Source organism: Schistocerca piceifrons, chromosome 3 (assembly GCF_021461385.2).
Source record: "Schistocerca piceifrons isolate TAMUIC-IGC-003096 chromosome 3, iqSchPice1.1, whole genome shotgun sequence".
Classification (NCBI taxonomy): domain Eukaryota; kingdom Metazoa; phylum Arthropoda; class Insecta; order Orthoptera; family Acrididae; genus Schistocerca; species Schistocerca piceifrons.
Window position 1 is genome coordinate 176,964,418 of NC_060140.1, and position 72,089 is coordinate 177,036,506.

At 38.1% G+C, this 72,089-nt stretch overlaps 1 protein-coding gene across 2 annotated transcripts; it reads left to right on the plus strand.

Annotated features, from left to right (window-relative positions):
- The first annotated feature begins 10,873 nt into the window (after positions 1 to 10,873).
- On the plus strand, positions 10,874 to 55,096 carry LOC124789755. Of its 2 annotated transcripts, XM_047257208.1 has the most exons (6): positions 10,874 to 10,993; positions 11,070 to 11,179; positions 27,236 to 28,813; positions 34,135 to 34,356; positions 39,145 to 39,252; positions 52,989 to 55,096. In XM_047257208.1, the coding sequence occupies exons 3-6, from the start codon at positions 27,273 to 27,275 to the stop codon at positions 53,095 to 53,097; spliced, it is 1,980 nt and encodes a 659-aa protein (XP_047113164.1). In that variant the 5' UTR covers positions 10,874 to 10,993; positions 11,070 to 11,179; positions 27,236 to 27,272; the 3' UTR covers positions 53,098 to 55,096. The 2 variants fall into 2 exon arrangements, with proteins under 2 accessions (XP_047113164.1, XP_047113165.1); XM_047257209.1 differs by lacking the exons at positions 10,874 to 10,993; positions 11,070 to 11,179 and having other exon boundaries at positions 25,702 to 28,813.
- The last annotated feature ends 16,993 nt before the right edge of the window (positions 55,097 to 72,089 follow it).

Sequence of the window (72,089 nt, forward strand, 5' to 3'; positions counted from 1 at the left end):
TAAAGAACACATGAGGCTCTATTTTCATAAGTCAAGTTTTGAATGAAAACAAAGAAATCTAAAAATTTTATGTAGAACAGATGAGAAGGACACACTAAAGATATTTCTGTGGAGTTGTGGCAGCACACAAAATTAGTGTTCCCATCTGAAGTGGCAGATGCTAGTGGTAGCCAATGGTAGCAGAACAGAGCTATCAGTGGGGAATCAATGAAACGTGTTTGGCAACTAGCTCCTCAGACACTTGTATGTTAATGACTGTTGCAGTAATAGCAGTTGGGTGAAAACATGTGAACTTTTTATTAGTTTATAATATATAGGGTGCACCAGGAGGAAAGGTACATGCTTTGATGGGTAATAGTATTAGTGATTCTGCACAAAAAACTTCTTATGGACACATGCCCTATTCCAAATTGTTTCTGAGATAGAACACATTTAATGTACATCATTATTTATTTTCTGTATTATTCAAACGTTGTCTTTGTTTACAATGTACTACAATAGTGTAGAGGAAGTCGAGCTGAAATGTTTGATACATGAAGCTTGTGGTCTATCAGGTTGGCAACCTATCTCAAATTGGCCTACAAAAGCCACCTAAGGTACAGCACTTGCACGTCATGTAAGATATTCAATATTTTTGCACTCTCTTCATGTAAACCATTAGACCCAGAGAAAAATGAATACAACCTTTTTTTAAGGAAATTTAATGTACTTTAATTTTCTACTGAAACATGTTTCCGCTGAAGGGTGATATTTCGAGTTATTTAACAAAAACATAAGAAAGTGATATTAAATGTGTTCTGTCTTTGAAATCATTCGGAATAGGGCATATGCTCATATGAAGTTTTTTGTTCAGAATCACTAATACTATCACCTCTCAAAGCATGTATCTTTCCTTTAACCTTGTATTCTTTCGCATATTTCATTATTTGTGTTCTCTTATTTTCATGTCAACAGATTCAATGAACTGCCATTCATGATACTTCCCTTTCTCGTTATGTATTCAACAATATATAAAAAAACTGATCACTGCAGAACAACTAGCTATGTGTCTCATAAGAGCTTGTAGTATGGCTATATCCAGAACCTAAATGCAGCTCACTACAATAATAGAATATTAACTTTTACTAGGTAGGTATTTATTTATACTTGAGAATGACTGACAGTTTTTATTCAGTATTTGTTGAATTAACATGACTTACGAGGTTCGTTCAATAAGTAATGCTAACCATTTATTTTTCTCAGAACGTATTTATCGTTAAGAGTCAGAATCTGGTGACAATATACGTCAACATGTCTGGTACATGTCCTATATTTCTTTGTAGTATGCATGACGTTCTAAGGCCATACGCCAACGTTATGGAAGAGCATTTATTTACTGCTGGTACAAGTTCTTGTCCTATATGTGTAGCCATGTTTTCACTGCATGACTGACACTCTCGTCATCTTCAAAGTCTGTTCCCTGTAGAGAATCTATTAAGTGGCCCAAAGTCTGGGGGTGCCAGGTAAAAATTTGGAAATTGATGGTAAGGTTTTATGGGACCAAACTGCTGAGGACATCGGTCCCTGAGCTTACACACTACTTAATGTAACTTAAACTAACTTATGCTAAGGACAACACATACACCTACGCCCAAGGGAGGAGTCGATCCTCTGACAGGGGGGAGCCGTGCGAGCTGTGACAAGGCGCCTCAGACTACATAGCTACCCCACGCGGCGAGGGTGCCCGGTATGGACTGTAGGGTGGATAAGGCAATGATGTCCAACCCAACCTCTGTGAATATCTTAGGGTCTTGATCATTGCAGATGCAATTCCAATGTGCACAACAAACATCAAATGTGAAGCACCAACAAAGACGTTTGTCTGTGTATATTAAAGGCTTTTTATTTTAAAAAATGTAGGGCATTGAATGACCCACTTACTTTAACCACTTTGAAAGTGTTAGTTATTAAAACATTCAATGAAGTACTATCACAATATTCAACTCCATCTTTAAACTGCCATTAGCATTATCATAGGCAGAATAGACACAAAACTAACACCCACCGCAGTAGTACACATTTACATGCCTACTAACACCACAGATGATGAAAAAATGGAAAGAATATCCGGTGAGATAAAATAAATTATTCAGGTAAGGGTGATGAGGGCTGGATTTTGTACAAGGATAAAGGAAATTAGTAAGAGAACATGGACTCAGGAGAAGGAATGAAAGGCACCTGGTACACTTTTGGACACAGCTAATACTTGCATTACAAATCATGAAAGAAGGTCGCATTCATGGAATAGACCTAAATACACTGGTGGGGTTTCAAATGCATTATGTAATGGCAAGACTGAGTTTTAGAAAACAGATTTTATACTGTAAGATATTTCCAGCAGTTTATGAAGGTCGACGATAATTTATTGGTTTGAACTGCACATTACAAATAAAGATATAACTAAAATGTAAGAAATTAAGGAGATATGACCTGGATAAGTTAAAACCAGATGTTTCTGAGAATCCCAAAGGGATCATTAGGCAATGACTGAAACAGAGGAAAGGAATTCACCGCAAGACAAATGGACAACTTTGAGAGATGAAATAGTGATATGAATGAAAGTGGGACGAAGGTACAGTAGAAATCCTTTGTTAATACACGATCTATTGAATATACTTGACACAATGAGAAAAAATAAAAATGCAGTAAATGAAGAAGGCCAAACGGAATATAGATGTTAACAGAAAGTGCAAAATGGCAAACTATGAACAGCTACATGAAAAATGCAGGACTGTAGAAGCACACATGCAAATGATGAATGCCGCATATAGGAAAATATAATTAAAAAGTCTTTGGAGCAAAGACATGCAGCTGTATGAATATCAAGAGCTCAGACAGCTAGCAGATCTAAGAAAAGAATGGAAGTTTGGAGGGTGGAGAGAACATGTAGAAGGGCAAGCTAACCAAAAACAATTGAACACAGTATTAGTTTCCCATGAAATATCTGCACACATGAGGCAGCACTGATCCTATAACTTATATTAGAACATAGACTGAACAAAGGCAAACCTCTGGTTATAGCGTTTGTAATATATGGAAGGTTTTTTTTTAAATCCTGATTGGAAAATCCTCTTCGATACTTGAAGGTAGCAGGCTAAAACACAAGGACACAAGATTATCAACAACTTGAACAGAAACCAGACCTCTGTTATAAGAGTTGAAGGACTTGAAAGGAATTCAGTAACTGAGACGATAGGAGTAGAGAGGACATAAAATGCACAGTGACGACAGTAAGAAAAGCATTTCTGAAAAAGAATATCTTAACATCCAACATAAATTTAAATATTATCTTTTCTGAAGATATTTGTCTGGAGTATAGCCTTGTGTGGAAGTGAAATGTGGATAGTAAACATTTCAATCGAGAATGTAATAGAAGCTTTGGAAATATGGTGTCACAGAAGAAAGTTGAAGGTTAGATGGATAGGTCATATAATTAATGAAGAGGTACCGAATCGAATCGTCGAGAAAAGGATTTTATGACAGAGCCTAGCTAAAGAAAGGGGTGATTTAAAAGACACAGGCTGGGCATCAAGAAATCGTTAATTTGGCGATGGAAGGAAGTGTGGTAGTTAAAAATTATAGAGGGAGACCAAGGTTTGACTACAAGGAGCAGTTTTATATGGATATAGGTTGAAATAGCTTTACAGAGATGAAGAGGCTTGCTCTAAATAGACTAGGAGAGAAAGCTGCATCATATGACTCTTCGTAAAGAAGACTACAACAAATAAACAGTGATGTTACTACATGTAACTGTAAAACACCCTAAAGGTTGTAAATAAATAACAGGTCCTGATGCAAGCTAAAGTAATTAAAAAGACATAACAACAACGAGTTTTGGTTAAAGTCCAGAAGTTCACACAAAATATTGTAAATATTGTGTGCCATGATACTGTATTCTTCTTTGATGAGATATTAAAAGTCGTTAAAAAAGGACATTGTAAGATCGAAAAAAGCTATAGTTCTTTCCACATCTCAGTGAATAAGAAAGTTTCGATTATTAATCATGCAACAAAGTCGGTGCCTTCTTGTGTGTTATCATTTGCAAGAAACATCATTTCGATATCTTGAACTGTTTATGAATTATATTGGTTGTTATAACCACATGAAGCCATATGTGCAGGGATGGAATTGGACATGCATGGCGCTATCTGTGGACTGGATATAAAAACCAGTAGCACAATCATGGAGAGAGATGAGAGATATCTTTCTTTTCTGAGATTTAAATACAATTTCGATTTGTTGGTTATATTTCGTACATAGCGTTGTATGGCCTAATATGAACCAAATGCAAAGTCTTTGCAGTGTGTTTTTACCATGGAGGTAAAAATAAGAGGAGTTGACATGACATCACAAACTTGAAGCCGACCCAAGAGAAGGTCCGCCATGTTAGCTACCCCAAAACATTCGCTTCTGGTGGTTTCATTCCGTGTAGTCGTGAAGTGTTTTGATAAAAAAATGCCGGCTGCGTCGCTTACGGGTGTACTAATCGTTCTGATTGTAGTCTAAAGTTTAAACAAATCACATTTCATTCGTAAGTGGATTTATTTAAGCGCTATTTTCTTATATATACTTGAAATTCTGATGCACTGTAAAGTTTTACAGTATGGTTTTATTTCTGTGATTTAACTTTAGATTTCCTATCAATCCAAGGCGAAGAGCTGCCTGGAAGTGAGCATTACACTTGGTTTTCACTGTGTGGTTATTCTGAAGTAACTGAAAAGTCCTGGCAAGAAATATCCTGGAAATGGGGACTAATGTTTTAAAATGCAATAATTTAATATAAAAGTAATGTAACTACATGTAGTTAATTAAATCTTCAGTAAAATGTATGGAACACCTGTTACAGTGGTTAAATTATAAGTACTTAAATGGTTATATATTTGTTAAAGCAAAGTCCCCTATCGAAGTCCAGGCTTAGATCATTACATTAATCACTGTGTTGTTGTATTACCCTGTAAATTTCTGTTCTTTGCCACACTGAATGTCATTTGGTAGGTACAATTTAAAAAGAAAGCAGATGTGGAAATTGCAATGGGCCTGACAATCTGAAATTCAGTTCTGTTCCTTCGTAATTTAACGTATTTTTCACTTTGTTGACATGACAGCTGGCTTGTTTATATCATCCCTGCATACATCTATGGGACACCAAAGGAAATAAGGTAAGTTTCTTGCAAACGTGAACATTTAAAATTTGCATTTCACTTGAAAATGCAACGAATACAAATCGGTGCCTCTAAACTATCAATCATTGTTTTTGGAGCTCTGGATTGATCAATTATCGACACAAACACAATGAAAGTGAATAGAAATGGATTACAAAAGCACGCTTTTCATAGCACATACGTCTCTTCTCCGTTACTCTAAGTGTATAAACAAAAAGGAATTACAGTACTGAGGCAAGAAGCGTAATATTTTTACGTATTACTGTATCGAATACGCATTTAAGACCAGAAAAACGTTTGAAGTTGCGTTCCTTATGCTGTGTTGTTCACTAAAATCGAGTAACATTTACTATATAAAACAAATATCACGTGCGCACGACATAAATAACGAACAAGAAGCAATTGTAAACACTCGTCTGCTGATGTTTTGGGAGAACCAAGATGGCGGCAGGCCCCGCCCACTGGCTTCAAAACAACGTGCAGCGCAAGTCTGTAGCGCCATCTCCCCTTATTCTACCTCCATGGTTTTTACCACTGCAAACTCTTAAAATTTCCTATGATGATTTACTTACTTTTCATGCAGAACAGTAACAATGATGAATAATGAAAATAAATTCAATCCTTTATCTATCAAAGATAAAGGCTGTAAGATCCAAAAGAATCAAAATTTTCACCAAACAGTTTTCTTAAAATAGGATAATAAGTAGTATATAGCAAACAAACGTCTTCCACAACAATTCGCCGTGAATTCTCATAGCTGCAGAGGCCACATCTGATGCCACACTCAACATGCTCTGTGATTGCATCACAGGCCAGAGATGGAGTACATGGCAGTGGTAGCAGTTCAACATGTACTAGAGAACTGCTAAAGTGCGACATTTCAGTGTCAGTGGTTTCGGTGATACTGCTTCTTGGTGGCTGCAATTTGTTGCAGCTTAAAATTCCAGTTCACTAATCCACAGCTTGTCCCCTTCACATTCTACCAAAGTTAAAATGCGATTTCTGCGACTTCTGAGACTTATCACCACAGATGTTACACTGTAACTAGTCGCAAGCAGCATTCAATAGGCGCTGCCAAGTATATGTGCTGACTGATATTACAGAGCTGGTGAACTGTGTCACTGCAGTGGAAATAATATATTCTCACAAATTAAATGTGCAAACCGAGTATTTCAAATAAATGTAATATACACTGTGAGTGAATGATGAAATTCCACTCTTCCCTTGTCAAAGCTGACTCATACCTTGAAATGTAATGCCAAGTAGTTACTGCTAAGACTTGGGTATGTTTTTTACATTTAATGGTATGCAAGGGAAAAGTAGGAGAGTAGATCTTCCAGTTAAAAGTTGACAAAGGGAATTATTTGAGTGCAACATTTCAAGGGACACACAAAAGTTTACCTGTGTGTTGCAGTATTGAAAAAAATATCCATCCTGTGAACACACTACTATTAAACATTTGATAAAAGTTATGTAATGGACTCCTTTCGCATATTTCGTAGCTTATTTACGATACAAATATGTAATATGCATCAAAATACTCTTTGGAGCCATGTCAGTTATCTAATATACTTTTTTTATTTATCTTGTAGTTCTAGTTTTTATGATGAAAAGTGCATTAAGTGTGTTTAAATATAGGGTAAGCAAAAAATTAGGCTACATTATGAGTCAATCTGTCATCACAACCTCTAACTGGCACTCACATTCGTTGGCTTCACTGACTCAAGTTTCCAACCTTACCTAGATCTCGCGCTCTACTACACGAACAAGATTTCAGAGTTGTCCAATATCAGGTTCTAGCCAAACATATTAGTGCTCTTGCCAAGTTAAACACTGAGTGTAAAATTTTCCTCAGGGAAAGCTGGGTTCTTTTTTTCATTTCTTGGACCATAGTTAGCTTATACACTCATAGCAAGAGACTCAAGTTCCTTTCATAGAAGTGTGAACATTGATCAGCAGAGGGTACACAGTGGAGTGCTAAATGCTACTTTTAGGTGCCACTTGCGACTTCTATTTACGACTTGTCTTTGAAGTTGCAGGCAGACGATAGCATAACACAAGATTCTATGACGGCAGTACGATTTTTGGCCAGTGGGTGGCATTATAACACTGTTGGTTGCTACTTCTAGTTGTGACTGACATTGCAACCAGATACTGCAAAGCTCTTATTGTGAAACCTGTGACACTACCGTCACTGTGATCTGTAATACACACATGAATTCTTGGCCACCTCCAAAATTTACAAACCTTGATGTGAAGCCTGTCGTGAGATGCTGCAGAAGGTTATTTGCACCAAAATCCTGCTACTGACTTATCCACATGGCGGCCCCTAGAAGTATATGGCCTTAAAACACAATTAAGATGCCAGCATGAGCACTACCACCTTATCAACCCACCCAGTAGGGGATACTTTTGGCCTTATGTGAACCCATTCTATTGTTACTTTATTTTAACGGATTTAATGACAAGTGGCGTTCTCATCATAGACACAGCTTTTGCAACTGGTCCTCATTGATGGCAATTTGTTTCATTAATGGCACATGTCTTTAAAAAGTGTATTTCATTATGGTTCATTTAATCATTTGCTATTTATATACATATAAGCGGTTTCAATATTAATGCTTATACTTTGGTATACAACTTTTTTTTAGAATATCACTGTGAATGTTAGCTTGGACATAAAAATTTTAGATTTATTATGATCCTACAATTGATAACCATGACATGTGCATTATCTTTTCATACTAATTATTTTTTAAAAGCTCTAAATTTCTTTGAAAATGTGAGTTTCTATACCTTTCTCTGTCTGTACTTGTGCTTAAGCCATTATTTCTAAAGATTGCTTATAGCAACTATAAGTAGATATAAAGGGCACTGATATCTGCCCAGCTTCGCCTATTGCCTCAGTTTCTCCCCATCTCCTATTTACCATAATCAACTCTTCTGCAGTCCCTATGTAAATAGCACATAACAATATTTTCAGTCTTTTTTAATATGTAATGATATAATGCATAAATCATTGTCATAATTTACAAGATTATATGATGTCAGAATGCTTAATTGGAATTGTTATAATACAGTTGGGAAAGCTGTTAGCACAATAATCACATTTGAAGGTGGAAATCAATTGCTGAAAATGGTACTGATAACGTGAATATCGTCATTTCTAAACGATCATAGACATAATAAATCATTAAACATTAATCTTCGAGCAAAAACTTTTTTGGTGAGAATCCTTGACACTGACATCTGTTGATGACCTGTGAGACTACTGCTATTTCAAGTGCATATTCCATCTACATCTACATCTAAGTCTATACTCTGCAAATTATTGTGAAGTGATGGCAAAAGGTACTTCCCATTGTGCTAGTTATTAATTTTTCCCCCTGTACCATTCACATTTATTTTATTTAATCGTATGGCTAGCCGCCCCCCCCCCCCGTCTCCCACGGCGGGGTCAGGGATTTTCTCTGCCTCGTGATGGCTGGGTGTTGTGTGCTGTCCTTAGGTTAGTTAGGCTTAAGTATTTCTAAGTTCTAGGGGACTGATGACCATAGATGTTAAGTCACATAGTGCTCAGAACCATTTGAACCATTTGAACCTCTCCCACGGGCAGGGCGTTCGCCAGGTGCTGGTCTTTAATTTGACGCCACTTCGGCGACCTGCAGTCGATGAGGATGATTGGGCGATGATGAGGACAGCACAACACCCAGTCCCTAGGCGGAGAAAATTCCCTGACCCAGCTGGGAATCGAACCCGGTCCCAGAGGACTGACAGTCCATCACACTGACCATTCAGCTACCTGGGGTGGACACCATTCACATAAGGAACACAGGAATGCTCTAAGGCCTCCTTCCACAGTCTAATTAATTTAACCTTCTTCCGATAATCCCTGTGGAAGTGATACATAGGAGGTTGTAGTATATTTTTTGAGTCATCATTTAAAGCTGATTCTTGAAACTTTGTCAGTAGACTTTCTCAGGAGAGTTTACATATATCTTCAAGAATCTGTCAATGTAGTTCTTTCAACATCTCTGTGACTCTTTCTCACAGGTCAAACCAATTGTGGCCATTCATGGTGCCCTTCTTTGTGTACATTGAATATCCCATTTAGTACTATTTGTTATAAATGCCACACATGTGAACAATAATCTAGGATGGGTTGCACGAATGTTTTGTAAGCAATCTATTTTGTTAACAGATTGCATTTCCTCAGTATCCTACCAATAAACTGGAGTCTACCAACTGCTTTACATACGACTGGTGTTACGTGAGCATTCCATTTCACATCCTTACCAAGTGCTATACCCATGTATTTCCTTGAATTAAATGATTCTAACTATAACTCACTAACATTATAGTCACAGTATATTACTTTTTTCGTTTTGAGAAGTGCATAATATTACATTTCTGAACATTTAAAGCAAGTTGCCAGTCTTTGCACCACTTTGAAATATTGTGAAGATCTGACTGAATATTTAAGTAGTTTCTTTCAGAGAGTACTTCATTATAAATAACTGCACTATCTGCTAAAAGTCTGAGTTTACTATTAATATTAACCATGAGGTTATTAATATATAAAACGAACAGCAAGGATCCTAACACACTTTCCTGTGGCACAACCATAGTCACCTTTATATCTGTCGATGATGCACCATCCAAGATTACTTGCTACCTCTTCCCTTAAAAAAATTAATTTGTATAGATGTGTTACTAAGTCAAATACTTTTCGGAACTAAAGAAATATATTGCGCCTGTTCGACTCCCTTAATCCAAAACTTTCATTACGTCATGTGAGAAAAGTGTGAGTTCGATTTCGCTTACTGAAGTTTTTGGAATTCATACTGGCTCGCATGGAGAGGTCATTCTATTTGAGATATCTCATTATGTCTGAACTCAGAATTTGCTCCAATATTCTGAAACAAATTAGTGTCAACGATATTGGACGGTAGTGTTATGGATCACTTCTACTACCCTTCTTGTGAACAGGTGTGACCTGTGCTTTCTTTCAACTACTGGACACGGTTTTTTATTCAGGGATCTACGACAAATAAAGTTAAAAGAGGAACTAACTCAGCCGGAAATTCAGTATAGGATCTGATAGGGATTCCATCGGACCCTGGACCTTTGTTCGATTTTAAGGTTATTTCTATTTCCCAGTAACCCTGAACTAGTTCTAGCTTAACTCATCTTTTCAGTGGCACGAGGATAAAACTGTACCAAGTCTCCTGGGTTTTCCTTTTTAACGATTGGTTCCATTTAAAAACAGAGTTAAGCGATTCTACCTCTGCTTTGTTATCTTCAGTTTCAGTTCCTTCATCATCTGCAGCTGACTGGACGCTAAACTTCAGTGTTACTAACAGCCTTTACGTATTAGCAGTATTTCTTTTAGTTTTGTGAAACACCTGACAAAGTACTGCTGCGGTAGTGAAGGCTTTAGGCGTTGATCTCTGAGAGCTAAACAAGTTTCGTTCAGCGTGTCTGTATCTGTAGCCCTATGCTTTCATTGAAAGATTTACCATCAAGAGTAATCATTGAAAGTAATTATTAAGTATAGGAATAATAATAATAATGTAATATTGAAGTCACTGAGAGTAATCGATCTTTATTGCTAAAATGGGTTCGCACAAGGTCGACTTTGGGAACCGGTCGATTGTAGCGTCTTTGTGAATAAATCGTTGTACAGTGACGTCACGTATTTTGTAAGAATTGTGCTGTGTATGGCAGTAAATGATAAATTTGAATTACATATTTGTAATTAAAAAAAATGAATGTTTTCTGGTGAAAAATGTGTAGGTAGCATTTAAAATTGGGCGCAGGTATTTGTGACAGAATTTGAGTAATGAATTACTATTGTTTCGCTTCTAGCAATGGATACTTGGCCAGAAATTCGTTCTTACCTCTTAATTCACATTGACAACTAAGCAGCAATCAGCTTTGACAGGCACAGCTCTTGTTTGTACAGGAAGTTATTGGGAGTGAGTATGCAGCTCTGAATTCAGTATACTGAATATAGATTTTAAACTCTTAAAAATATTAGACAAATTTAGTCAAGTATGTGAGATACGTACGTTGCGGGATGGTGCAATACTACTTCGTATATTGTAGTGCCGCAAGAATCGTAGTTGCTATACTGTTGTGTGCCGTTTAACGAAAGCGTGTACCCTGATTATTTTTGCACGTTATATAACATGTCGATGCACCACTTGTGTTGGTGAAAAGCTAAGTTGATAGAAACTTTTATTCCCCCTTTTTTGCCACTACTTCATATTGACGAAAACACCGTGATTATTTTTGCACGTTACGTAACATGTCGATGCGCAGCTTGCCTTGGTGAAAAGCAAAGTTGATATAAAGTTTTATTCCCCCTTTTTTTTGCCACTGCTTTTCTTCATATTGACGAAAACTATCAGCAGCTCTACACGTGTCCCTGATGAGTCCCGAAAGGACGAAACTGGTTACAGCATTTGAATTTAATTTGTCATGTAATTGCCGATAGTTTAATATTCGTACACATTTGTAACAAAAATTTAAGTAGCTGGTAGTTTCTATGTGCTGTATGCATTGTAAGTAACAGGAAAAGTGTGCATTAAGTGTACCTGCTGGAACTGTAAGCCGTCTGATTTTAGCGACTTGTAAAATTGAATTAGGTAGAGATTTGTTACCTAATTTAATATTTATCTACAAAATTATATTTATATGTGTGCTATACCTGTGGATATATTCCTCTGAAACTGGTAGTTCACAGCTGTTGTATGTTAAGTTGTTTAGTTTTCTGCTATTACAGTTAAAGATAGTAGAAATTTTTACTGACTACTATCTATTTGTATAGCTTCTCTTGATCTCTGATGCAAGGGTGTCAGGAATGGAGAATGTAAGCAAACAGCCAGTGCCCTGACTGCTGCAGGGAGAAATTGCCTCGTGCAGAGATATTACTTCAAATTTACTATATGCCTTCTGTGTGAATAGGGTACTTTCTGTTCCAGGAAGGTATAAAAGGTGCCATACGTGATAAATGAGAAACTTCAACATTGTGCAAATGTTGTGTACAAAGCACAGTGAAAAAGAACAGGCATTCAAGAATGGCTGACACACCATTGCAATATAACTGTTTGATGGTTAAGGTTTACTGTGTGCAGAGACAATACACTAATGACCCAAAGTCTTCAAATTTCAGATCAGTCTAAGTTTGCAGTGCCACCCATCAGCTTTGACACATGGTTTTGGTGTGCCATCTTTGAAACTGTTCATGTTTGTGGAGGGCATGGGTCTTATAAAAAAAAATTACTAGTCATTTGTTAGCTGCTGCTATTGGTGATATGGCTGCTATAACTAATTTTCTTCAGTCATATGGCCTCGCTGTGGAATGTGCGAAGTTTCTGCAGTGCAGGGAATTTATGAAATTGACCAGAGTCACTGCTTCTCAAACCAATGGCGCTGTTGGCATGACAGTATTAAGGAGGGGTTCCTTATGCACTCTCTGTTTCTCTCCCTCTCATGCGCAAGTGAGATACCTGTTCTTTATTTTTTGTTGGTTGTTGAGATGTTCATGTGATAGATATCAGTTTTGGTATGTTTTTATTATTAGGGGTGTCCTAGATTTAGTTTGTGCCTACCCAAATCCCCTAATACCTGCACATATCTTGTTAGGGAAATACAGAAGCGTCCGATCCCGCCCGTCTGCTTTGACCCATGACGTCACAAATATGGTGGAAACAAAAACAAACACACACACTTTCCACAAGAAGCTTAATGACACTAACGGGACAAGCGCGGGAAATGAGGTGTTTTGGGTGGGGGGCAAACTAAATATAAACAAATTTAGACGCCTTGCGTAGCTACAACGAGTAAGTGAAGACGGCCATGCATGAATACCCACCCACCTCCCCTGCAACCCATAGAAGATAAAGATGCTTCAGTAGCTGATTAGTGTTTTTTGTCTTTTTAAAAAAAAATCTCACGGGATAGAACGAACAGATCAGAAAGATAAATATAATAAACTAAAACAGATAATTAAAATAAGTAATAAGTGTTTTTAAATTTAAAAAAAAAATCTCACGAGATAGAACGAACAGATCAGAAAGTAAATAAAATAAGATAAAACAGAACTGGAGACAGCCACACTCAAACCAAACTCCGCGCCGTCATGACGTCACACACGACAACACCCTTACGTCACGGGTCAAAGCCGACGCGTGGGATCGGACGCTTCTGTCGACCCCTTGTTAGTTTAATGTTTTTTCTGCAATTAAATATTTTTCATGTTTGTGTTTGTTACTGTGTGTAACGTGTGAAGTCGTGGCCACTATATTATATGAACTTAAATAGTGGTACATCCATCATCTTGATGACATCATGAGTCAAAGCTGACATGTAGTATCACAATCTTCTGTATTTTTAATGACTCAGCACTGTGGTATGCAGTGATCAAGAAAAGTTGAACAAATGGTGTCAAGAATCTAAATTTTACAAATATTGCTTTGTACAGCTTGTCCACAGTAAAATGACTTAATCACACAGTGGCTGTCAGGGATGGTAGGTGTGCCTTGTCCCTGCATTACTACTGCCAAGGGGAGAGGAACAGTGATGGGCAGGCAGCATCGGCTTCTTGCTGTCCCGTGTTTTGTACCTTTCAGTGTGTACAGTAATGCTTCATTGTAGGGGCAGCTTAACATTGACAGTCCATGGAGACAAATGAACATCTCTCAACTAGTGCTAAATTTCTCCACTCTTGGCAGGACCAGTAAAATCATCATTTTATCATGGACAAGCCGTATGTGGGTCATTCTAGAGCAACAAATGGGACTGCTGCAATGATAAATTGTGACATTATTTTAATTATACTTCAGAAAGACATTGTTTGTCATAGTGTTAAATGTCTTTAAATTTGACTAATAGTGATGAGTCAAGTTCTCATTATTACATGTTATCGGAAGGACTTAATTTTTATGTGGTTCTCACTATCTCCATATTTACATAAAATAAACAGTCATAAGGATTTGTTTTTGTTTTAACACATTTCCAAGCAGTCTTCGTATATATGGTTACTTAGCACCTTGGCATCTGTCGGTACCCCAAACTTCACAGAAATGCTTCTGTTGACCTTGTGGAATTAGCAGTCTTGAAAGCAAGAAAATCATGGAGAAATGGTTTAACCACAGTCTATGGGATAGTTTGCGGAATGAACTATTCTTTATATAGGTGTGTGTGCGCGCGTGCACACACACGCACACACACACACACACACACACACACACACACACACACACACACACACACACTGTTTATGCAATTTCTGGGCAGATGAAATTATGTGCTGGACTGGATACGCACATGGAACAATTTATTTTATTGTTACAAGAGCTGAGCATAGACTGTGCTTGTAGTGTACAAGATAACACACAAACTTTACTTTCATCTGTTGCCTAGATTTGGTACAGTGGGGCAGACATTTGTTGAACATCTTCTCCTGACAGTGGGAGTTTGGTTTTTCAGGACTCTTATCTTGTTATTGTTAAAGTTCCACTTGTTACATCGTAAGTCTTCTTTGAAGGCTCTTTCCAGTTCTTCAGGAGAAGGGGTGGGAAGAACATTCTCCTAATTAAATGGCTACAAATGTTCAAAATTACGTTCGCTCATCCTGAATACAATGAAAAATGAATTTCCTATTCAACCTAGCCTTTCACCATCTTTGTATTTTATTGGAGACAGGAAGAAATGAGTAAGAAGTACATACATTTTTTCAGATAAAAATTTTGAATTTTTTATATTTATGTTTTACTTAAATGCATACCTCAAAAAGTTGCTAAAGTCAGAAGGGTTTGTCATCTTTCTAATTAAAAAACAAAAAGCCGGTGCAGTCAAAATCTGTTAGGATTTGCCGAATGTAACTGCATGATTACTATCAAATTTTAAAATATTTAGGACATCAAATCCAGTAATTAATCATAGTTGGTTGATTTGATGCATACTAACCCAACAGTATTTTATTTCTGGCAACAGGCTTGTGTTCAGTATACTCACCTTTGAATTTTTGCTATATCTTGAATTCTGTTGGATTGTGGCACTGCATCACATGCCAACAAGGAAATGAGCTCTTCAACTTGTTTAGAAAATGGTGGTTAAACTTGTTAAAGATACCTAACAAAGAAATCCACATTCTGATGGTGTTTGCAAACACAAATGTTACATGGTATTCTTGCAGATCTTCCTCTGGGAGTAATAAAAATGTTTCAGAATACTATGGATACTTGAAGTTGGACATTTCATGGCCTTCCACAGGGACATCACTATGACCTTTTTCAGTTCAGTAATCTTCATCGTAAGGGCTGAATGTCTATCTTCACAAAATCTTTCATCTCTGACGTTAGCTGACGTTTGTGATCTTTAAAATAAAACTCTACAAATTTTGCACATGCATCATTGCAATTAACTGTTGAGTAATTAGATCTTCACTCCTTATTAGTACTTTAATCATGATTTTAAGATTGCATCAGATAAATTCTGAATACTTTTATTCTTTTACTGAGATGTTACAGCAGAGTTTTCTTGGTTGTGCTCACTGATTTTGACAGAGAACATTTACTTTTGTATCACATAATTGATAACGTAAAGGTTACATTTATGATACCTTTCATTTCTGTTTTGTCTCCATCACTGTTTTTTTTCCCCCAGGTATCTTTTGCTTCATTTCTCATATTCTATTTTTCTCTCTTTCTTCCTCAAATAATTTTGTATTTCTTCACTTTGTCTTTGCTGGCTTGTCTCTGAAATCAGGGGACATAGAGACATGGACGTGAAAACATAATTACATTTATGAGAACAATTTTATAACTTTTGGGGTCTTCCCATGCACTCTAATAAAAATATACATTTATATTAATATAATAGAGGGAAACATTCCACGTGGGAAAAATATATCTAAAAACACAGATGATGTGACTTACCGAACGAAAGTGCTGGCAGGTCGATAGACACACAAACAAACACAAACATACACACGAAATTCAAGCTTTCGCAACAAACTGTTGCCTCATCAGGAAAGAGGGAAGGAGAGGGAAAGATGAAAGGATGTGGGTTTAAGGGAGAGGGTAAGGAGTCATTCCAATCCCGGGAGCAGAAAGACTTACCTTAGGGGGAAAAAACGACAGGTATACACTTGCGCACACACACACACACACATATCCATCCGCACATACACAGACACAAGCAGTTGTGTCTGTGTATGTGCAGATGGATATGTGTGTGTGTGCGCGCGGGTGTGTATACCTGTCCTTTTTTCCCCCTAAGGTAAGTCTTTCCGTTCCCGGGATTAGAATGACTCCTTACCCTCTCCCTTAAAACCCACATCCTTTCGTCTTTCCCTCTCCTTCCCTCTTTCCTGATGAGGCAACAGTTTGTTGGGAAAGCTTGAGTTTCGTGTGTGTGTTTGTGTTTGTTTGTTTGTCTATCGACCTGCCAGCACTTTCGTTCGGTAAGTCACATCATCTGTGTTTTTAGATATATACATTTATATTGTTTTATCCTGTCTGTAACTCCAGTTGCATACACTTATAGCTAAAGCTTTCATGGACATCATTTTGTTGTGTAACCTTCTGCACGGTAATGGGCACATTTTTCTTGTTTGTCTATGAATAGCTTTTTTAAATTAAACGTTCTCCACTTTTATGTTGTAGATGTGACATTGCACGCCGGCCGGTATGGCCGAGCGGTTCTAGGCGCTTCAGTCTGGAACCGCGCGACCACTACGGTCGCAGGTTCGAATCCTGCCTCGGGCATGGATGTGTGTGATGTCCTTAGGTTAGTTAGGTTTAAGTAGTTCTAAGTTCTAGGGGACTGATGACCTCAGATGTTAAGTCCCATAGTGCTCAGAGCCATTTGAACCATTTTTTTTGACGTTGCGCATTGTAAAATATGATAAATGGAAAGAAATGTTACAGCCATCAGAGAAAATAACTATTGCTTCAGATACCATTGCATAGCTTGCCGTTAATAATTGTTTCATGACTTTTCTCCACAAAAACACAGGGGACCAGAAACATTTATCTGTTTTACTTTTTGGAGACTTGAGAACCATTGCTGATGTTTACCAAGGTTTATACTAAATATGTTGCTTGTTGAAAGTAAAATATAAACATGTATCACCAGTCTGATAAAGGGAAAGTCCAATTTTGTTATAAATTAAGTTTTTACCCATATGTCCATGTTTCTCTAGAATGACCTATATACTACTATTAATTTGTATCTGATTTTTGTCAATGCACATCTCAGCTATTGTGTTTAAAAGCATTAACCAGTCGGACACTTAGAGCACTGATGAGTCTATGGAAGGGAAAAAAAAGCCAAGAGCAATAGCAAATGTACAGTGTCTGTATAAAATGTATTGGGAAAAATAGTCTCATTGTGTTCACTCCTCACGTTTTAGATCAGGAGGAGGTGATCTTTAATACACACCAAGCACTAGTCACGTGCTATTCTTTGTTCAGACAAGATCATGTTTTTATTGGAACCTTGTTGAGTGACTTGGCACAAGAGCAAAATCCAGGGAACGATTGAACAGTGGTATGTCACCAAATTTTGTGTTGGACTGAGGAAATTGGTATGAGACTTTGGTTGTATATCGTCAAGGTTGAAGAATGAAAGCATGTCACAAACTACAGTCTTCATAGATGGACGGGGGAGAGTGGAGGATGAGCCTGTTGACATCAAGAACCAACGACAATCAGTCGGTGTGTTTGTGAAACGGTGAATTCAGACCCTGAGTTAAGGGTGCACATGGTCGCAGATTGAACTGGCATTGATAGACAACAGTGCACAGCAGCCAGCCACCAGGCCAGCCATCACCAGAAACTGGAAATTGCGTCACGATAATGCATCCAACCCCATCTGCTCCACGGTCACTGAGTACTTGACAATAAATGGAATTGCAATGATTCTGCAACACCTTTACAATTCTGAATTGGTACTGTTTCCTTTTCTCGAAAAATGAAATGCTCCCTCGACGGACACCACTGTGGGACCCAAAGTGCTGTCAGAGAAGTTTGCACACAGACCCTTACAGACCTTCCGGAGTGTGCCTGTGAGGGGCTTTTGAGTCATGGAAAAGCCACTGGCAAAAGCGTGTTGGTGCTCAAGGGCTGTACTTTGAAAATTTTGAGACACTTAAGAAATATCTCAAATTTACTTTTCTGAAACTTTTTCCAATACTTTTTATACAAACCCTGTCTACTTAACAGGAAAGAACTCTTTAGATAAGTCTGCAATGCATTATTTACTTGAAATATTTTGTTGTGGCTGGGAGGGGTCAACAGTTGCTGCTAATAAAAGGAAAATATCTTCTGGGGTCAGTAGAAAATGTGTGGCTTTTGTTGTACATCAAAGGACAGCTTAACTGCTAATTGTGACTGGGATGTTACCTTGAAGAATTTTTTGTCTGTGATGGTGATAGCAGATGGGAAAGACAGATATTTTTAGGGTAGATAGTAGTAGTTACAAAGGGCAAGTCTTGAAAGAGAGTAAGTTTTGTGATTGGAAGAGAAAAGGGTGTGAAGATTATTAGCAGAGGAGTAAAATGTGTAAAGTTGCATAGCACAAGAGTTTGATTCCATGTCCACTACTTTACACCAGAAATCTGAGTACCCAAAAACTAAAGCACCCTACCAGAATAATAAAAATTTGAGACTTGTTTGGGAAATTAAAACCTCTTTCGTAATTACAATCTCAACAAAAATTCAAATAATTTCATACCTCTGGACAAGTTTTTTATATAATAATATGTACATTGTTGTCCTGTGAAAAAGAACTACTTACATTTCCTTATATTCCAAAATGACACATTATATAGCTTCCTGTTTGTGAAAGGGACGGCAAACAGTTATTACATTCCTCTCACTTTGTTTCTGATGATCAGAATTTTCTCAACCTAAGCAATGAAGCTATTGCCTGGAGCTCTGAGGTAAGAGTGGGTGAACATGTCAAGAATGATGATAACTCATCTGTGCATCAGCCACATTTTGTTTTCTGAACAGCACATTTGGTCTATCATGTATGCATGTGCTGTCTCCTCTGGGCATTATCCAGAATGATACCCTTTGAATTTCAAAGCAAGTTGACTTGACATGGTATGTGCTGAGTGTGTTTTAATTTGCTTTGATGAAAATCTGAAGACAATTAATCAAGTGCTAGAACTTTTAATGATCCTTATACTGATGAGACTTTCCATCCTTGAAACTTCCATCATTTCTCTTATTCATACAGGAGTTCTCTACTCATAAATACTATAATATTTCTGCATTGTCGCATATTGATAAGTAAATTTAAAGAGCTCCAGCAGCAGTACAAAATCATCATTATTGTGTTTTTTAAGTTTCATGTCCGTTTTGCTCCTATCCATCATTCCCCACCATGATTGCCATATTTTGGTGCCACTTATGATACACCAGTAACATATAAGATGGGTGTGATATAAGGGGTGGAACATTATCGCTACGAACTTCTTCTCTGTTGCTGAATACCTGAATCTTAATATTAAATGCAAGAGTTACACTTCTATTCCTTTTAGAATGGAGAGGACTGGATTAATTTTTAGTCTTATGTAAGTCAGTGAAACTCATTCTGTGTTTCAAAGGGTATGAAATTTGAATTTTCTAGGCGACTCCTATACATTGCTCTTTTTCTTGATTTGGTAGGGGCTTTTTACCTGAAATAAATGTGGTTGGATATGTAGTAATCACTTGGTACTATCATTATTTTTAATCAAGGTAACACCTGTCCTATCCTTATGAAGTATGTTACATATGTTGTACATTTTGATGTATTAATGTACAATGTATTGCCTTGGAAAAACCTGTATCATTGTAAGACGACAAGATAGATAAAAAAATAAGCAAATACACCAGGAAGAAATAAGTAAATACATCAGGGAGATGAAAGGACACATTGTCTTCATCGTATTTATATGTTTAAACAACTAAGACTGTAATACCCTTCCCAGCCACAGAAATTCTGAATGTGAAATTCATTGTTGTTTTGCAAGTTAGAGTGTTGGTTGCGTTATAGTAGCCAGTTGGACACTAAGAGCTACATTGATAGAAATTTGACTTTCCATTTTTTTTAGCTGTTACTGTTTTGTGATTTGTACATTAAATTAAAAATAATCTTGTAGTCATGTGAAGCAGTGGCAAAATGAATCTTGTAGTCATGTGAAGTAGTGGCAAAATGAAAAGAAATGCATTTAAAAAATATAAGGGGAAAGGACAACACTGTAATTATTGTTTACTGTGAATGATTTAAAGAGAATATACCTGTAACACGGGTGTATTTATTACAGATCCACTTTGCTTAAAAGCATGCATTATTCTGCAATTTTATGAATGCAAAATAATCACGGTTTGTTAATTTAAAATTTCTTATATATTTAAAAACTTTTTCCATATTGTGTTTGATGCCTGTTTCATGTCGGCATGCTTTCCAAAAATCTTGGACACTCCACTGTAAGTGCTGTTCATGATATCAGGCTTTATGCATCAACTTCATAGACAAGTTAGTGTGACTGACAGTGAACATTTTTAGTGCAGAAGGTGAGTGATTGCTATTGACAGTTCAACAACCTAGTGGCAGTGTTGTTGGACATGATACATGACACCCTGTGTCTGGTCACCACTATTCACAGACATGGCAAAAACAAAAACTGGTGCAACATGCAGACTGAATTTGTATCCATAAATTTATGTACAGCTATTAGTTACATAAATGCTAAAAATTGGAAAGAACTATTCAGTGTCTATTATTCTGAAATATGAAGTTATTTGTCACACTTCACAATAGAAAAGCAAACTAGTTTCGTGATAATGTCAAACACTCATGGTCATAATATGAAATTATATCATGATCAGCTGATAACAAGCTCTCCTCTTAAATTCTTGGGTGTGTAGCAGTTATGATAATGGATGACCACCTCTCTCATCACTGTCAGAATCTGATTGAGAATCATTCTTTTCTGTATTGTTTCAGCTATTGCTGCTCCCTCCCAGTTGTAGAATTAAATTTTATGTGCAGGCTTCCAAGTACCTACTGTGCAGTTCAGAATTTTTTCTGAGGTCTGACTAGTCAATTGATTGACAGCTTCCTCAAGGAGATTCTCTACTTCCGAGATGATGGACTTCTTGTTGTTTATTACAATATAATTTTTTTATTTGCACTCACATGCTCTTAAGTGGTATTGAAATAATAAAGCAGAAATATACCACACCTGTGACTTTTAGCAATTTCATCAGTGATACATGCTGGAAATAATTATTTCTTTTGCTCCACAAACTTGAGCAGTTCAGTCTTGTTCAGATCCTCTTGGAGAGCAATATCTCATCTTTTCAGACAATTAGTAATTTTTTCTTTCCTTCTTGCCTAAGTTGGTGTCTTATTATGAATGACTGAATGTACGCATTGCACACTGCTCTCTACACATTGAAAATTTGTTGTCTATCTGAAGCAACATGGGAATTGTTTATAGTGTGGTATGTTCCCTTCTCTTATAATAGTCATATTTATGATGACAGTCAGTGTCTGTCTGAAAATTTTTCAAAGCTGTTACTCCCTCAGCCACTTGTTTCTTGGTGTCTGCAGCCTTGTACCACTCACATCACTATCTGTAGTATACTGGCCTTTTCTTGTCGTAACAACAGTGTTTTTACTTACAGTATTTTCAAAGCTGTTGCAGGTTTCGTTAAAATTCGAGTAACAAGAAGTAAAGGTTCATCGTTTTTCTTTCTAGATTTGTTATCACACTCATTCATGGGTTTGGTAACGCAGCATGCTATTCTTCCTCCGTTTCACTCCATGTGTTGGGCATGTGCCACTGTTTGCATTTTAGTCTGTCTGAAGTGAAGAAACACAAGAAACTCGCAGTTTCATTTTGCAATATAGTCGAGACAGAGTAAGATGATTCCTGACAGCCCAAGGCTCTGTTGCGAGCTTTCAGTGCAAAGTGCTAATGGCTGCAGGCGAAAACTGTAGCATATTATGTGTATGATGGACCTCAATAGCATGAGTATTTCCTCAGAGAGGTTACTGAGAAGTTACATGTGCCCAGATCCACTGACTGCTAAACTTAACCATCACTTTGGTGAATTTAAGAAATTACATGATGTGAGAGTGTACTCTGTAAATAATTAGAAATATTTGATAACTGTTGCAACAAGAATGAATGAATACGTGTGTTACTTCAGTTTGTGTTACAGGCAACACTGCCATTGTTCTGTGGAGTAGCAAAAGTAGAGTCTACAGAATACTGAGCAGCAGTGAAAGGTATTTACCAGTGCTTGTTGTCATGACAGTGAAAATGTGAAATTGGTATTGGGCTGTGTCCCTGCTTTGTCATGGGGTAACTAATGTTAGTCCTTAGGAGAATGAATGCAGGTGTTAATGAATACTACTGAGACAGTACCATGCTACCCACACTATGCCAACAGTTTGAAATCGGACACTTCCTGTAACAACGAGATACAGTAATACTCCTGTCCATAAAACAAGATTTATTCTGTCGTGGTTTGAAGAAAATCAGATGGATCTACTAGACTTATGTGATGTGCTCAAACTCTGACCTTAATAACCATTTAAGATCTGTGGCACGAAATAAGATACCTGTTGTCCGTCAGATTATTTCACCCAAAAACCTGGCAATAGAAAGAATGGAAACAAATTACACCTTGAGAGTATTAGAATGTAGAGAAAAGCCCCACTTGAAGACTGAATGCTCAAATACACACCTAGGGGGTATTGTCACACATAGTTTTGCTTGGCTAATGCCCTTGTAATGAACAACAATGCATGTCCAAGGCACATACAGTAAAATTACACAGAACATTATGGCACTATGTAAGTTGCGTTATCTTATTCGTTGGATGTATTTGATATATAGTTTCCTATTTTGAGGAGCATGAGGTAATTGCTGATTTGTTGTTGTCTTTTACATGTTTAAGGCACATTGTATATGTAGTTTTATAACATGTGTCAAGCTTCAGTTGTGTAGATGATACAGGATTTGACACATACTAGAAATAAATACAAAATAATTGCTGATAGTACAGTGTATGAACACACAAAAATTCATCTCTTGTTGATGTGAGAAGACTGCTTGAAATCTCTTTGTGCCCAGGTTTGTATAAATTATGAACTCAGGTTGCAGCTGAAATGTGTCCTGTTCGAGTGTCTGGTATGGTTTGTTCCCAGTTATAATTATTTTGAGCTCACAAATTGCATAAGAATGTTCAAAAGGGCAAGGAAAAGGGAGCAATAAAGGCTGACAGTGGAGAGAGTATAGGAAAAGTATTCATGTATGTGTTTGTATATGGATAGTTCTGTGTTGGAAATAAGTACAAGGTATAGAGAGAGGTGGGGATTGGGGTGAATTTTAGGGGGAGGCCACTAAGAAAAAGTTGTAAATATGTCAGCAAAGCTGTAGACCTGACTGTGAGGGATAAGAGAAGGGTTACGCGGAAAGAAATATTGATAGGTTTGCTGCATGGACTACGAGAGATCGTGGGGCTGAAGGGCTAGTTCTTACAAAGATGGTGTGTAGATAAGAGTATTCAGATGAGACTGGTGGTGAAGCAGCCATCGAATTCAGCCATGTTTTACTAAGCAGAATGCTCTGCCAACTGAATGTTCACACTTGGCTTATGCTCGAAGTTTGATGATGATAATTCGTATGACATTACTAGTGGATCATTCTCGTATAAAAACTCTATAATTGCTGCAGAAGAGTAGATAGGTGATAGATACTTTCCCTGCTGACTGTATGACATATTTTCTAAAATATACCAGTGACAGGACAGGAATAGGATTTTCTTGCTTAAAAAAAAGAAGAAAACTACTCGTACAAACTCTAATAAGAGTTTTTAGAGAAGATGAAAAGAAACACTTTTTATGTGACATTAATGTCAGCTGGAGAATGGCGTATCTGAAATTTTTGTCAAATAAGATAGGTGTTTCTTTTTATCTCCCAGTAACACTCTAAAATTTTGTACATGTAGTTTTCACACACTTGCAAGTGGCGCTGCCGCCCCCCCCCCCCCCCCCATTCACACACATGTGCTGCTTACATGTTCTTGCGGATTGGGATAGATTGCGGAGGCTTTGAACAGCAGACAAACACTAAAAAGTGGCTTAAGCTGTTGGACCAAATCCTCCTTCAGCCTCGCAGCCACATTCACACTTGCACAATACTCACACACATGGCCTGTGTCATCCTTGTTGCTGAAGTGTCTGTGCCTGGAAGTGACAGGGGCCATGTGTTTGTCTGTTGTGTGTATCTTTCTAAATCTGAAGAGCTTTATCCAATAGTTTAAATTTAGTTTTAAGTTTCCCCATATGCCACGCATCATCTCTTTGTGGTGAGTAACAGTCTATCCTATTCACACTGTCGTTATCCTGTCACAATATATTTTCCAAATTTTTTTATGTTAGCAAGCTGCTATTCAACTTTTCTACTGCTTTTCATGATATATATATATATATCATATCCCTCTGATTTGAGTAACTGTAAAGGTATCTTCATTTTGTGTTCAGTCCTCTTTACAGTCCTCCTAAGGTTTTCTGTCTGTGGCCATCAGGGCTATGTCTCTTGTAAACTTTAGTATTGGTGTCTGTTCCCCTTTAGTGTGCTGAAATTTTTGACATAAGGTTTAAACAACAGTTGAACTCACCTTTGCATCCTTTGTAACACAAACTTTATTAACTGTCTTTGGTGTGCTCATGCATTTTGTGGGTATGTATGTTATTCTGGCATTGCTGTAATTATCACCAGAATTTTGAATATTTTATTCTACTTGATAGAAAACTTCGTTTCAGCAAACAGAAGCCATGAAAGTATGCTAGTCTTTCTTTCCATTATTAACAACAATATCAGAGTTGTGTTTTGGTATCTTTACTTCATCAGTCCACACTAGTCTTTACAGTTCAACTTTTTTCCCCTTAATTGTACTTTACTGTACACAATAATTTACAAATGTGTAATGTCACCTGATTTACAAATTTACTATCATTTAGTAGTTCTCAGCTTTATCTGTTAGTGCTGTCTGTGGTAATGGGATGATAATGATTTTCTTTATTTTTTTAAACTGATTATATTATGTAGATTCAGAATGCCTGCTCAAACCTCTGGTTCTGACATTACCCTCTGATTTGAGTAACTGTAAAGGTCTCTTCATTTTGTGTTCTCTTACTTACTTCTTTTACCGTTGCTGTCATCAACTCTTCCAGCGTTATGTTCCTGGTAAATACGTGCTCTTTCTTCTATAGGCGGCAAGGATCACGTGCCTGCATTTTGCAGGTTAATATCTTTATTTGTAATTTTCCTAAAGTAATGGTAAAGCTGTCTGCGAGTACAGTGCTAAAATTTCCTACGACAATTTGTTTCCATGTCTTGCTCATCCATCAACATTTATGTTCTTTGCATTTTTCTGGTTGTATTTTTAAGTAATCAGTACTTCTTTGATTTAGTGTATTTTCTTCTCTCTTCAGTAAGCTGGAATATTTATCAACTGTGAAGAGTTCCCGTATATACTTTCACTGAGAGTGGGATAACCTCTCTAATCTTAATTGTTCATTTATTATTGAAAATCATTACTAGGCTATTACCAGGATTAGTGCCTACCCCTGAATGTGTTTTGCAGTAAAATATTTTTTTTTCTTCATCTTTGTCTAACCATTTAATCCAGTTAATAACCATAATGGAAATTCCTGGATGGAGCAATAAGTAAAGGAAGGAAAAGACAACCACTCATCTATAGTGGATCAATGCGTGTAGCATGGTAACACACAACAGCAAACAGCATTCACACTAGCTTTCGAGCACTATCCCTTTTTCCAGCAATAGTACACACGTTCACACACACAACCACATGGCCGCAGGAATGTATGTTTGGGTGTCTGTGTGGTTGTGTGTGTGAATGTGTTTGATTGCTGGAAAAAGAGTTAGTGCTTGAAAGCTAGTGGGAACGCTGTTTCCTGTTGTGTGATACTGTGCCCCATGCATCAGTCCACTATAGGAATGTGGTTGCCATTCCATAATTTTTTGTATCGCTGCATTTCATCCAATTGATGTTCTCTGGTTTCAGTTTTCTTCATGTATGCCTCTTTGTTGTTTGCTTCTGTCAGTTGAAACCTTTTTTGCAACTGTAGGAATGCTTCTTCTGCATACACTATATCTTTCAGTAATTCAGCTGTTTTGTCTTCTCATTGCTTAATTTTTCAAAAACCCCAAATCAACTGGTTTTAATCCCTCTTTGCATAGTTTATATTACACACGTGCACACATAAGAAAGTATATACACTAAACAAGACAAGTTTGCTTCTGAGGTTCTTGGATGTACTGCTGAATCCAGTTGTTGAAGGCCCACGATATTTTGGCGAATAATCGTTCTGCCAACACCAAGTGGTGCTGAACTACAACGGCACCATCTGATGGCAGAACGGTTATTTGCCGAAATATCAACGACCTTCGACAATTGGACCCGGCAGTAAACCCGAGAACCTCGGAAGCAGCATACATCCCTGGAAAACCTCAGATCACGTAAGACAAGTTTGTTTCATTGAGCATCTTGAATGCTAATAAAATTTTCCATCCTATAATTTATATTGATATGCTGTAAAATGATAGTAAGAGAGAGGGATGGTTTCTTGTATCCGTCACAATATACTACCTTGTTTCTATTGCCAGCAGTGTCTGTTGATTGAAACTTCAATTTTTCATCTGTTATCTTTTCTGTGTGTGTGTGTGTGTGTGTGTGTGTGTGTGTGTGTGTGTGTGTGTGTGTGTGTGTGTTGTTGTTGTTGTTAAGCTGTATGATGAAAATCACTATCTGTGATAATGCTACATATAGTTAAGCAAATGATAAGAATTATTAAATGTGCTGGAGAATCTTCTAAGTATTATGCACAGTGTGTAATTCTTGATTTTTGTTTCAGAGTTTGGAGCTAAAGTATTGTACTGCAAATTGATTGGTTCTGTTTTACGCGTAAAATTATTTCTGTTACAGGACTGTATTTTAGTTAGGGACAAATTTGATGTAGGCTATGATGCTTCGAAACAAAAAGGTGTTAGCAAATATTTCTGGAGTTGCTGTTAAGAGGAAGATGGCTAGAAACAGGAGCGTATTAAAACAGTCACAATCAGAAGGCCACCTTGAAGCAAAAAGCACGAGGAAACATGATTCAGTCTTACATCATTGCACTGATTTGTGCAAGTCTTTGTCCAGCTGTGACTATATTTCTGGTGCTGAGCAGTCATCATCTATTGCAGAACATTCTTCGATGAGCCTGATGAGAAATACTCCATCTGCTGAAGTGGGGAAGTGTAGTAGTGCTTTGGTAGGTAGTAACACCAGTTCATCACAGGGGTCGCCTAAATCTAATAAGACAGCAGATTTACAGTCGTCAACTGTCTCAGAAGATTCAGTACGAAGCCTTGACATGGAGGATTCCATTGTTGAAGTAATTCCCATAGAGATTTCTGATGTCCGTATATTGGAAACAAAATCACACAAGCCGTCTTCCAGTGGTAACAAACCGATAGATGCAGATACGTCAGATGTTATAATTATCCCAGATTCTCCAGGACAAGGGACTGCAGGGAACAAGGCTTCGAAGACTACTTCAAATGAAATTTCACGTGTGCAGCGAGGCAGGAAAAGAAAAAACAGTGATGATAGTGGGATTGAAATCTTGTGCGATATTTCAGGAAGTAGACCTAAGAAGCAGCAGAAAATTAATATTGCCAGTAAAGGGAGCAGTGGGGATGGAGATGATATTATCTTCATTAGTGCAGAAGATGATGAAGTGTCAGTCATCAAAACAAAGGAGGAGCACAAAACACCTCAAGAGGATGTAATAATTTTAGATTCGCCTCCTGTGCAAACTCCTGTGCATAATTCAGACAAAACACCTAAGAAAATGGTTTCAGCATCTACAAGTGTAACTGGTTTAATTCCCCATTATACGCAACATTTAATAGATTATATTTCTCTTGATGGAAGACCACCTGTAAATATTTCTGACTCATCTATTGGGACACCTGTGTTGCCTTTTTCACTCAGAGATGCATTCAGAGATGAGGAGGAGATGGTGCAAAGACGGATTCCTGTTTTGAGACGGGCACAGGGTACCAGAGCTTCCATTCGGCGGCAAAGGGAAAGAGCTGCGTTTCATAACCGTTTAGTACATGCTCGCAGTCAAGCAGGCCGATCAAACTGTATACCTGTGTCTACTTGCGCTTACTTTCCCCCTCACCCTTCAAATGCACTGATTGGAAATCAGACTTCAACTATCGGAAATGCAGCCGAAAATTCAACTGCACAAAACTCGACAAACCAAAATGTAGCACCTGAAAACTCTGTACAACAAAACTCGACAACCCAAAATGTAGCACCTGAAAACTCTGTACAACAAAACTCGACAACCCAAAATGTAGCACCTGAAAACTCTGTACAATCAGCTCCAGAAGTTTCACAATCGCCAGCCTGTGTTTATGGAACCAACATTTACAACCCAAATGCGAGTGACAAAGAGAAGGATGGGTTGCGACCAGTCATCATTGATGGAAACAATATAGCAATGGGGTATGTATGAACTGTTGTGGCCATATTTATGGCTATTGGACAATTAAAATCTGGTATGTTTATCAATAAAGTAGCCTGTAACTTAATTTTAAGTGATTTACACTGAAGGTCCGAGTTGATCTCCAAGTATTACGCATAGATTTGTTTTGTTGCCTTGTGTTGAAAAAGATGTCACTTTTCAGTTCATGTGTATCGTTTTTTAATTGATATTTGCATCTGAGTGTGACAAATAAGCAAGCTTGACAGCAGCTGCAGCTGATGAATGTTCAGACAGCAGTAGATCAAAACAAGATTATTTTTTGTGATAGGTGGTAGAACTTTTTTGTATTTCTCCCAGTAAGCAGTTTGAAAGACAACCCAGGTATTTAAAGGTATGCTATTATTTAGGCTGTAACATACACCTTGCTATTATGTACCTAACAGAAGTTTTGAGTCAACTGTGAAGAGATAGGATGTAATTTATAAAACTTGGTAGCAGTTTGTGACCCTAAAATGAGGACAAGCAAGCAAATAAGTATTTGTGTAGGTATAAAGGTATGATTGATTGTCTAACCAATCATTGGAAATTAACAGAAAAACTGTTGTTAGAACTGCAGGGTTAGCACAAAATATTTATTGTACTACAACACAGCTACAGCTGCTTCATTTGTCGGCATTATTCAATGAAACTAATACTTCATCTCTGTGATAATATTCTAGCACAGAGGACATTTCTACAGCTACTACTGAGTGTTAGAAACCAAATGGTGTGACTACTAGAGTGGTCATGGAAGTCAGTGGCATTGGGCTCTAGATGTTCAGAAAGTTTTTGCTTAGTCACATTTTGTTAAGTCCACTGAGAATGCTTCACAATAATTGCAGCACAACTGGGTTATGGTGTGACTAGCTTTCTATGCTATCTTTAATTGGACAGAGGATGCCACACGAGTGTATTACTCACGCATTCCCGAGAGAAATTATCAGCGAGGTGCAACGTAAAAGCAGGGGTGGTGTTTGGATGTGCTAGGATATTCCACAGGTTGGGTAAATGATAGAATACTACTTTGGTGGCCAAGTGTAAAGCCGTGGGTGAGATATTCTTACATCGGTGGATCAGTGTAAGATTTTGGATTAGATATGCTGATTTATCAGCGCAAGTCTAGGGGTACTCGAAACACTATTGAAGGATGTGGTTGATTTTTTTAAGGCACTTCTGCCCCAGCAGCATCTCCTCTGAACTATGCAGGGGGACACGTCACACCCTTTGTTCTCGCAGTATCCTTCACCTAAACATTTCTCACAATGTTTAAGATTTTAGTTGCCATAGAAGTGTCCACCACCCCTACAATAACACTGTAGAAAATTTCTTACTGGAGGGGTAGCCTAGCAGCAAGTGCTGAGCCCATAACTTGGACATACTATAGCATTGTGGAATGATATATCTGGACATGAATTCTTAGTTTCCTCAGTTTGTTTCTCAAGGCACTCAATACAATTGCTTGAAATTTGTATCATTTGCCTACACCCTGTATATATGCTCCATATGCTAAGTTTTGTGATTGTTAACACAGGTCATCCTTATTTTTGCAACTGCAATCCTACCCACCCTCCCCATTGCAATGTTCCCCTAACCCACTATCAGTTGTCACAAGCATTTCTCACACACCTGTAAGATCAGGGCTACAAATCATGAAGTATCGATTCAGAGGTGTGTGTGTGTGTGTGTGTGTGTGTGTGTGTGTGTGTGTGTTTTGAATATTTTTTATTGTTTGCATCCTGGAATATCAATGATTGTCATGACAATCACAGATGAATGAACAGAACTGAAGAGCAGATTTCAAAATTGTGTTTCAGATAAGCAGTATCTCCTCACACTGTTTATCAATAATTCGAGTATTTGTGGTGAGAAATATACATCCAACTGATATACAGTTTCTCTACTTCAAGTGGGTGTGTGGTGCTCATCACTCTGATGAACTGTCCATGGTTAAAGATTTATAAAGTTTTTAGATAACTTATGTCTCTAACATTTTCTTTCATTATCAACACCACTTTCAGAAAATATCTGAAATTTGGCTATTTTTTACAGTAGTACTTTTTATTAGTTCAAAATATGTCTCCTGCAAAATATATACATTTCAACAAAAGTTTTGCATCACCCTTATATGTTGTGCTATTGTGTTGTTATTGTGACTGTTCCTGTGTCGGAAGGTTGCTCCCTGACGTTTGTAAATACACACAGTTACCACGAGTGCTACCTACGGATAGTGTGTTGCACCTGAATGGATTACAGCATTTCAGTTTAAAGTAAATCACTTGTAGGACATCTTAGAAATGTCTGTGGAACAGTAGAATGAATGTACATAATGCCATGAAGGACAGTCATGACCAGTGATTGGGTCTGCATCGTCACTTTACACACAAAAGGCTTGTCAACCAGGAAAGTTGCTTGATATGTGCACTGAAGTCAAAGTGATGGCTGCAGATAAGGAATTGGTTCCAGTTGACACTGTTGAGGAGACTGCACAGGCAGTTCAACAGCTGCACGGGATGTTTGGTATCTACAAGTTTTGAGTCAAAGCAACTGGGTTGAGTACTCCAGAATTGAGTTAGCATTCAAAAAGGCTACAGGCCTAATGCATCACATCAAACTGTTAGGAGATGATTTCATGATGCGCATCTCCATTCCCTACAACCATGATGAGCACGACATCATTCACCTCATTACCATGGACTATTACAGATGGGCAAGACATTGTGCAGAATGGACACCCCAAAATTGGCATTGGATGCTGTTTATTGACAAAATCCGGATCTGTTTGTACTCTGATAATCACAGATAAAATGTATGGGGACAGCCTGGTAATATTGAATGCCTCCAACACTGTTCCACATGTGAACAAGGTGATGGTGGAGTGATATTCTGGGGTGGCATATGTGACCACCATACATTCCTTGTGATTTTTGAGGGCACTTTAACTGCTCTGTGATACAGGGACCAGATTTTGCAACCAATAGTAGTACTGTACCGTCAACATTTTGGTGGCAGTTTCATCTTGATGGTTGATATCTCGCATGCTTATTATGGTGCTGTTCTCATTAACATCCAGCAAGTTAGGATCACCAAAATGGAGTGGCTTACCTATTGTCTGGAGATGAATCCACTCGAACATGTTTGGGATAGATTGGAACAATCTTTTTTTGTAAGTTGCCAGTGACCACATATGCTGTGCAAATTATGTCAAATCATGATTGGAGAATGGGACAGTTTGAACCAGAGCTGGCTTAATGATCTTGTTGCTGGTATGCCACGATGGATTCAAGCTTGTATCTGAGCAGGGGGATGTTCCACCACATTTTGATGTTGCTCAGGAGTGCCGTGGAAAACCACCCCATGGGAAACAGCCAATTTTGTCATTAGCAAATAATCCCCCCTCCCCAGTGGGCTGGACACATTGTAAAGGAATATATATGTACCTATGTCTCAGAGCCGATTTTTGTTTTCTGTGCCATGAGTTTCGAAAAAAGAAGTGATGGAAAACTTCTGCCAATATGTGTAGAGAGAGGAAAAAATGTAAAATTGGCCTTGTAGCTCTAAAGCCTTTAATAAACAGATGAAAACGGGGTAAAGCTGACATTTGTAAGATTTTAGCGCTTTCTGTGACAGCTGCTAGTTACTGGCACAGCTTTATTTAAGGATACGTTCTAGATACACATGATCACTCTGCTTGTAGAAATGTTTTTGTTTGCTGAGAGAGAAGAGTAAGGAAGTGGCTGTGTTGGAAATGAAGAGATTACTGTTTCTCTTCATGTAGGTGTTAATAATTGTGCACAAATTTGAATCTGCCTGTTCCTACTGACCATGTTCCATGTAAGGAATATGGCATCCCTTCTTTACCCCACCACAACAGCATAGGAAAGACAGATTGCTACTTACTGTAGCCGTCCGAAGTGGCCGTGCGGTTAAAGGCGCTGCAGTCTGGAACTGCAAGACCGCTACGGTCGCAGGTTCGAATCCTGCCTCGGGCATGGATGTTTGTGATGTCCTTAGGTTTAACTAGTTCTAAGTTCTAGGGGACTAATGACCTCAGCAGTTGAGTCCCATAGTGCTCAGAGCCATTTGAACTTACTGTAAAGAAGACACATAAAGTCGCAGTCAGACACAATTAAGACACTCACATAAAGCTTTTGGCCACAGCCTTCATTAGTAAAAGAAACACACACACACACACACACACACACACACACACACACACACACACACGACCGCCAACTCCAACATCTCGGGCTGGAATGCAACTATCACGTGGGATGCAAGCAGCAGTCTGGAGGGGCCTTCCTAGGCCCCTCCAGGTTGTTGCTCGCATCCTGTGTGGTAGTTTAATTCTGGCCCAAGATGCTGGAGTTGGCGGTTGTGTGTGTGTGTGTGTGTGTGTGTGTGTGTGTGTGTTTTTACTGATGAAGGCTGTAGCCAAAAGCTTTATGCAAGTGTCTATTAATTATGCTTGTCTGCAACTTAATCTGTCCTCTTTACGGTAAGTAGCAATCTGTCTTTTCCAACATTGTTACTATTCCTGTCTGGAGTTTCCATTGTTTGATTTTACCCCACCACAATTTATGTTATTGGTGGCTCTTATTTGTGTGTATTCTTATCCATGTTTGCAAATTGGTTGAATATGAATTAGTGTAGGTGGGCTTCCTTTAAACTTCGAGAGCTCACCATTGGAGCTCTTTCCTTTTCATCTTCTTTTCCATCTATTGCCAAAAATACTGATAATAGAAATTTTTTGTTTCTGTTGGTCTGTCATTTCAATGACATTGACAAGAAATTTGCTGTTGACACACACACACACACACACACACACACACACACACACACACACACACACACTCTTATCAGCTGCAGTTGGCGTCAAATCACTTCGTGAAAAAGTTTCCAATTTAGTAGCTCAATTTTCTGTTCAATAACTAACATAAGAAATCACATCAGTGCATGTATCTGAGATTTCTAGTTAGTTGTGAAACCATCTACTAAATGGAGGGAAGGTGATGTCACAATGAAGTAAAATCAGCAAATTACAATTTTTAGACTTAGTGCCTTTAATAACATTGCTTTTTATTTTAACTGCCATATTATTTTCAGCTTGTTAAATCACTGTGCTATTCCTCTTCAATGAATGTTAAATCAACTTAAGTGTTTGTGAATTGTGAGATATTCTTAGGAGAAACTTGATGCAGCACAAGCTTAGGAAATGAGATTGTATTTATAAGTTCCACTGTAGTCACTTGGAACCCTATTAATTGATGTACTTTGCTTCTGTTTTATGGCATATATAATAAAGGCATGGAAAAGGAAAATGTTTTTCATGGCGAGGACTGCACATTTGTATCAAGTACTTTTTGAAGCGTGGTCATAAAGTGACAGCATTTGTGCCAACATTCCGGAGGGGTGCTTGCCCACCTGACCTTCGTTCTGAACTGGAGGAGTATGAGAGGAGTGGGCAGGTTGTATTCACACCAAGCAGAAGAATAGAAGGGCGACTCATTGTGCCATATGATGACAGGTATGAGGAGTAAATGTTGTACCTTTAACTTCATTCTAGAAATCAAAAGGATGTTAATGTAAGTTTCATATGATGTAAAGCATAAAATGTTAAGAAACTCATGTATAATCTGGAGAATGACCAAAATTACCTCGATCTACATTATCTGTGTTTGTCACTTTACAAATAATAAAAATACCAGTAATAATATAAAACTCAAAACGTTATGGAGTAGGCAAAAATTCACCACAACAGGAGAAACTCAGCCAATCTGATAGCAACAAATTATATTTGACAATATTTATTCTTCAGTGTAGTAATTATAGTTACTCAGCTCCAGACAAAAAATATGAAGTGTACTAAGGTGGCCAGACACCTTATAAGCTACAAAGGAAAGAGTAGGTCAGTAACTCCAGGTTAAAAGCAATATTAAACTTGTGACATCAGCCAGAAATAATGTTAGTGTGTTCACCTTGTACTGAGATATTTTTATCTACAGCAGACTTAATTTTATGGATGACTTGCCTGTAGGCCTTCTCAGATTCCTTTCTGAAAATTATTAATTTCCAGTGCCATATTTCTTGTATCCAATAAATGAGTGGAATTGCTATTTTTATGCGTGTTGTCCATGTATTTGTTAATGTAGTCCAGTTATTCTAATTGCAGTAATTACTGGTGTATCTGTCTCTGGTTTACTTATGTCTTTGAATGCTTCTATCGTGTTGGTTAGTTTGCTTTGCGGTACTCTCAGACTGTTCGACATAGTAGGAAATGTCACAATGAATATCTGTTGAAATGTCATTCACATACTTTATTATCTTACCATTAATGTCTGTTATCTGCCATATTGTGAAGATAATATTATCATCACAGGAAGACTGCACATTTGATGAATACTTCTTAACTGCTATACATTATTTATATTTCTTTTGTCTTGCCACAGTTGTACTTCTTCACATATCACTTTTCATAGTACCTGACACGTTCATGACTACCAGCTACTAGCTTATTGTCATTTAAAACCATATGTTTGGTGGAGGTACATACAGTATATGTGCAGGAGGAAGTAGAAATAATGAAGCGTTATGAGAAAGTTATACTTCAGTGAAACAAAAGGAGTATTGACACATCAGGTTTTGTCATTAACATTGTTCTAAGCAGCTCGTTTTACTTCAAAAAACTGGAAAGGAAACAAAAATTCTTACAATTCATCAAAATGCCGTTCTTGTACCAAATTTTGTTATACACAGTGCTGATGAATTTTTGCCATCTGGGGCTGGGTTCACACGAGTGGAATATTTGTGTAAAGTTAGTTGCGTAGTAAATGGACACACTGCTATGACGCACAGGGTAGTTACAACTGTCCACACAGGGCGAACATCTGCGGCTGTGGAATTTTGCAGCTTGCTAGCCCCCTCGCCCATAGTGAAATGGATATCGCACAGCAGCCATTGCATTGCTATGAGCCACGAAAATCGATTGCTAGTTCACATATGTGCAGTGCAGCAGACTTAAGATGAGGGGCCAGCTGACAACAGTGCTGGGGGCGAGTGACCAGTTGACAGCAGGCTATGTTGGATTCTTCATTATGGGTGTATAGCTAGAGTGTTTTACACAATGTACCCTCTGTACATATGGAGAGCAAATCGACACAGAGATTTTAATAATGGAGGTGGAGAAGAGGCCTTGTATTTGGAACATAAGGACCGATTAATATAAGGATAGAAATAAGAAAGGTGCTGAATGGCATGACATCAGGTGTGAATTAATTATTGATTTCACAGAGCATTCAAGTAGAGAGAATCTTTTGGTAAGTTTATCTTTTTCCTTATGCATTGTTGTATTTTGGTTCAAGGATCATTTGGAATTGCAACAGATTTGGAGATTGTGCGCATGCCCACATTTTTTCTTTTCTGTAGAAGGCATTGGTCAAAAGCTCAGTGTCTAACAGTCTTTTTGTTGTGCCTGGCGGCAACTCTGTATGACATCTTAACGATACGTAGCAGTCTATTCTTTTCATAACATTGTTGAGTTACTTACTTTGTTGTGAGCTGGGGTAGTTTTTGGCAGAGATAGAATAATAATACCCTAGGATTTACCTGAAAGTCATAGCCAACATTTCCATTGAAGGTCTTGCTTGTGTAATGCATTTCTAAGTGTGTGATGTAATTCATCAAAAGTTGAGAAAAACATTCTGAAGCAGTTGGAAAAGTTTTGATTCATCTCCTCATAGTTCCTTAAACTCCTTGTAATAACTGATTACTCAGTACTGGATGCACTCAGTACTTTTGGTGTACTTTTCTCTCTGTCAAAACTTACAGCCCTAAGTACACCACTATTGCACTTGAACGTGGGGGAGGGGTCACAAATTCAGTGTGCTTGTGTGGACTCCTTGTGGCTACAAATAAAACTATCTTCATTCTCAGAATATTTCTCGCTGTATTAAATCAACAGCATTTTTGGTCTTGAATTTCTATTGTCATTTAGTTGCAAGGTAAATTGTTACCAGGTCACCTTTGCTTATCACTTTTTAAAATTTGTTAACAATAACAGTTACTGAATGTTTCATGAATAAAAGACTAAGGCAGGCAAGACAAAGCATCCAATATATAGCTAACTGTGCCCCTGGATATGCAAATCTCACATCTCTAATTTTAAAATGAAAATAATTTTTAATGTGATGTTGACTTAAAATGTGATTGACTTCATAAACAACATACAAAAGTGAAACATGAGGCACAACTCAGCATAGCAAGCAGCCATAACCTCGAGTGTGGTGCGCTGTAATTCATCGAGGGCAAACACCAGCACATATCACATCTATGGCTCTCCTTCCAGTATTAAAAACAATTTTGATATATTTGCTAAATTTTGTGGGAAATAATGTATTACTTAAAGTTAACCATATGTAAACTGGCCAGCAACTAAGTTTTCACTAGAAACTTTTCATGAAACGTGATATTGTACTTATTTTCAGAGAGCCAGTTCCTTATCAAGCTGCGATGTAGGATTATAAAGTGTGAAAGAATTAAATTTCTTATTGAATAGGTTCCTCACTATTGAATGTGAAAGATTGCATAGCACAGAACACGCGTAAATCCCAAAACAGCAGCTTTTTAATTTTTTCCGTGATAGTTTTGATGAGAAACTAACTACATAGATGGATGTTGCTTTGCTTCATTTACATAAAACTGTTTTCGGATGCACAGCAGTTCACTTGACATTTGTCTTTGTGCAGTTTGTTCCTTAGCTTGCCACATGCCCACAGGACTGTTCATCTTGCTTCAGCACTTCCCCTGTACCAGAAACACTATGCTTCTGTCGCCCTAGCCTAAAGTGACCAATAGCAAGTATTAGGTGAGCAACAAAATTTCCGGAATATAATCTACACAGCATCAATAGATACAAGGGTAACAATGCCTTGGAAACTGGTTGATATGAGTTAACATTGTTTCATTAACACAATGTATTATTTCTTCTGTATTTCTTCTCAATAGTTTGATGACTATACTGTTTATCTTAAATATATTTTCTTTTGTCTTTCAAATGATGTTTTTCGAACATATTTTCTGTTTTCTTTCAAATAATGATTTTTGAATCTACTGTTGATATTTTCTCTATGCACTGTCTTCCTATTATGAACCTACTTCACACCATGCCTTTGTTGCCTCACCTTCTGGCTTCACCTGTTCTGTAGGTGTTAGCTTTAAAATTTTTCCTTCTAATTTGAATTTTCTGCTCCCTTTTGTGCAGTTAATCACTTGCAGATAACCTCTTTTAAATCCAAGATATTTCCCTAGAGTTCAATTTCTTCCAGTAATTACTCTTTTAGTACCATTATTATTATTTGCACATTTTTGGAATCTGCATGTTCATTGATATTTTATTCATTGTTTTCTCATAACCCATGTTAGTCAGAATCTCAACTGTTGGTTCGTGAGTGATTTTTGTCTGGTAGATCGTAGATGACTTTTATACTCTTTTGCAGTTAGTTGTCAGCATACAGTTGCCTATAGACCACCTCTCAACATTCTTAACATTGCATGGGTAGCTAACTATAAGATACTCTTCACTATCTATTGATCTCATAACTGTCTGGCTGGCAAAGTGATGTGATAACAGACTATTACTTAGCATAAATAGGAAGTGTTGAGCAGTAGATAGTCACATGAACATTGTGTTTAGTGTTACAACTTTCCTGCATGTGGAAAGGACTGAGCAAAGGAAGAAGCCACATGTGAAAATTGTCATGGATTGTTTTTCCACAGACCTTACATGGATCTTTTGCGCAATCCATTGAGTCTTCAGAATGGTTTCCACTTTTTGAATGGTTTCTCCATTATTGTCTCTCTGTAGTCACCCTCAAATGGCAGCCATTCTAATTTGCGCCTGTGTGTGCAGAGAGTGGCTGAACATATTAATCTAATGAGAAAGTCTCCACTTAAGTCTGTTCATGTCATTGACTGTCTCTAATGTTTTGGTATGCACTAGATAAATGTAACAACAGTATGTATTATTTCATGAAAGTGAAAGTGAAGTATAAACAGGTCACCCATTCTTTTACTTTGAATTTTTTATGTAGGAAGGTAAAATTTCTTTGTATGTGTTGATGGAAAGGAAGGGAATAGTGGCAGAACTCAGAGAGGTGATGTGGAATAATAGAAAATTCAAGTTGAGCTCATAAGTTGAACATTATGTTTTAATTTGTTATTGCTTCAAATGTTTTTATTTTATATGAAACATGCTATGATTAACATGTTTCAAGTTTGTATTTAGATACTATAATAACAATTCTGATGTTATTGCTAGGTTCATTGTGCAGTGTGCAGCAGAACTTGGTGGAGTTATAGTCTCCACAGACAACTTCCGTGATCTTCTAAGTGAAAATACCACCTGGAAGGAAACAATTGAAAAGAGGTAAGGTGGTAGTTTATTTGGTGCAAGCTGTAGGGAATGTGTTTATTTGAAGCAACAGTATTGCACATAAAAATACAACCTGATGTTCAACATCACTTTCTTAATTCACAATGGGAAGAAACTAGTAATGTACTGTGTGTTCTGCATAAACACAAGTGCAGAAACAAAATAAGAGAAATAACAGCTCAGAAAATGGGAGGTAGTCAGCATTACAAACAGTGATGTGATAAAGACTATTACTTAGCTTAAATAGGAAATACTGAGCAGTGGATAGTCACGTGAACATTGTGTTTAGTGTTATAGCTCAGCTTTTGAAAATGTGCTTTTCCTCATATGACATTCATTCAGATTTTACTTTTGGTTGGTTTACACATATTGCAAGTACAAACACAACTGTGGCAGGCCACTGATGCAGTACCTAAAAACAGTTATATCTCTGGCCAGGTGACAAAGGACATTGAGGCACTGGCTAGGAATTTGAGTAAAGGGGACTAGGTGTTGATAGTTCGAGGAGCAAGCAACAGCCTGGCCAAAAATACAGTACAGCATCAAGAGTGACCAGTATAAGTTGGATGCAGCAACCTCATGCAAAAATGTGAACATTATTGAGGTATGCTGTGGCATGATCAACTCTGGATGAAAAAAGCTGTGATGCAGGACAAATAGGGAATGACCAGGTTGTTACTGACTCAAACTTTGGGGCAGTGCCTGTAAGTTAGTGCTGTTTAGGATACATGAGACATGCCCAACATCTTAATAGGAGGAGGAAAAAAGATAAGCCGAACTAATGGTTGAAAATGGGGGGGGGGGGGGGGGGGGGAGCTCGCCTCCCCAGTGGTGGAATTCCTGTGATTACAGGTGTGAGAGGTAAGCCTATATTTAGCTGAAACACCTCATTCAAACTGACTGCTTTAAAAGACGTCTACATAAAACAAATTTATTTATGTACGTTTCCTGTGATGCATCAGAATGTTGGAGGACTAGAAAACAGACAATGGACTGCTTAACTTTCTGTTTACATGAGATGAGGTGTCTAAAGGAAACTGATGATGTATGCCTGAGCACTATGGAAATACAGTAAGCAATATTTTAAATGTAGAGTGTTATAAATGAGCAGCCTTCTTTCCCATGGGAAAAGTAGAGAAAGGAGAAATTAAAAATAACACCAAGTACAAATCTATTAAACCAGAACTGGAAGCTTATGCATGTGAATTGTCACTGCTGGAGAAGTTATTTGTAGTTATTACTGTATATAGATCCCTGCTCAGAAATTTTCAAATGTTGTTAGAAAAATTTGCTTCGTTATTGTGCCACCTAGCAAAAAAGTTTTAATAGTAATTTTCTGATTCGGATAAAAGAAATGATGTGTTCTGGTGTTGGTTTTCTCAACAGGATTATAGAGGAAAGCAGTACACTAGTATTATTTATATGTGAAATGGCCTCTCAACATGATGCACTACTGGCCATACTAAATAACTTACCTGATTACAGTGAAGTGATATTGTGTAAAACAGAATAATTAATAGAGAGGCAACAGAAAGTTTCAAGGCAGTGTTAGGGGAAGCTGAGTGGATGGGTGTGTTTAATGTGGCAGGTGTCAACTCCATATTTAATGAATTTCTGCTGAACTTTAACAGCTGCTTTTCAAAGAAAGCTATAAAATGTGTCACGTAAGACGTTAAAACGTTAGGATTACAAAGATTATCAAAATATTGTGTGCAAGGAAAAGCAAATTCTATGAAATGATAAGGACAAAGAGAGAAGTGAAGCTGATCTCATACAAAAAGATGTACTATGCTATGATTAAAACATGGGAAAATCTCTGTATAATGCCTGAAGTTAATAAATCAGATAGCAAAATTAAAACTGCATGGGCAGTAGTAAAAAGAGAAACTCAGAGATCTGTTAAGGAATGTGGAGGTTGTCAATAAATAAAAATGTCAAATAAGAAATCATTGCAGTCAGATAGCCAACATATGTAAGCATCACATCCTGGAAGTAGCTCAGAAGATTGGCATGGACATTTTATTTGATTATGAGTTCAGTTGATCCCAATAGCATTACAGTTGCTAGGATATCGAGCAGAACAATGACTTTACAATCATGAATTTTTTCATAAAATTTGCAGTAATGGATACAACAGAGCACAATCTGGTACATTTATGATGATACTCATATCAACTAATGTTACATTATAATACACTGGTGTTTAATATTTAAGGATCAAAGTGACATTTGCATGATATGTCACTGCCAAGTAACGTAACTTGATGAAACTTGGTCATACATGGAAAGAACTACTACAGTATAATACAGAAATTAACTGAAAGAAATGCACAATGAGACGAACAGAAATGACACTTTTATTAAGGGTGTATACGACCCAAGAAATGTGGGAAAAATCTGGGAAATTTTTTATTCGGAGAAAACCGGGAAAAAGATGGGAATTTTTCAGAATTCCAAGAATTTTTCATTGTTTTAGCTTTTGGTTAAATTATTGTAATTTCAGTGGTAAGAATGAAGTCTTTAGCAAAGAATGTTACTGTATCCTGCTACTGGAGAATGATTCTGCAGGAATAAAATATAAACGAGAGGATAAAAAAATAAAACTTTAAAGGCAAAGGAAATGCGCTATTTACAACAACAAAACACCGTACATGCATAAGCGTCTGCAAACAGCAAAAATATGTCAAGAGGCCTTAGGGCGAAGACTACGTATTACGTCATAACAATAAGCTGCTTTCTATGAGCGTGGCGTCACAACTATTTACATTAGTTTCATTTAACCATTTGCCAGCGGGCTCATGCACATGCGTAGTTGACTCGCGTATGAGCAGCACCTTCTCCTGCTTTTCGCTACTTGTAGTGTGGCTGTTAGCTGTATCAGCAGTAGCAGCAAGCACCCAGATGGTAATGAGAAAAATTTTTCTCACGTGCTCTAGCTGCCAGATTCGCGCATGTGCAGGGTTGTCTGAGTTGTAGTGATTTTGCTGTTTCCTCCTTGTTTACAACTCCCATGTCAAATGAAAACAAAATGGATTTCTGTGGCTGAGAGCTATCAAGTGAATTAAATTACCTTCACGTAATTAAAGAGGGCAAAAATATATTATTGGTTTGTTTTTCTGATTTTATTTTATTTCTAAGTTATTAGCAGTCGAGCATTAATCACCTTGCAAAACAATGAAGTTATTTTTGTCAGTTTGCTAAAGAAATTTGGCTTTACTAATTTCTCTGCTGAGGCAATCAGTTTATTTGAAACGAAGTGTTTCATTCCACAGTATTGGCTAGTTCCAACTGTCTGCTGAATTTCAAGTGCATGTTTTCATCTTCTGCCCTGGATGGCATTTTGCCATAATAAAGAACCAAATATGAGATAGTACAGTACTGGTACTCCAGAAAATTTACATACCAAAAACCACATTGAAAAGCTTAATATCAGATGGGACCTACTTCGTTGTGAATCTGGAAAAAAACAATGTGCACTTCAAGCCAAATTATGCATTTTAGTATGGTTATGAAATTCCGATGCTCTTGGGGTATCCTCTGATGTCCTGTTTCTTTTATGGTGTATTGTAAGCTTTCTTAGTGCTTTATACATACGAACATGTGAGCTTCCTACACCACTGCAGCTGCGCACGCGCGATAACACCTGTTTTTTAGCGCTCTCTGACGACTGATAAATCGAACCTATTTTTAAAAGTCTCGGGATAGTATTGCAAATGGTGGTACGAAAAGCGTTACTTTTGAACTAAATTTCTTCTTACACAAGATGAATTATGTTATGTGTGAGAAAGTGGGATGAATTTCTTAAATCAGAGAGTGTTAAAAACTGAACGCTTTGAGGACCAGCCACTTTCAAGAATTTTGAGCCCAGAAGACCAGACATTTATGTCTTATTTTAAATTTACTGGCACATTTGTGTGATGTATCTTAAAGTATAACACTCACAAAAAAAGATCAATATTACATGTGAAAGCTTAGCTCCTCTTGTAGCTTATTAATCTTCGAGACCAATATTATATGTGAGAGCTTAGCTGTTCTTGTAGCTACACTATATGTATTGATGTAAACCTTTAACTTTTCCTCTTTGTGTGTTCGAGCTACGTAACAGTGATCTTGCTATTGGCTGACTATAACATGAGTCCTGTGCTCTGAATATCTGCTGTCATCAGCTGGCGAGATCACGTGGCATGAGATACGACTGGCTTACAAAAGGACATCGCAATCTCAATTTCAATGCTCTGGAAACTAACATCACGTATTTGGTGCCGTTTGAATTTATACTTTCGTAATACAAAAATATGCAGTGTATATGTTGCTACACATCAAAGGTCTTTCAGAACTTCTCTCCTTTTTCTTCATCAAAAGTCTTTCCAAAACTCCCCCCCCCTCCCCCCCCCCCCCCTTTTTTTTCCGGAAAGTTCTACGCCAGTGTATAAAACGTTAACCATTCAAAGGATTGATAAGTTTTACAGTTCCGAGGAAAATCTATGGAAAGCCTACTGTCACTTAGCACAGGAAATGTGTATTTTTGCCTGGGGAAAAGTATATTTTTAAAACCGGATATCTGGGAATTTTTTTTCATTGTCCGTGTATACACCCTGTTATTAAAAGATAATAGTTACACTAAAGTCAACACATTTCATAATGGTCCCCTGGACAACAGTCATGGACATTGCAAAAGATGAGACATATATCGTAATAGGGTTATGGTCACCACACACTACAGTGCATGCTCCAGAATGTGCTCACATGCTGGCTGAAAAGGTCTGTGAGGAGTTCTTGTGGTAGGGTGTTTCATTCTTCCACCAACACAGTTGACAAATTCCAGATTGTTGTTGGTGCATGTGGACATGCTGCAATACATCCCCCCAACGTATCCCACATGTGCGCAATGTGTTTCAAGTCACAGGAACAAGCAGGCTGGTCCATTTGCCGAATATCCTGTCGTTTAAGGAGCTACTCCACCAGTGCTGTTTGATGCAGTTGCTCATTGTCATTAAAAAAATGCACTCCTGAATAGAAACAAATGGGGCTGGAGTACACAGAGTAATGTTGACTGGTGAGTGGACTGTGTTCAAAGATTTGGAGGTCAGTGCACCTTGCAACATTGTGCCTCCCCACACCATAACACCTGGACCACCAAAATGATCATGTTCGACAATATTCTTGGGGGCATTAAGGGTTCCCATTTCCAGCTATGTGAGAGCATGCCCAGCATCATCAGACATGACTGTTTTGGTGGTCCACATGTAATGATATGGAGATGTGTAATGTTGCATTGGTATGCTGATCTTCAAATTGTTGAACACAGTTCACTCACTGGTCAGTAAGATCATGACTCAGTACTCCTTCCCCATGTGAGTCTTTTCAAGGGTGCATTCAGCCCTGTCTTCATTTTTATGCCTGACAATGCACAACCACATTGAATTGCTTGAATATAGGTTCTCTTGAAATGAACAGATTGGCCTGCACATTCCCCTGACTTAGGTCCCATCAGGCGCATGTGGGATGCGTTGGGGAGATGTGTTGCAGCATGTCAACATGCACTAATGACCATCTAACATATGTCAATCTCACTGGTGAAGTAAACACAAGAACTCCGTACAAACCTTATGGCCAGCATGCGAGTATGTTGCAGAGTGTACATTACTATCAGTGGTGATCACATACCCTATTAAGAACCATGTCCCATCTTTTGTAATGTCCAGGGGCCATAATGAATCAGTGTGACAACAGTGTAATTACTATCTTTGAATAAAAGTCTCATTTCTGTTCTGCTTATTATGTATTTCTTTCATTGACCTTCTGTACTGCAGCATTTCTCTCCGTGTATTGTCCAAGTCTCATCTAGCTGTGTTACTTAGCAGTGACACATTATGCAAAAGTTACTTCCATCCTTAAATTTTGTACAGCAGTGTTCATGGAAATAAATAAGATGCAATGTACAGGTCGTTAGAATTAAAATTTTATGCATAAAACACAAGACATTCATGTCGTTAATGTATTTTATAATCTTTGTATATTTTATGACAAAAATACTTTATATTTATTCTTGTACTAAATGGGACATCTCAGTTATACAATAAAACTACACACATATGTGATTATTTGTGCTAAAAATTTGCTAATTGAGTAGAATGAATTTTTCAACAGGTATTCTATTAATTGAAATTTCTAGATAGAACACAGAAAATCATGGCTGAGTAATTTATTCATTTTTGCATAATGAAGTAGTTTGGTTGCTACGAAAGTCTTGTTTTGACCTTGTATTGCAAACAAGATATGCACTATTGGTTTTGAAAAGAGAACAAAATATACAGGGGAGAAGATATATTTACACATTCAAAAAAACCTGTTGTTTCTGGAACAGATTCCTGGTAGAGTGTCTTATATGAAAAGTGTTGATGATGTAAATAACTCTGAGTGACATTTTTTTTTTCCTTCTTCTATTGGCTGATTATCTGAAACTGTGACTTCGGAAGACAACAGTACATGGAAGCATCCAAAGCAAGCAACTCTTGACAACGTCCTTAGGTGTAGATGATGTCATTAGGCATAAGGCGGAAAGCTGCAGAATGAAACCTTATTGCCAGTTCTAGGATATACCAGGACCAATGTGCCGTATTTTTTTTTATTATTGGATGTGCCTGAAAACTTAGCAGAGTCCACTAGTTACATTTGTCATCCACTACATTTTATATTTATATCCTCTTGTTCTTGCTGTGTAACATAAAATTGTGCCTAATGGATTTTTTGGCATTCAGAGAGATCCTTTGCAGCTAAACCAGTTGAAGATCTCCTTAAATACCCTGTCAGCAGGTGTTCCCAGATTCCTCCATGCTGTTTTATCTATTAGGAGAGAAGTGTCACATGCAGTGAGAGTGAACTTGCTCACTGTAGTGGTACAGAGTGGGAAGTCATTTAGAAATATAAGAAGCAGCAAGGGCCCCAGCATTGAGCCTTGTGGCACTCCATTGTTGGTTGTGCCTCAGATAGATGAAGCTTGAATTCCGTTACTGTCAGTAATTGTTACCCTCTGATTTCTATCTGTTGAGCAAGACAACAATCCATGTACCCATTATTCCAATTAACCTATAGAATTTTGTTTGCTTTAGCAGAATCTCATGATCAACACAGTTCAAGTAATGGAAGGCGGTGGAAAGTGTGCACCACTTTGTGACCATTCTGTCCCACAATTTGTAATTGTTGTAAATGATATTACTTGATTGTTCCGTTTTGCAATTTCCAGCAAGTCAGTCTTTTTCATTTTGTGGTATCAAATGAATCTATGCTGTTCTTCTTTAGCCAATCCACTATGTCACACTTCCTGGTGTTTCCTGTAGGAGCTTTGTTTGAGTGGAGTGATGTGTTGTATTATCGAATGCTATAGCATAATTTCTTTTTTATGGTTGGAGGCAAACAGTCATTAAATCTTGTCAAACAGTCATTAAATCTTGTTGCTGTAATTTCTGTGTGATACTCTTCAGATTTCTTCAGTGTAAACAATGACAAAGTGTTTGGAACAAGCCCACTGATTGTTCTAGCATGTAAAAGAATGAGCCAACTGCCTTTTCTCGCTACAACTCTCATTGTTTGCCGTACAGTGTCATCAGTCCATGCAGTCAGTCTGGAATGGCCAGCATGAAACCGCCTTTTGTCCTACCAGATGGCTTCATCAGGTTTGCACTTGCATATTCCCCTCAGAAAACAGCCATCTGTAGGCAACAATATCCTCCTGTTCAAGCAGAACTCTTTCAGAAAACATTTTCTATTGACATCATATCTTTTTTAGTGCTTCTGAAATGCCGATTTTTCCTCTGAAAAACAACACCCTATCTCGTAAGGAGAGAAGCAGCTTCTTATGGGTGAGGTATTCTTTCGATGCATAATAGTTATATACATGTTGCCGAATTGCGTCATCTTGAAATTTACCCAGTTCCTTCATTTTAGCAGAATGCACTCTGGATTTATGTGGAGTTAAAATTGCAGCTGCTGCTTCCTGTAGATCTCCAGCACAATTCTCCCTTATTATTTTCTTCATAGAGCTCATTGCTATTTTCAGTGCTGCATCTACCTGTTTGACAACTTTTGACAAAGGTTTAACAGGCCTGCCAGTACCCCGTTCTTTCTCAACAAAGCATTGTACATTATATTTCAGACTAGTGGCTGTTAAAGGAACTGCCTACACCTTCTTCTCTGTGGCTTGAGGAAGAGATCATACATTCACATGTTGACATTACTACATTTACACTGCACTGCTAACATGAACTGAATCAATAACTCAACATCCATGACAAACAATGAGCATACAACAAATGTCTTCCAGCAAATGAGAACATGTAGCACCACTTGTCACCTTGAGTTGTAAGGGCGCAGTGCATCACCATAGCAACATTTACAGATTCCAGAGACTGGATTGCAACTAGTGTGTCCTCCACACAATGCATTCAACGTGCTTGAGGTATCAGGGACGTTATTCTAGCAGCCTGGCTATAATGTCTGAAGACATTCTGATCACTGAGGAAAAGGCACTTGTTAGGCAGAAACGTGTAATAAGGATAAGTTGTGGTGTCCACTCTAGAACCTCTTTTGACAGCTCTTTAAACAGTTTGTCATACTGACAACCACCTCTCGGTGTGTGTATCAACCGCCAACAGAGTTCAGAAACAAAAGTATCATCCATAAATATGATACTAGAAGTAGAAGTAGAAGTTATTTACACTAACCTTCACTCAGCCTTAGTGACACAGCAAAGAGTGAGATATTTATGCATAAATATTACTAGATTCCAACTTAAATCGACCTTCCCTCATAGAGTTTTCCAATAAAATGTATATTTTACACAATATAATGTATAAACAAACAAATTGTGCCAGGTTTGCCACATCATATTCCTGCACAGCTGTTTTTAATTAAATAATTTTAATGAATTTTTTGTAGTTACTGTTAAACAGTTTCTTGAATAATTTACCACCATTCAAGAGGAAAAGGTATAAACAAAATGCGAAAGTACGCTTTGCCTTGCCTACCCTTTTTCAGACAGTAATGCAAGGTTGCCAGATGGAAACAGATAAGCATGTTTGAGTAAATTACACTCATTAAGTATTCTTATATAATTATATACCCTGAAGAACCAAAGAAATTGGTACACGTGCTAATATTGTGCAGGGCCTCCATGAGCATGCAGAAGTGCTGCAACATGACATGGCTTTGACTTGACTAATCTCTGAAGTAGTGCTGTATGGAATTGACACCATGACTCCTGCAGGACTGTCCATAAATCTGCAAGAGTACAAGGGGTTGGAGATCTTTTCTGAACAGCTCATTGCAAGGCATCCCAGATATGCTCAATAATGTTCATGCCTGGGGAGTTTGGTGGCCAGCAGAAGTGTTTAAACACAGAAGAGTGTTCCTGGAGTCACTCTGTAGCAATTCTGCGTGTGTGGAGTGTTGCATTGTCCTGCTGGAATCACCCAGGTCGTTCGGAATGCACAATGGACATGAATGGATGCAGGTGATCAGACAGGATGTTTCATCTGTCAGTACCATATCTAGAAGTATCGAGGGTCCCATATCACTCCAACTGCACAAGCACCGCACCATTACAGCGCTTCCACCAAGCTGAACAGTCCCTTGCTGACATGTAGGGTCCATGGATTCATGAGGGTGTCTCCATACCCATTTGTGCCCATCCACTTGATGCAATTTGAAATGAGACTCATCCGACCAGGCAACATGTTTCCAGTCTTCAGCAGTACAATGTCAGTGTTGACGGGCCCAGGTGAGGCGTAAAGTTTTGTGTCATGCACTCATCAAGGGTACATTATAGGACCTTCGGCTTCAAATGATGTTTCATTGATTGGTTCACAAGCTGACACTTGTTGACAGCCCAACATTGAAATCTGCAGCAATTTGCAGAGGGGTTGCACTTCCGCCACATTGGACCATTCTCTGCAGTAGCCATTGGTCCCATTCTTGTAGGGACTCTTTCCAGCTGCAGCAGTGTCGGAGATTTGATGTTTTACTGGATTCCTGATGTTCATGGTACACTCTTGAAGTGGTAGTATGGGAAAATCCCCGCTTCATCGTTACCTTGGAGATGCTTTGTTCCATCGCCCATATGCCAACTATAACACCATGTTCAAACTCACCTAAATCTTGATAACTTGCCATCATAGCAGCAGTTGTTGTCTTATATAGGCATTGCCAACCACAGCACTGTATTCTGCCTGTTTACTTATCTCTGTATTTGAATTCACATGCCTGTACCAGTTTTTTTGATGCTTCAGTGTATTAAATGTAGATATTTTTATTGCAGACTAGCAGCACAGAGTTGTCTTAGCAAAAGTAGACAAATCTTACGGTTGTTACAATTTTAAGTTTTAATAATTGAGTTGAGTGTGTGGGGCAATGAAGAAATATTGAACATACAAACCTAACTGATAGTGGAATATTCAGAATTAACAGCTGCATGTTGGACTATTGCTGAGTAAGAGACAGTGCACATGCTCGTTTCTCCATGTAATATAAAAAGACAAATCTTCTATACCATCGAGAATCCACATTGAAGTAAACAATATTAATGTTGATAACAGTAACAATTATAATTTTAATAAAAATAATATACTAATAATAATGGTAATTAAAAATGATGATAATCTATAACCATACTGCCAAGAATCTGTTTAAAACAAAGAATATAAGTAATAGAATATTATAAGGAAAAAGTTTTGCAGGGTTTGAAATTGAAACACAATGTTATATCTTATAATTTTTCCACTATATAAATGTACAATATAATATTAATGTGCAAGTAATATTCACTTTCGTTTCAAATTTTATTTAGAAAGTTGGGTCAATAAATGAAAGAAAATAAATCAGCATTTTAAAAACTGGTTACTACATTCGTAGTAATAGAAACAGTTTCATTTATTGTACAATGTAAAATGTAGTGTGTTCTAACACAAGTTATTCAGAAGCTGAAGTGTCAGATGTTCCAGTATTGAAATCCGGTTGTGAGCAATTTTTGTCATTATTTTTCGCAGTCTTTAACATTTAAAATTTCATCAACTTGTAAGGGTGTTGGGTCCCTGAGGAACACTACTGGCTTTAAATAGTCATCCATGTACCATCCACAAGATTCAGCCAATAAGATTGGTAGCAATAAGACATTAAATTTACATTTTTATTTTAACAGTTTCTAGCCTTGTGGATTCATATTTGCATTAACACTTGTAATTTTTTATAAATTTTTCATTTTCTTTAGGATGAATAATTTGTTTTGTAAATAGGAAATTACCTTATTAACACTTATGCCCTTCTTTGTGCCATACACGAATATTTAACTCTTCAATCACCTGAATTGTTCCCTCAATGATCTTTTGTAGGTTTCATTTTCCAAAAATATTTTAAAAGGTGTGACTTTTCCTTTATTGTGGAAAGCAGCAGTGTAACCATAGCTTGTAAATGCATGGAATTCTGATAGGCTTAGGCATAATGAGGATCCTAACTTTGATGCTAGTTGACTAATTTCTCTCTGAATAATTGTATTGATATTATGATGCTAACATGAGCACAATTCAGCATGTTGCATCAGAATTAGTCGTTATTTATTTCATTGTGACAAGTCAGAAAGGATACATAGTTGCTCTAGTTACACAATTTTTCATTCAGGTGCCAATTGTTGTTTGCTTTCCAGCTCAGAACATTTTTCTCATAGCTGCTGGTGAGCTTTAATGTCAGTAAATGGTTAAAAGTAAATATGGCTGAAGAAACATAGCTTTCAGAAACTAAATGTTCAGATGATTCTTGTTCATATGCTGCCTGACAAAAAGGTGAAGCACTGAGAAGTCATGGTCATATGTCAGTGTAACTTTGTACACTTACACACCATGGGGAAATATGTAAGCGATAATGTTTGCCATTCTCTTTAGTTAGAATATTCACCAGAATGCATTACTGTTTAGTGTAGTTATCATGTCTGGTAGTGCATATAAGGGGCAAGAACAGCATCAGATGTGAGTGATCACTGTGAAGGACATGGAGATCCAGCTTACTTGTGTGAAACATCATTAGTGGCACCTGACAGAGTTTGAAAGCAGTGTCATCTGGGTGTCTGTTTGGCTGGCTGTCCAAATTTTGCAATATTCATATTCACGGGGTACTCAGTGGACAGATGATGATGTACTGCATAAAAGGCTGATGGCAGGCATACTTATCAGTAAAGTTCTGGCCAACCATTTCTAAACACCGCAAAGGTTGATCGCCATATTCTGTACCAAGCACATCATAACCCTTTGCATCTGCGCCTACCGTCGGAGAACAAGTAATGAACTCCTTGCACCGTTTGCCAGGGACCAGCAGCAGTGAGACTAGGGAATTACTATCACTTGTGTAGGCTGTGATTAACATGTACGATAAACAGCTGCGTTATGAGTGGTATGGTGTTTGGGAAGCGTGGACTGCTTATGAATGATGTCACATTGTTCTCAAGGATGAATCATGGTACTGCACTAATGCAGATGATCATTGTCACTACCACAAATGACTGTTGTCAGTGATTATGGTAATCAGCTGGGAAAAGGTCCCACTTTTGTAATGTTTTGGAGATGCACAACAGTGTAACTCTTGGTGTAGTAAGCCATAAAGCATGACTTCAGGTCACTGCTGGTAGTGATTGAGGGAACTAACCGTGTAATGGTACATCACAGACATACTGTGTCCTCGTGTGTTACCTCTTAAGTAACAGTATTGTGGTAGAATTATTCCAATTTGTCAGTTTGTGGGCACACATGGCACATGTCTCTCTGAACTATCTGTGTGAAGTTGAGATGGCCCCCTGGCCGACAAGGTACCCAGATTTGTGTCTCATTTAATATGTGGGACTATTTTGGGTGTCAACTCCATGCCAATGCTAGTATCCAAGATATCAAGGACCAGTTGCAACAGTTGTGGGCCAGCTTGCTGCAAGAGAAGATACAAGAACTTCATAACACCCTTCCCAACTGAATCAGTGCATACATCAAGGCCAGAGGAGGTTCAACATCACACTGATAAGTGGGCTCATACTGTCAAATTGTTTGTAGTCTTGACTCGAATTTGTAATCACTGAAATGAAAGCACATACTCTCCAACCTGCAGAGTTTCATTTAATTTCCTCCTCTCCCTTCTGGGTACTTCACTTTGTCAGGGAGTGTCTTTGTGCTTGACATCCATTGCTGAAAGACTGTGCCATCTCTCTTGCATTATATCTAGGGCCCTCCTTACTGTTGTTGTTGGGGTCTTTAGTCCAAAGGACTGTTTGATGCAGCTTTCCATGCTAGACTCCACTGGGCAGGGCTTTTCATCTCTACAGAACTACTGTAACCTACATCCTTATGCTCTAGGTTACTCTCCTTGCTACATCTAATAATTTTAAATGCAACTACTTTTGACTTCCATTGGGCATCATTATTTTCTGGATTTAGAAAAGCACTACATTGCATTGATTTAAGTTTCAGTGTTCTTGGGTTACTTTTGGCTATAACAGTAATGATTGTTTTCATTTGATTGGCAGTGAATGGTAAGAATAGAGGTTTTTGGAAGGACTGATTAGCAACAACTCTTCATAGATGGAATTCTTCCTGTATGCCTTAAGGGAGAAGGGGAAACAAAAGTTCACACATGTGAAACAGAATCCTTTGTGCTATCAGTTTTTAGCAGATCTTTTTGAAGAATTCTTTTTTTTTTTCCAGGTTGCTGATGTTCACATGGGTTGGAGACTTGTTGATGTTCCCTCATGATCCGCTAGGGAGGAATGGTCCAAAATTTGAAGAGTTCCTTCGCTTTCCCAAGAAGTTATAAGACAATGCTGAAATTGTCGCCAGTGTCAATTCAGTACAAACTGCTGCTGTGTTAGAGACCAAAAAAGTGTTGTTAATGTATTTTGATATTTTGGTGTAAAGGAAGTAATCCATTTTTACAAAATAACATATCCCATTTCTCAAAAATCTGTTGTCAAGTTTGTGCTCAGGTATTGTTAAAGTATGTATACAGCTGTATCTTGTTATTCTTTTATTACATAATATTGTATCATATTATATTTATTGTGTACAGTTGGATTATTCATTTTCAGTTTTATAAAATTATTTTCCAGTATATAAAAGCTGCATTTGAAAACAATTTGGGTCGTGAATCTTAAAGTGATAATCACTTTGCTTTTTTGTGTATTATATGAAATCAAGATATATTCTTGCCAGTCGCTGTTTTTTATCTCTTGCAGTAAAAATAAAAAAAAAATTAAATTAAAAAAAGTTTTTTTAAAACACTTGTCAGAGTTGCATGAAGTGCACCAACAATTTCTTTAGTTTCATATGACAGTACTCGAGTAGTGTAACCATTTTGTGTAGGCTTTCGGGTTGTTGTTTGTAAATGAAATGTTTTATTTGACTATAACTGTTGGCTAAGATATTTCACATTTCATTCGTTCGTTCGTTTCTCATAAATAGTTGCCATTTTCTACATGTTGGTAAAGTTGTACAGGCTGTATGTCAAGATAACAAATTTGCAGAGGGCATAATAAATTTTCTTTTGTTCAGTTTTAGTTAACCAACATTATGGTTGGTTGAACAATTTCCTTGATTTCAGTTTGATGGTTTGGTGCAAGTATTTGTTACATTGTACACATTCCAAAATGCTTTCAGTGTGTTTTTATGACAGGAATAGTGTAAATATCCTTATTACAAGTGTGTGTGAATGTGAAATAATTTGATGCGTGTTCTGCTTTGTGCTGCTACATCTGTTAATACTTTAAGGTACATAAAACACCACTTTAGCTGCAGTTTCCACTTCTGGTTATGTTAATGTGACCTGTATTATAATGTAAAAATGATGTATGTTAGTAAAGGTAGCTATCATTAAAAGAACATTTGGAAACTCTTTTCTTTACAGTATTCCCAAGACCTAAATGCGTATGAGTATTGAATGTAAAGAATTCTCGGAAGTTCTTCTGTTATGACAATAGCCACTTTTACTAATGTAAGCCTCTCTTGCATTATAATACAGGTCACATGAGTATGTTCAGTCAACATAACTGGTAGTGGAAACAGCAACTGAGATGGTATTTTTTGTATACCTTAAAGCATGTGTGTCATGTAGGCTTGGTATGAAAAATAATTAGTGATACTGTTTGATGTATATATTATCTCAAATGTTGCTTTTGTTTATAGGTAACTGTAGCAATTTTTAGTAAAACTAAAGTTAGTAAAACCAATAAAGCAGACAGGTGGAAAAATGTCGTCCAAATGTCAGAAAGGAAAGAACCAAAGAAATTCTTACCAGTATTGAGACTCGCTGGTAGTGGACTCACTGCTAGCAACCAAATTACTTTATATTAAATCTGATACAAATGAAGGTTTTGTATAAGCAAGCTGAAATAGTATAACTGAATGGGAACGTCCGTACTTAAGTTAGTTGTAGAAATTTGTTGTTCGTAAATAGTAGGGTCGTAAATAAGATATATGAGCAGGATTACAGTTGAGCATATTTAAGAGAGATGTACTTGAAGAGACTATTTCAGTACATAAAGATTATCGTTTTAATTATAGATATATTTTTGTAAAATATTCATTTCAAATTTTTTCACACAAGGTATGTAATTAATGATGTTTTACTGTGAACTAAATCACACAGACACTTCTGTAAATATTTGATTAATACCATTCATTTTCCACGAAAAGGGAAATAATTAATATAATTTGATGTTACCAAAATATTTGTTGTTCAGTCTTTGACAAATTTGTGTTTTTTTTATATATAACAGTCCACTATAATAAATAATATTTAATAAAGCTTTATTTTCTTACATTGGATGATTCTGCACCCACCCCCTCTTTCTTTCTCCCTTCAACCTAATACCACTGGCTATTTTTTGAACAGAGATAATGCACAAAAATTGAAGGGAGAGGGCATTGAATTATCAGGCTTGGTATTTGTGGGCAATTACTATGTCAATAAAAAAAGAAAAAAGAAATAAAGTAATACGAATGAAAGGGGTGAAAAAACTGTTGGATTCAACTTATTTTCTTGTCCGTGTGTTTCTCCTGATCCAGTGCATGGGGGCAACTCTTCTTGTGTCTACATGTTTCATTTAGTACACTCATGCTCATAAATTAAGGATAATGCTGATACATGGTGAGACAACACACTGGTGGGTTTAAATAACTACGAGGTATTACCAAGCAGTGCATTTGACCTACGGTCATCGCACGGTAGTGGTGGCAGAAGTCCACATACGCAGAGGTGTGTTGGTGCATGTCATAGTGCAGTGCAGCGAGTAAGTGTGCAGACGTTTTCAGACATGCGAATGGTGACTGTGTTGAAAATGGCTCAAATAACACATAGATTAAGTTATGAGGGTTAGAATAATAGGGCGACTGGAGGCTGGTCAAACACAGCAGGTCGTAGCGCGGGCCCTCCGTGTGCCACAAAGTATGATCCCAAGATTATGGCAACGATTCCAGCAGACAGGAAACATCCAGGCGCAACAGTACGGGACGTCCACCGTGTACAACACCACAAGAAGACCGATATCTCACCATCAGTGCCCGCAGGCAGCCATGGAGTACTGCACGTAGCCTTGCTCGGGACCTTATTGCAGGCACTGGAACAGTTATCTCCAGACACACAGTCTACAGACGACTGAAAAGACATGGTTTATTCGCCCGGAGACCTGCAAGGTGCATTCCACTGACCACTGGTCACAGGAGAGCCCGTAAAGCCTGGTGTCAAGAACACAATACATGGGCATGGGAACAGGGGTTCACAGACAAGTCCAGGTATAGTCTGAATAGTGACTCTCTTCGGGTTTTCATTTGGCGTGAACCAGGAACCAGATATCAACCCCTTAATGTCCTTGAAAGGGACCTGTATGGAGGTCGTGGTTTGATGGTGTGGGGTGGGATTATGATTGGTCCACGTACACCCCTGCATGTCTTTGACAGAGGAACTGTAACAGGTCATGTGTATTGGGATGTCATTGTGCACCAGTATGTTTGCCTTTTCAGGGGTGCAGTGGGTCCCACCTTCCTCCTGATGGATGATAATGCACGGCCCCACCGAGCTGCCATCATGGAGGAGTACCTTGAAACAGAAGATATCAGGCGAATGGAGTGGCCTGCCAGTTCTCCAGACCTAAACCCCATCAAGCACGTCTGGGATGCTCTTGGTCGAAGTATCGCTGCACGTCTTCAAACCCCTATGACACTTCAGGAGCTCCGACAGGACTGGTGCAAGAATGGGAGACTATACCCCAGCAGCTGCTCGATCACCTGATCCAGAGTATGCCAACCTGTTGTGCGGCCTATGTACGTGTGCATGGTGATTATATTCAATATTGATGCCAGGGTACATGCGCAGGAAACAGTGGCATTTTGTAGCACGTGTTTCGGGACGGTTTTCTCAACTAATCACCAATACCGTGGACTGACAGATCTGTGTCGTGGTGTTCCCTGTGTGTGTATGCTATTAGAACCAGTTTTGTGTAGTGCCATGTTGTGTGGCACCAAATTCTGCAATTATCCTTATATTATGAGCATGAGTATGTTTCTTACAGACACTGTAGGCCTAATCTCTCGCAAAGGAAATTCCGAGAAGTGTTAGTGGAGCAAACATCTCCGTTTTTCATTTGTATGCACGCTGGTCATCTTACAGTTGTTTCTGCTACAGCTGTTGGTGAGCATATGAGTGTTCTACCATACATACAATGTTGAATTTTTTTAGTTTTGTGAAATTAAACTCTCTTGACTCCAAATGGAACATATTGAAATGCATATTAAATTGGATTATAAATTTCTTGTTTGTCAGTACAGGATAATTTATTGTGGTAATGGAATCATTCTTCTTAAGTAGGTGCATTATGGTTCAATTACTTCCCACCATTACTAGTTGTCCATTACCCCCACCCCATCCACTTCCCAAGTGGTTGCTTGTCTCAGGTCAGTATGTCGATCTTAAGGTGCAACAAAAATTCCCGTTAGAGAACAACAAATCTGAAGTCTGTGTATAGAGGTGCATAAAACAAACACACACACACACACACACACACACACACACACACACACACACACACAGAGAGAGAGAGAGAGAGAGAGAGAGAGAGAGAGAGAGAGAATTTGTTCAACAATAATTTATGTGGAGTGCAAAGTGTGTGTTCAGCTTAGAGAAATGCAGTGTAATTTCAGAAAACTTGTTATCTAGTAATTTTGTTTCAGGTAGGACAGAAAAATGTTGTTGTTGTTATGGTCTTCGGTCCTGAGACTGGTTTGATGCAGCTCTCCATGCTACTCTATCCTGTGCACGCTTCTTCATCTCCCGGTACCTACTGCAACCTACATCCTTCTGAATCTGCTTAGTGTATTCATCTCTTGGTCTCCCCCTACGATTTTTACCCTCCACGCTGCCCTCCAATACTAAATTGGTGATCCCTTGATGCCTCAGAACATGTCCTACCAACCAATCCCTTCTTCTAGTCAAGTTGTGCCACAAACTCTTCTCCCCAGTTCTGTTCAGTACCTCCACATTAGTTATGTGATCTACCAATCTAATCTTCAGCATTCTTCTGTAGCACCACATTTCGAAAGCTTGTATTCTCTTCTTGTCCAAACTATTTATAGTCCATGTTTCACTTCCACACATGGCTACACTCCATACGAATACTTTCAGAAACGACTTCCTGACACTTAAATCTATCCTCGATGTTAACAAATTTCTTTTCTTCAGAAGCGCATTCCTTGCCATTGCCAGTCTACATTTTATATCCTCTCTACTTCGACCATCATGAGTTATTTTGCTCACCAAGTAGCAAAACTCCTTTACAAGCATCACCCAACTTAATTCGACTACATTCCATTATCGTCGTTTTGCTTTTTTTTATGTTCATCTTATATCCTCCTTTCAAGACACTGTCCATTCCGTTCACCTGCTCTTCCAAGTCCTTTGCTGTCTCTGACAGAATTACAATGTCAACGGCGAACCTCAAAGTTTTTATTTCTTCTCCATGGATTTTAATACCTACTCCGAATTGAGTAACATCAGGGAGAGGCTACAACCCTGTCTCACTCCCTTCCCAACCACTGCTTCCCTTTCATGTCTGTCGACTGTTATAACTGCCATCTGGTTTCTGTACAAACTGTAAATAGCCTTTCGCTCCCTGTATTTCACCCCTGCCACCTTCAGAATTTGAAAGAGAGTATTCCAGTCAACATTGTCAAAATCTTTCTCTAAGTCTACAGATGATAGAAATGTAGGTTTGCCTTTCCTTAATCTTTCTTCTAAGATAAGTCGTAGAGTCAGTATTGCCTCACGTGTTCCAATATTTCTACGGAATCCAAACTGATCTTCCCCGAGGTCGGCTTCTACCAGTTTTTCATTCATCTGTAAAGAATTCGCGTTAGTATTTCACACCTATAACTTATTAAACTGATAGTTCGGTAATTTTCACATCTGTCAACACCTGCTTTCTTTAGGATTGGAATTATTATATTCCTCTTGAAGTCTGAGGGTATTTCGCCTGTCTCATACATCTTGCCCACCAGATGGTAGAGTTTTGTCGGGACTGGCTCTCCCAAGGCCGTCAGTAGTTCTAATGGAATGTTGTCTACTCCCGGGGCCTTGTTTCGAATCAGGTCTTTCAGTGCTCTGTCAAACTCTTCACGCAGTATCGTATCTCCCATTTCATCTTCATCTACATCTTCTTCCATTTCCATAATATTGTCCTCAAGTACATCGCCCTTGTATAGATCCTCTATATACTCCTTCCACCTTTCTGCTTTCCCTTCTTTGTTTAGTACTGGGTTTCCATCTAAGCTCTTGATAGTCATACACGTGGTTCTCTTTTCTCCAAAGGTCATTTTAGTTTTAATAGCCAGTATCTATCTTACCCCTAGTGAGATAAGTCTCTACATCCTTACATTTGTCCTCCAGCCATCCCTGCTTAGCCATTTTGCACTTCCTGTCGATCTCATTTTTGAGACGTTTGTATTCCTTTTTGCCTGCTTCACTTATTTCATTTTTTATTTTCTCCTTTCATCAATTAAATTGAGTATCTGTTACCTAAGGATTTCTACTAGCCCTCATCTATTTACCTACTTGATCATCTGCTGCCTTCACTACTTCATCCCTCAAAGCTACCCATTCTTCTTCTACTGTATTTATTTTCCTCATTCCTGTCAATTGTTCCCTTATGCTCTCCTGAAACTTTCTACAACCTCTGGTTTAGTCAGTTTATTCAGGTAGCATCTCCTTAAGTTCCCACCTTTTTGCAGTTTCCTCAGTTTTAATCTACAGTTCATAGCCAATAGGTTGTGCTCAGTGTCCACATCTGCCCCTGGAAACGTCTTACAATTTAAAACCTGGTTCCTAAGTCTCTGTCTTACCATTATATAATCCATCTGATACCTTCTAGTATCTCCAGGCTTCGTCCATGTATACAACCTTCTTTCATGATTCTTTAACCAAGTGTTAGCTATGATTAAGTTATGCTCTGTGCAAAATTCTACCAGACGCCTTTCTCTTTCATTTCTGAGCCCCAACCCATATTCACCTACTATGTTTCCTTCTCTTCCTTTTCCTACTATTGAATTTCAGTCACCCATGACTATTAAATTTTCATCTCCCTTCACTATCTGAATAATTTCTGTTATCTTATCTAAAATTTCATCAATTTCTTCTTCATATGCAGAGCTAGTTGGCATATAAACTTGTACTGCTGTAGTAGGTGTGAGCTTCATGTCTATCTTTGCCGCAATAATGTGTTCACTATGCTGTTTGTAGTAGCTTACCCGAACTCCTATTTTTTTATTCATTATTAAACCCACTCCTAAACCTATTTGATTTTGTATTTATAGCTCTGAATTCACCTGACGAAAAGTCTTGTTCCTCCTACCACTGAACCTCACTAATTCCCACTATATCTAACTTTAATGTATCCATTTCCCTTTTTAAATTTTCTAACGTACCTGCCTGATTAAGGGCTCTGACATTCCACGCTCTGATCCGTAGAACGCCAGTTTTCTTTCTCCTGATAACGATGTCCTTTTGAGTAGTTCCCGCCCAGAGATCTGAATGGGGGACTGTTTTACCTCCGGAATATTTTACCCAAGAGGACACCATCATCATTTAACCATACAGTAAAGCTGCCGTGCCCTCAGGAAAAATTACGGCTGTAGTTTCCCCCTTGCTTTCAGCCGTTCACAGTACCAGCACAGCAAGGCCGTTTTGGTTAGTGTTACAAGACCAGATCAGTCAATCATCCAGACTGTTGCACCTGCAACTACTGAAAAGGCTGCTGCCACTCTTCAGGAACCACATGTTTGTCTGGCCTCTCAACAGATACCCCTCCGTTGTGGTTGCACCTACGGTACGGCTATCTGTATCGCCGAGGCGCGCAAGGCTCCCCACCAACGGCAAGGTCCATGGTTCGTGGGGTGGGGGGGTGGGGAGAAAAATGTTAATCTATTTTAAATTGATTTCTGCCTCTGCTGATTGTTGGTGTTCATTAAAATATACTAGAGCAGGCCTGTCTGCTGATATGCTCATGTGAGCTGACACATGCTCGCACCTAAGCAGTGAGCAACCAGCCAGCTCACAGTGAATAATCCAAGGGGAAGAGGAGGGGAGGAGGTACCAGGAGGAGGCAGCTAAGCATTAGAAAGTGCTGTCAACAAGTTTATTCTGTGGCTGCTAATAGTATTATGGAGTAGTATTGCTTTATTGTGGCTACTTAAGGTCTTTTGTTCCAAATTATTTCCTAAAACTGTTTCAGTCATGAGAAATGTCAATTAAATGGAATTTACATATCTTTTAGTTGATGGGGCAAAGGACATGGGGCAGGTAAGTACAAAACACAATGTTTGTTATGATTGATGCACCTTGTGATGAACTCTATTTTCAGACAAAATTTAAGTTGATATCAATATGTATTTTATGACTATTTTATTCACACATAAGCATAGAAACACTGCATGTCAATACGAACTACTTATTTTGCCTTTCACTGAGGCATCAGTATCTGGTACCACTTTCTGAGCACTGCTAATCTGAAGACAGGCTTTTAAACTGAAGTCTGTCAGTGGCCTACCATTGGTATGTTTTGTTCCCTTCAGTGATGAAGAAAGTTGCTCCCACAGACATGTAGACCAACAACATAATTATAGCTGCAAATATGTAAATTTTTGAAAATTTAGTTTGACAGTTTAATACAAGTCTACAAGACTTATTTTATTAAACGCTACGTCAAAACTAATATATTGTCATTCCTCATAAGATGGCGTGCAGCTGGCACTCCTCTGTGCTGCATGATGTCTAACAACCTGTTTTACAACTAGTGCTCACTACCCAGGTGGTGAATGAGTGAGAGTGCTCTCGTTTACCTAACAGGCATATATTAAAAATTAGTTTGCCATCTCAATACAAACCAGATGCAACAACCATATATGGAGGTACATAGCAGTAGTCCTGCCTCCTGAATCTGTGATATCGTCCCTCCTTTTAGTTGTCACAAAAATGCTGGAATGACAGATACTGAGATAAGTGGTCACGGAACAGAAAATCCACTAAAATTGCTCAATAATGAAAAGATGTGTGGTCCTGGTGAGACAGATACTTGTCCAGCTGTATGGAAGAACTTGGTCATATTAATGTAATTCAATTGATTGTCAAATTATGAAAAAGTCACATGTTTGTGTGTTATGACATTTTTTGAGAATGAGGTCTCAAAGAGTAATTAACTTAGATTCCACAGAGAAAACAAGAAAAAGGCAGCCATGTCAGGCAACAAAATAAAGGCAATCTGGAGTGTAGTGACTGGCAGAATTAGATATGAGGAGCAGATAGCTTTAAGAGTAGCTCGTAAAATGGTAACAGATGTGTGAAGTGTTCCTGAACTTTTAACCAACATTTCCCATCTGTTACTGAAAAAGTGAGGTTTTTAGGCTCAGTTAATGCCACCTTGTAATAACTGAGATAGCAATTACAAAAAAACTTATGTGGCATGAATTTGACCATCACTTTGACAATAGTAATGTCCACCATAACGTCTTTGAAATAGGGAAAAAAATCTTGTTGCTATTAAGAAATATCAACAAAGTCAACTAAGGATTGTTCTTTTGTGTTTAGTAACATGTTAAGTTATTTGTGTAAACAATTATTTATCAGTGAAACAGTGATGTAGTATGCTGAAGTCAAGTGTTTGTTTTAGATATAAAAACAAACTTACATCCAGTATCCCTCTTGCCAATATACTCAAATTTTAGAGAGTATATAAAAACAAAGATGATGTGACTTACCAAACGAAAGCGCTGGCAGGTTGATAGACACACAAACGTACACACAAAATTCAAGCTTTTGCAACCAACGGTTGCTTCATCAGGAAAGAGGGAAAGACGAAAGGATGTGGGTTTTAAGGGAGAGGGTAAGAAGTCATTCCAATCCCGGGAGCAAAAGGACTTACCTTAGGGGGAAAAAAGGACAGGTATAAGCGCGAGCGCGCGCGCGCACACACACACACACACACACACACACACACACACACACACACACACACACACACATCCATCCGCACATACACAGACACAAGCAGACAGTTTGTTGCTGGTCATTCCCAGTGGGAATGAATGGACACAGGCAGACAGTGTTTGTTGGTAATGAGGATCACCCTGTGGCTAAGCATGCCTTGGTGCACAGCCAGCACATCTTGGCACAGTGTTACACCGTCCGGGTTATCTGGATACTTCCGGCTAACACCAACCTGTCAGAACTCCGGAGATGGGAACCTGCCCTTCAGTATATCCTCTCTACTCGTTACCTGCCAAGCCTCAACCTCCGCTAATTTCAAGTTGCCGCCGCTCATACCTCACCTGTCATTCAACAACATCTTTGCCTTTGTTCTTCCGCCTCGACTGACATCTCTGCCCAAACTCTTTGCCTTTACAAATGTCTGCTTGTGTCTGTATATGTGCGGATAGATATGTGTGTGTATGCGAGTGTATACCTGTCCTTTTTTCCCCCTAAGGTAAGTCTTTCCGCTCCCAGGATTGGAATGACTCCTTACCCTCTCCCTTAAAACCCACATCCTTTCGTCTTTCCCTCTCCTTCCCTCTTTCCTGATGAAGCAACCGTTGGTTGCAAAAGCTTGGATTTTGTGTGTATGTTTGTGTGTCTATCAACCTGCCAGCGCTTTCGTTTGGTAAGTCACATCACCTTTGTTTTTAGATATATTTGTCCCACGTGGAATGTTTCCCTCTATTTTCTTAGTCATCTGTATACATACCCTGGAAGCCACTGTGAAGTAATTGAAATCGTATCAAGATCTGACAGGATATAGGTGCAATTTTTTTAGATTCTATGTTATCAATAACTACATCATGTGCAAGAAGTCTGAGGTTAGTGTTAATATTACCTCCTAAAACATTTAACATACAATATCAACACTTCAGTGTAGCACACTTGTGTTTATTTCTAACTTTGTCAAATGATGCTCCATCCAAGATAAATACTGTGTGACCATTACCAAAAAATCCTCAATCCAGTGACAAATTTTGTTTGAAACCACAATATAATCCTGCATCATTAATAGTTGTTGGTGCCGTGCTGAGTCAAATTCTACGTGGAAGTCAAGAATACTGCGTTCACTTGATTGCCTTGATTCATGATACCTAGCGAGTTACATACTGGACTTGTGTTTTGGAGGACAACAATTCAAATCCACATTCAGATTTAGATTTTTCATGATTTCCTTAAATCGCATCAAGTAGATGCCGGAGTGGTTCGTTTGAAAAGAGCGTTGCCATATTTCTTCCTCATCCTTCCCCAATTCGGATTTGTGCTCCACTCTATCGACGTAGTTGTCAACAAGATGTTAAACTCCGATCTTCCTTTTTGATTCATGGCTTTCGTGATGTCATGTGGGAAAAGTGCAAGTTGGGTTTCGCACTATCCATGTTTGCAAAATCTGTGCTGGTTGGCAAGGAGAAGGTTATTCAGTTTGAGATATATCTTTATGTTTGAGCTCAGAATATGTTATAGGTTTCTACAACACGTGAATGTCAATGAGATAGGATGGCAGTTTTGTGAATCACTTCTGCAAGCCTTTTTGTCGACAGGTGTGACCCATGTTTTCTTCCAACTACTGGGGACAGTTTTTTGTCAGTGTATATACAGAATTCTATGGTAAATAAAGGAGCCAACTTGGCTGCAATTTTCAGTATGGAATCTGACAGAGCCCCATTGGGCCCTGCAGCCTTGTTTCATTTTAGCAGCTTGTGAATGTTATTGACACTTAATGTCACAGGTTTGCTGTTAGATGAAGTGTAAATTCCACAATATTTCCTTCGAGCAATAGTCCAACATCTTCAAGTGGTTGAACCTTGCTGGTGGCTAGGTACGACTGGTGGTACTCGCAAGTTGGTGCCCTGTATACGGGGTGTCCCATTTATCATGACCACCCTAAATAACTGTTTGTCCAGATGCAAATTACAAAATGCTTCAAGCAAATGTCCTTTAGCCGTCAGGGGGACATCAATCAGCATGATTGCCTTCATTCTAGCTTTGTTTTTTACAAAGATATGAACAGTGGTATGACTTTTATAAATGGCACCCTATATTTTTTATTTGGTAATTCATTTCCTCTCCTAAAGACCTATTCAAAAATTTATCACAGTGTACCATCCACTGAAACACAATGTTATTAATTACATAACACAACACTGACTTTGAGCCCAGGATCACAAACTTGTCCACTTGGTAGAGTTGTCAGAAAACAAATGAAAACCAAGTAAAAACATAACACAAAATTGACTTTGACTCTCCTGTACCATTGACCAGAAGTAGAACATTCAAAGGTGCTCAAAGTGGTGACCCTGGACACCGATACACTGGTGCACTCAAACAAATTATTTACTGCTTCCATTATTGCCTGCTGAAGAGAATTGCAAGCAAGCACAATACTTTCCTGTATGTCCTCTGGAGCTGTTGGAATATCGTGATAGACAATGTCTTTAAAGCATCCCCAAAGAAAAAAGTCCAGAGGATTTAAATCAGGAGACCTAGCAGGCCAAGTACTGTTCCACCTCGACCAATCCACCTGGCAGGATACTTTCAGTTCAGAACATGACGTGCACGCAAGGCATTATGTGCTGGACATCCACCGTGTTGATACCACTTAGCGGCACTTCATCCAGAAGAGGAGGAAGAATTTGTCTGAGGAAGTTGGCATACACTGTGCCGTTTAGACTACCATTGATGAAATAAGGGCCAATAACTGTAGTACCAAGCATCCCACACCAGATGTTAACTCTCCATTGACGCTGATGTTCCACCTGTCCAAGCCATCGTGGGATGTTGCTAGACTAATAATGCATGTTCTTTGTATTTACCTGTGCTTTATGTGAGAAGAAACATTCATCGGTAAATATAACATTGGAGAAGTAGTTCAGGTTGGCAAGGATTTGGTGCTATGCCCACTGACAGAACTGTACATGATTCTGGAAATCATTCCCATGCAATTCTTGATGTAGGTGTACATGGTAAGGATGGAACTGTTGACGTGTAAGAATACAATCTACACTGGTTTTAGGAATGCCAATCTCGTGTTCAAGCCATTGTGTGTTCACATGTGGACTCATAGCAACAGAAGTGAGAATAGTAACTTCAGCAGCTTTGTCTGTGCGAGTGCTACAACTATTGCATTGTCGTGGGTTGAAACTTTCCGTTTCCTGAAGCATCGCAACAAGATGAGAAAACATCCGTTGGGAAGGTGGTTTCTTGTCAGGATATCGCTCTCTGTACAGTTCTGCTGCATACGTAGTCTTTCGCTTACCTTCAACAACAACAATAAAAGAAACATCATGTCGATGCAGTTTGTAGGAAGGATAGCCTTTACTGTATGCCTACTCTACGTAACAGTATTTAAAAGGCCTAAACTACTGTACTAAATGTACCCGTACGTAAGAAAACAGTATTGTGATTGCTGTTTTGCTAACTTACTTTCCCCATAGATGAGTAGCATTTCTACCTTCTCTTCGTTTGTGTACATTCTACTCTCAAAACTCTTCAACTGATGATGGTTGATGGAATGACAGGTGTGCATTCTACTTATGTTTACATTTGTCCTCTGTCAACGTCAGCACGTGGATGTGTTCCATTACCCCGAGTACCTGCACTAAGCACTGGGAGCGTCAGCGTCAATGTTGTGCTATGTGATTAATAACGTTGTGTTTCAGTGAATGGTACACTGTGATACATTTTTGAATAGGTCTTTAGGAGAGGAAATGAATTACTGAATTAAAAATATAGGGTGCCATTTAAAAAAGTCATATCGCTGTTCATATCTTTGTAAAAAACAAAGTTACAACGAAGGCAATCATGCTGACTGATGTCCCTCAGATGGCTAAAGAACATTTGCTTGAAACATTTTGTAATTTTCATCTGGACAAACGGTTATTTAGTGTGGTCAAGATAAATGGGACACCCTGTATAGAACATGTGTGCGAAGAATGTGGAGGTGCAGAAATCACACATGTGCAATGATTTGCAGATAAGTGGCTCCATACTAAAACACCCTCTGCCAAAAATTGCAGAGTGGCCCTTGTGCACATGCACTTACGCTATGTTTACTGACAGTGCACCCACGTCACTCACTAAAAAAACTATACTAGACCAATGTTATGACGTCTCTGTTATTGAAAAAATATTAATTTTCTTGTCATGATTTAATAGCAGCCAATGCAGGGTTCCAGGCTGTTCTCAGTTGAAATCCCACATCCCTGTTAATCAGATTATATGCTGTATGGATTTGTATTGATTCCTTAATGGCACTATCCCAGGAAGATGATGCCAGGAATAAAACTTCTGTCTTTTCATAAATCATGCAATCAATTTGCAGCGTCTGAAGGTTTATGTCCATTTATTTATGAAACACTACAAATGCCTGACAACATTAAAATAAATTCCTCCTACTAATCAATCTGATTCTGCCCACAGCCCTTTTTCACTTAATGTTGCAGTCATATTGCAATCCATTTCATTGTAAAATACTAAATGCAGTACTGATATGTGTAAAAATCCACTTTATAAATGTAGCTGAGGGCAAATAAATTAATATGCTCTGTTGTACAACTCACTGCTTCAGTTAACCTTTCGTCATTTATTATAAATTCTAACAATTGAAACAATGAAACAAAATAATTTATAACAAATAACTGATATCAACCACAAAAACTATGACGAAATGAAATATGGAGATCTGCACTTGGTCATGTATCGGGAGGGAATGTGCGTGGAGTCATGTGATCAACAATGGATGGATGACATCGACCATAAAAACTGGATTCCTGGCAAACCTTGACAGGGTGGGACAACCCATGTCTGAGTCACTACATAAATGTTTCACTGTCATTCCCCTTATAACCAGAGTTTTCTATTGTCTGCAATTTTGTAAACAACTGACTACTAAGAAATATTTACTGTTACAATACTGTAATATGTGCATGTGCTGGGATATGAAGTAGCACATATCTTTTCTTTTTATAGACACCATCTACTGAGAGCAAATGGAAGGAGGTAGCAAAGGATTTGAAACTAGATGGAATTTTCCAGGATGCATTGATGGCAAGCATGTAATGATCCAGTGCCAAAGAAAATCAGGCTCTACCTTTTTCAGCTACAAAGATGCCTTCATCATCATCCTGCTGGCCACTAGTTGACAGCAACTACTGCTTCCAATACATAGACATTGGGGCAGCAGACCGAGAATATGATGATGAATTAGTTCCAAGCCAAATATGGCTGTAGAGAACAATACATGAATAGCCCAAATGCATTTTTTTTTTGTCAATTTTGAGTTGACCACATTGCAGTATATATTTTTTCAGCGCCTCTGCAACGGAATATGTTTCAGGGTGCAAAACTCACTATAAACCATTGGAAACAGCTGCAGCAAATCATGTACGGTTGCAAAAGCCACCAGCTGCACATTGTCTTCAGGAACAAAGCCACCTAAATGTCCAACATTAGCAAAACACGCCAAATTCAACAGGCATGGTGCTTGCCGTGACATGTTTGGATGCAAAGCATGCTGACTGACATCAGACTCACCAGTCTAGACATTCCAATCTAAATTTCACTTTGTTAGTATTAGAAGGGATATTTTTCTTATTCAGAGCTATGTTGGCTGCACTACACTAAATGTGTACGCAACAGTGAAGCTCTCGCTGCTGATTCATTGTGGAAATATACACCGGTAATCACAGTTCAGCTGATCAACAGGGTGTGTGTTGACATATTTGCATGAGTGTTTTGAAGGGAATGAGCGATTTTGTGTATAGTTTAAATGCAGAAGTTGATACAAACGAAATGGGAGTAATTAAAGCCGGCCGCGGTGGTCTAGCGGTTCTAGGAGCACAGTCCGGAACCGCGCGACTGCTACGGTCGCAGGTTCGAATCCTGCCTCGGGCATGGATGTGTGTGATGTCCTTAGGTTAGTTAGGTTTAAGTAGTTCTAAGTTCTAGGGGACTGATGACCACAGTAGTTCAGTCCCATAGTGCTCAGAGCCATTTTGGAGTAATTAAAATAGTCGGAATTCTGCAAGAAATCGAAGCCATAGTAGTAATTGTAAATAACAAGAATGAGATAGGGCGACAGTCCCTCCCATAAAAGGAAGTGGCGTCCTGACCAGTGGGAAAGAAATGTTTCCAAAACAGAAAAGTATTGTTAAAGCAATTTTATGCGATGAAAACTATATTGACACTATTTGTTATGATATTCACGAAAGACTTTGTGAAATTGACTAGTAACTGGTATTTTCAGGTTCTAAATGCCAAAAAAATCATTTTCACAAAAAGCAAAAATAAGAACATTTGTTTATTTCATGGAGAGCTTTTCTACAGATTTGAAGCCGGAGAGGGGAAGAGAATCCTGAAGAGGAGAAAAAATTTCAGGAAAGGAAATGGCCCAACACCAGAACTTTTAGAAGCCAAACACGGAGATGTTAAAAAGCATTTGGAGCTCCACTTTGGTGAAGACTGGGTGACCAACAACAAAGTCAAATTCTGCACTGAGGTGTTAGACGAGCAGGAAGACACTCCTAGAGTTGCTCATGCCGCTGCCAACCCATAGAGCAAGGAAAAAACTGGAAGCGATTTTGAGTTGATGGACAGTGTTGAGTTCGATATCACTTAAAAGCAATTTTCAATCAGTCTCAGTTACTAGAAGGTTTAGTCGCTGTTTGAACCAAGATGCAACTTTCCACAAATTTCATAATTTCCTAAAATTTTATCCATGTTTTACTAAGATGCAATTTGCAACTTATTTTATTTTCTACAATATCTTGCAAAGTCGAAAGCACGATGATGTATTTTGTTTAAAACACCTAATGCTGAACATTCATTTCTGTTCTATTTTTGATGTTAAATAAGCTAGTTTTTCCTGATAAAATAACGTCACCTTCATATTTTTATACGTCAATTTCGTAGAATTTTCAGACTTCTCTTTGAGATAAAACGTATTCTGTTTGTATTATCAGTAATTAAATCACACCCTTCTGTCATTCTTAACATATCACCGAATAGCTGGTTTTGCAGCTGAATGTTTGTTTCATAATTGAATCAATACAAAAATGGTTCAAATGGCTCTGAGCACTATGGGACTTAACTTCTTAGGTCATCAGTCCCCTAGAACTTAGAACTACTTAAACCTAATCAACCTAAGGACAACACACACATCCATGCCTGAGGCAGGATTCGAACATGCGACCGTAGCGGTCGCGCGGTTCCAGACTGTAGCGCCTAGAACCGGTCGGCTGAAACGATACATTTGCAACACCTGCTAACTGCATAATTCTGGTGCCAAAACCACTAAGTCAATATTTCACTTAAGATTTTAATGGTTAAAACTTAATCACAGATTTCAGCCATTAATACTGAGTACTTAATTATTTTTTTTACTTATTTTTAAAAAGAAATGAAGTCTTTAATAGTCTGGATGGAACGAGTTTTTTTGAGAAACTGCAAAAGTATGCCTGCCGACCACCACTGTTTCCATTTTTTGCAGTAATAAAACGAAAATGCACTGTAAATGAATGGCGTACAATAGCAATTACTCCCCAATAATTGTGAAAGAGTGCCCGTGTTTTGAAATATTGGCACCAGGGGGCAGTGGTGGAAGGAAAGTAGCGCAACAAAGTAAAACCTAGTTGAGCTTTTGTTCCATGACAAAAGCTACGTTTATTTAAGTTGCGCCACTGAAAACTGGGAGTTCACATATGCAGTTGCAGTATGCCACTATCTTTGGCGGTGCTTTTGTTGCATGTATGAACCTGGCTTCCCAGGGATGGGGGTTTCAGTTGAAATAGCACTCGGGGTCCAGCCCTCAAGTTATTAAAATCTTGCAGGCCATCACATCCACCAGAGTTGGAAAATGCTGATAGAATTTGCACTTCATGGAATATCAATTAAAGGGCAAAGTGATTGTCAGGAATCGAATGCAGCTGTAAATAATGGCATAATATTAACAATAGTTCACAGTCTAGTTGGAGGCTAGCGAGTGATTACATGTAACAGCAAAATTCCACACAGCTGGAGAAGGCAGATGGGTCAGGCATCAAAATTTTGTGCATACAATGGAACAACAACTTGGCAGAACACCAGGAACCACCCTATTAATCAACTGTGCCAAGAGAACTTAAGAGATCACTGTAAATATGTCATTTCATATATAGCAAATAATGTATTTATCATTATTAAAAGAGACAGTAGTACCGTCATTTGAGCTTACTTTGCTCCATAGGCCAAACGTTTCTCCATTTGAAAAAAACGTTTTTTTGGTTTATAGATGCTACACTACTTACTGTAAATCTGTGAACAATGTTTTCTATGAAAGATAGCACTTACAGGTTGGCACCCTTGCTTGCATGTTCAGATATCAGCCATTTTGAATTTTTCAGAAGCATCTTTGTAAAGACGTTGATAAGTGTGTATAAAATTGAGCTCGAAAAATCTGTGTTTTTCACAGGGTGAACTGGTCACTGTGAAGGTCGTTCATCATTATTTTAATTACTCAGAACGTCTAACTGCTGAAAAGTTTCGTAGTTTTTCATATGATGGACTATTGTTTGTGTCATTGTCAATTTACTGTTGTAGGTTACGAAATTTCTTACTTTGGGGAAACATTGCACCACAACAGAAGTGGTGCAAAGTATCCCCAGGGTGCATTTCTTTCACATCTACAAACATTTCTGACTTATTTTACACTGTAGTGGGCTGCTGGCAGTGAACAATGTTTGTAATCTCTTTCAGACTGGTGAAAATGTTACGGAAGTATAAGAGAATGGTCGGAAATAGGCGATACTGTGATTACAGCCCAGAAACTCTGGAGAAATGCCTACAAGCCATTAGGAGGAAGGATATATCACAAAGGAAAGCTGAAAAACTTTTTAATATCCCAAGAAGAATCGTAATTAATAAACTGAAGTCAAAGGAAAGAAGTAATTCACGTCCAGGATTCCTACAGATTTTTACTAATGAAGAAGAAGTAGAGTTTGTAAAATGTGTTTCGCAGTTGAGTAAATATGGGTTCCCTGTTACTCCAATGGAACTCCAAATGATTGTGAAGTCATACCTTGCCAGACAGGGGTGTAAAGTTCCTGGATTCAAAGACAATTATCCAGGCTATGAATGGTTCTTGGGCTTCACCAGACGCCACCCTGGACTTTCTGTATGTTTTGCAACCAACATTAAAAGGAGTAGAGCTGCAGTTGATGAGCGTGTTCTCAGAGAATATATTTAAAATTTGTAAGTTGAACTGA

Excerpts from the sequence above, each read along its gene's own strand:
- LOC124789755 (XM_047257208.1), top strand. The coding sequence starts at position 27,273 with ATGATGCTTCGAAACAAAAAGGTGTTAGCAAATATTTCTGGAGTTGCT. Across the intron at positions 28,814-34,134 it reads GGAAACAATATAGCAATGGG|GCATGGAAAAGGAAAATGTT; the intron begins GTATGTATGAAC and ends TATATAATAAAG. Across the intron at positions 39,253-52,988 it reads AAGGAAACAATTGAAAAGAG|GTTGCTGATGTTCACATGGG; the intron begins GTAAGGTGGTAG and ends TTTTTTTTCCAG.